Source organism: Neovison vison, chromosome 11, assembly GCF_020171115.1.
Source record: "Neovison vison isolate M4711 chromosome 11, ASM_NN_V1, whole genome shotgun sequence".
Classification (NCBI taxonomy): Eukaryota; Metazoa; Chordata; class Mammalia; order Carnivora; family Mustelidae; genus Neogale; species Neogale vison.
In genome coordinates, this window is record NC_058101.1 from 172,927,693 (window position 1) to 172,988,640 (window position 60,948).

The 60,948-nt window shown below is 41.2% G+C and overlaps 1 protein-coding gene across 2 annotated transcripts; it reads left to right on the forward strand.

Moving 5' to 3' along the window:
- Window positions 1-22,313: 22,313 nt before the first annotated feature.
- On the forward strand, window positions 22,314-60,440 carry INTS10 (integrator complex subunit 10). Of its 2 annotated transcripts, XM_044225269.1 has the most exons (18): window positions 22,314-22,512; window positions 22,957-23,024; window positions 23,803-23,906; window positions 24,594-24,733; window positions 26,688-26,769; window positions 27,405-27,545; window positions 27,969-28,140; window positions 28,578-28,747; window positions 29,996-30,129; window positions 34,644-34,797; window positions 35,934-36,016; window positions 37,289-37,441; window positions 40,380-40,488; window positions 52,609-52,688; window positions 53,770-53,932; window positions 54,801-54,894; window positions 57,792-57,869; window positions 60,026-60,440. In XM_044225269.1, the coding sequence occupies exons 1-18, from the start codon at window positions 22,384-22,386 to the stop codon at window positions 60,180-60,182; spliced, it is 2,211 nt and encodes a 736-aa protein (XP_044081204.1). In that variant the 5' UTR covers window positions 22,314-22,383; the 3' UTR covers window positions 60,183-60,440. The 2 variants fall into 2 exon arrangements, with proteins under 2 accessions (XP_044081204.1, XP_044081205.1); XM_044225270.1 differs by lacking the exon at window positions 57,792-57,869.
- The last annotated feature ends 508 nt before the right edge of the window (window positions 60,441-60,948 follow it).

Consider the following 60,948-nt stretch of genomic DNA (forward strand, 5'->3'; position numbering starts at 1 on the left):
TGGTTTGCCTACCTATTTTCATCTTATTTTATTTTTCCTTCCTTTCCCCTATGTTCATCTGTTTTGTTTCTCAAATTTCACCTCTGAGTGAAATCATATGATATTTGTCTTTCTCTGACTAATTTATTTCACTTAGCACTATGCCCTCTAGTCCCAGCCAAATCATTGCAAATGGCAAGATTTCATTCTTTTTGATGGCTGAGTAATATGCCATTGTGTGTATATGTGTGTGTGTATATATGTGTGTGTATACATACATACATATACATATTATATATATACATACATACATATATACATATTATATAATATGTATATATGTATAATATAGACATACATACATATATACATATTATATACATACATATATACAAACATATATACATGCGTATGTATGTACATGTATGTATGTATACATACATACATATACATATATATACATACATCTTCCATATCCATTCATCTGTCGATGGATATCTGGGGTCTTTCCATAGTTTTGGCTATTGTGGAGATTGCTGCTATAAACATTGGGGTGCGTGTGCCCCTTCAAATCACTGTTTCTGTCCTTTGGATAAATACCTAGTATTGCAATTGCTGGGTTGTAGGGTAGCTCTATTTTTAACTTTTGGAGGAACCTCCACACTATTTTCCAGAGTGGCTGCACCAGTTTGCATTCCCACCAACAGTGTAAGAGGGCTCCCCTTTCTCTGCATAAGTCACCTACATCTGTTGTTTCCTGACTTGTTATTTTATCCATTCTGACAGGTGTGACAGGTATCTCGTTGTGGTTTTTATTTGTCTTTCCCGGTGCCAAGGGATGTAGAGCATTTTTTCATGTGTCTGTTGGCCACTTGTATGTTTTCTTTGGAGAAGTATCTGTTCACATCTTCTGCCCATTTTTTGACTGGATTTTTTGGTTTTTTAGGTGTTGAGTTTGATGAGTTCTTAACAGATTTTGGATACTAGCATTTTATCTGCTAAGACATTGGCAAGTATCTTGCCCCATTCAGTAGGTTGCCTTTTAGTTTTGTTGACTGTTTCCTTTGCTGTGCAAAAGCTTTTTATCTTGATAAAGTCCAAGAAGCTCATTTTTGCTTTTGTTTCCCTTGCCTTTGGAGACATGTATAGCAAGAAGTTGGTGTGGCTGAGGTCAAAGAGATAGTTATCTGTGTTCTTCTCTATGATCTTGACAGATTCCTATCTCATATTTAGGTCTTTCATCCATTTTTAATTTATTTTTGTGTATAGTATAAGAAAATGGTGTTGTTGCTGTCCACCTTTCCCAACACTTTTTGTTTAAGAGAATTTTTCCATTGGATACTTTTTTAAAAAGATTTTATTTATTTATTTGACAGAGAGAGAGATCACAAGTAGGCAGAGAGGCAGGCAGAGAGAGAGGGGGAAGCAGACTCCCCGCTGAACAGACAGCCCCATGCAGGGCTCAATCCCAGCATCCTGAGATCATGACCAGAGCCGAAGACAGAGGCTTAACCCACTGAGCCACCCAGGCACCCCTCCACTGGATACTCTTATCTGCTGTGTCAAAGATTATTTGCCCATACAGTTGTGGGTACATTTCCAGGTTTTCTATTCTGTTCCATTGTTGTATATATTTGGTTTTGTTATATTTGGCCTCTCCCACTCCCTCTTTTTGCACATAGCAGTCATTCTTCCTTGCTAAATATTGAAATGGGGAAAAACTTTCTAAACAATTGCATGAATACACTACCACAATTTATTTATTCATTGTGCTTTTGAAGGACACTTGGAGATATTATGGATAATGCTACTATTAACAGTCTTCTATATGTGTTTATTGCACAGGAACACTTGTGTTCAGTAAATATTTCGGAGTGGAGTCACTGGATGAAATGATACAGGGATCTTCAGTTTTAGTAGATATGTCAGTTTTCCAAATTGCCTGTAACCAACTGACACTCTCATGAGCTAAGTATCAATATTTTTCATAACACTGGTTACTGTCAGTCTTTCATAACTTTAATAGTCATATAGTTATATAGCAGTATCTTATGATTTTAATTTCCATCTTCCATATTTCTAATGGATTTACTGGTCTTTTAGACAAGCCTGTTCTAATCTCTTGCCTATTTTTTTTGTGTGGGGTTCTCTTTTTTTTTTAAGTGTAGAATACAAGAGGGGGAAAAGATTTTTTTTTAAACTGCATATTCAATCATGGTAATAATAGTTATTTCTGACTAATGGGATTATCAGTGATTTATATTTTCTTCCTTGTGCTTTTCTGCACTTTTCTAATTTTCTATACCAATTATGTATTATTTTCAGAACATTAAGTGTTATGCCATTTTAATGAACAGAAACAATGGGTTTTTGCAAAAGACACCATCTAGGGAATAAAGATTGAATGCTGAACTGGTAAATTTATGAGATATTTGGATGATTTATAGTAGTGATTTTCAAATGATTCCAAATTGTTCTATAGCTAAAATTGAATAATAGTGCCCCTTTCCAATTTTCAGTGGTTTCCTATATCCTGTTCAATGCCTTAGAACCAAATTTAATACATTAAGTTTCCAAACTATACACACATCAATGAATTATTAATATGCCAAATAGGATTCAGCAAAAACAAAAGTTATGGGAGAAGTATGAACCATAATTAGGACAATCATACTTCTCTATCAAGAAGAATTTCTGCTTTCACTCCCATTAGAACTCCTATTAATGTAGCAGCTTTTAAAATAAAAATATTTGCATCCTGCAAATCACAAATTAAATTAAAAGGTTTTAGATTTCTCATACTCTGTAAAATTAAGTATCAAATACTGCTTGAATAAAACTGTTTTCTGGGCACCTGGCTCCTCAGTTGGTGAAGCATGCAAGTCTTGATCCTGGCTTTGTGAGTTCAAGCCCCACTCTGGGAGTAGAGATAACTTAAAAATAAAATCTTTAAAAGAAAACTGTTCCCAATAGTGTGTAACATAAAGATTAAAACATGATAACATGATGTATAACCTCAAAAGTCTTGGCATTTCACTGGAGAAATAAATCAACCCCTTATGAAAGTAACCAAGTACATGATAATGTATGAATGATGTAGGGACTCAAGGAAAACAGATTTAGAGGTAGGACAAAGCCTTAAGAGAATGCCTAATACAAGAGGAATATAAACTTTGGGTAAGTATTCTTTCCTTATTATTAGGACTCTACCTGAGCACTCTGTCCCACAATAGATGCTATCACACAGCAATATAAGAATTTAAATCTAAATTTACGCTGCCTTCTCACTGTTACCATAGTGGTAAACCCATGGTTTTACGATGGTCTCTAAGCTATAACTCTCCAGGGCTCCAATCCTTTCCCTGTTGTTTTGTTATGTTCTCCATCTACTTTACACAAACAAATGTGCTTTCTTTTAGCCAAGGTACCAAGTGTGTTCTTGAATAATCTGGAATATAATTTGAAGCAGCCCTTAAAATGTTATTAAAAATTAATTTCCAGGGGCACCTGGGTGGCTAAGTCAGTTAACATCTGCCTTCAGCTCAGGTCATGATCTCGGGGTCCTGGGATCAAGCCCCATGTTGGGCTCCCTGCTCAGAGGGGAGCCTGCTTCTCCCTCTCCCCCTCCCCCTTGCTCATGTTCTTTCTCTCCCTCTCTCTCTCAAATAAATAAAATCTTTTTTAAAATTAATTTCCAGCTATCACTCTTAATATTTCTAAATTCCACACAGCAATTTGTAGTAAGTTTTCATAACTGTTTAAGTGGAATTTTGACACTGAGAATTTAAAATGAACTGTTCCCGAATGTAAGACTAAATAAGCTTGGCCTGTCAGGGAAGATGGTAATGGAAGAAGTTCCAGGAATTTGTCTCTCCAGCTGGACAACATTATATTGGCAAAATCTGTCTTGTGTAATCACTTTAGAATTCTGAAGTCTATTTAAAGACTTGCAGCTTCCAAGGGACAACGTGCTGGGTAAATTGTGGTTAGTTTTGATTCATTTCACCCCAATACAGTAGAAGCTGCGCATCCTCCCACCCCCAGCCCCATGGCAGGCAGCTATACCACTGTTTCTGGAGTAGCTTGCAGGAGCCAGACTGAGCAAAAGAAATTTGTCCACCAAACACCAGGGATCTGTGTTCTAACCACCAACTGCTGCATCTGATGATGAAAATGCAGACAGAGGTAGGCAGCCACTGTTGGCAACTCCCACCATCATCATTTCATGCTCCTCCAACTGAATCAGCTTCCAGGAGATTTAAAGAGACAACAGTTATTTTATGTTCTTCCCTTTTCCCTTTTGCCCCTTTGAAACCAGACATTTTAAGATTAGTTACATCACAGGAAAAGTTAGAAAGCCACTGTACATGCCCAACATGTGGTCTCAGAAAAGACCTGAGAAGACCTTAAGTTACACATCAGGATGATCCCTGACACAGGCACCTTACTAAAAACTTTGCAAAGAAACGAACCAAAACAGCACACCCTGGGGAAGGAGGAAAACCTGATTTACAGAATTGCCATATTTAAGATTTAAATGTCCAGTTTTCAATTAAAAATCACAAGGAATAAAAAGAAACAGGAAACTGTGGTACATTAAAAAGAAATAATAAAAAAAATAAGCAGAAACTATCCCTGAAGAGGACCTGATAGAAGAGGTGGGATTTATTTCAAACTGAAAAAAAAAAACTAATAATGACAAAATAGTCATAGTAATTTTCTTGAGTTATTTCTGGTTCTGGCCTTGGAAGAAGTAGTTCAAATTGCACTTATATTCTTTCTATAAACAACTAAAAAACCAGAAAATTTATAAAACAACTGTGTTCAAGCCCTGGGAAGTACTCAGCATAGGGCTAGAAAGGTAGAAAGGTAGGCACAGCAGGTGAGCTCCAAACCCACTGGGACATCCCCTCTGAAGGCATTTTCCAAAAACAGTACAGGAAAATGGAGGCAAGCAGAGAACTATCTCTGAGCAAAGAAACAGAGGTTGGAGTTCAGAGTTGCTAAGGCACAAGAAATATGAGAAGCCCATTATCAGAAAAGAAGTTGCTACAGAGAAAGAATCTCCAAAATCTCCCTGGGGTTTTCTCTGGAGGTTTTGTTTTTGGTTTTTTGGTTTCTTGACATATCCTAAGCTATGTATGTGAAGTGTGAGGTTCTGAAAAGCCTAACAGAGAAAAGCTGTTAAGGGATTGAAAGCTGAAGAGAAATAATCAGGGATTTCACAGTACCAGGCAGACACTGACCCAGCCAGAAAAGAGAAGCCTTGGTCAGAATCTTTGCTATTCAGCTTTGACATCAGAATGCTTATTTCTTAGAAGAAAAGACCATGCTCTAGAATTGAGGGCAAAATTGAAATAACCAACATTTTAAAAAATTTTTTTAAGATTTTTATTTTTATTTATTTGACAGAGATAGATCACAAGTAGGCAGAGAGAGAAGAAGGGAAGCAGGCTCCCTGCTGAGCAGAGAGCCCGATGTGGGACTCGATCCCAGGACCCTGAGATCATGACCTGAGCCGAAGGCAGCGGCTTAACCCACTGAGCCACCCAGGTGCCCGAAATAACCAACATTTAAAAACTTAAAACTAAGCTTTAATAAGGTTAAGGTGGTCCACATTAATTTAGTCACCTATAAAAATAAAGTTCGATACCCTTTTAAAGAAAATAAGATAATCCAGAGCCTCTAAAATAAGTCATCAACTGTCTAGTATGTAGTCAAAAATTACTAGAAATTCATGGGGAACCAGGGTGGCTCAGTTGTTAAGGGTCTGCCTTTGGCTCAAGTCAGGGGATTCAGTCGCACATTAGGCTCCCCGCTTGGTGGGAAGCCTGCTCCTCCCTCTCCCACTCCCCTGCTTGTGTTCCCTCTCTCACTGTCTCTCCCTTTCTCTCTCTCTATTAAATAAATATAATCTTTAGGAAAAAATTACTAGAAACTCAAAGAAAGAAAAATGTGATCTAGAGCAAAATGAAAATCAGAAACAGACACAGAGATACCTCAGATGTTGAAATCAGAAGGAATGAGAACTTAAAAATAACGATAGGGGTGCCTGTGTGGCTCTATAGGTTAAATGTCCGACTCTTGATTTCAGGTCAGTTCATGATCAATGGATCATGATCAAGGGTCAGGTCATGGGATCAAGCCCTGCATTGGGCTTCATACTCAGCAGGGAGTCTACTTGAGATTCTCTCTTTCTCTCTCTTCTTCTGCCGCTCTCCAGTCTCCAAAATACATACATAAATCTTTAAAAAAAAAAAACTATAATAATATGTAAAAGCATCCGGGGGAAAGGTTGAATATAATGGGTAAAAAGATAAGGAATTTTTGGAGCATTCTAAAAATACACATATATATGAAAAATGAACCAAATGGAAACACCACAACTGGGAAAAAAAAACTAGTATCTGGAATCAAATATTATTAGATGGGATTAACTAAAGATTGGACACAAGAGAAGAAGGGATCAGTGAATTGGAAGATAGCTCAAATCATTTAAGTTGAAAAACAAAGAGTAAAATATTAGGATAGAAACAAAGAACAAATCCTCAATGACCTGTGGAAAAATATCATATAGTCTAACTAAGTCTCTGCTGAGCAGAGAGCCTGATGTGGGGCTCGATCCCAGGACCCTGAGATCATGACCTGAGCCAAAAGCAGAGGCTTAACCCACTTAGCCACCCAGGCTCCCCATTTTTTTTTCAAAGCACTTAAGAAGTTTTATTGAAAACAATAAAATACAGAAACACCAGATTCTCATTTTAAAGTAAAATTGACAGCATCTTCCAGAACCTTCCTAGTACTGTACTATTCTGGTCACTATTAATGAAAAACCAAGTTTTCAAATCCAAAATAATTAACGAACCTGCTTATAATAAGCATCATTCTCATGGTTCTAGCCCCTACCCTATTTTCCTAAAATTTTACATTTGCACATTTTCAAAAATGAGTATCAAGTTTTATTTTTGTTTCTGCTTTTTTAAATGACTGATTAAGATTTGTGAGAACTGAACTTTATATTAAAAAAAATACACACACACACTCTACTCAAACTCAGAGAAGGAATTGTTCAAAGGAATTGTTATCAAAATTCCAAATTTGATCAAAAAAGAAACTCACCAACAGGAAAAGTCAATGAAGCCCAAACAGAAAAGAAATTACAACTAGAAAGAAATACACCTACAAAGAAAAATCACACCTAAGCATATCACAGTCACATTATTAAAAACCAAAGATAAAGACAAAATCTTAAAAGCAGGCAGATGCAGGGTCTTAAAGAGCTATCTGTTCTCCATGTTCATAGCAGCATCATTCACAATAACCAAAAGGTGGAAACAACACAAGTGTCCATCAGCAGACAAATGGATAAAGTAAATATGGTGTGTGTGTGTGTGTGTGTGTGTGTGTGTGTGTGTGAGAGAGAGAGAGAGAGAGAGAGAGAGATGGAATATTACTCAGCCTTAAAAAGGAAGAAAAGTATGACAAATGCTACAATACAGATGAATCTGAGGATATCACACTAAGTGAAATAATCCAGTCATAAAAAAATAAATACTGGGGCACCTGGGTGGCTCAGTGGGTGAAAGCCTCTGCCTTCAGCTCAGGTCATGGTCTCAATCCTGGGATCGAGTCCCGCATCGGGCTCTCTGCCCGGCAGGGAGCCTGCTCCCCCCTCTCCCTCTGCCTGCCTCTCTGCCTACTTGTGATCTCTGTCTGTCAAATAAATAAATAAAATCTTCAAAAGAAATAATAATAAATAAATAAATACTATATGATCCCACTTATATAAGTTATCCAGAGTAGTCAAATTCATAAAAACAAAAAGTAGAATGTGGTTGTCAGAGGTTAGGGGATGGGAGATGGGGAGTTGTTTAATGGGCACAATTTTGCAAGATTAAAGTTTTGGAGATTATTTACACAATGTGAATACACTTAACACCAATGAACTGTACCCTTAAAAGTTAATAAAGTGGTAAATCCTGTGTTATGCATATTTTACAACAAAAATTATTTAGAAAAATTCAAAAAAGCAGACAAAAAAGAGATTAAATACAAAGACAAAAAAAGATTAAATACAAAGCAGACAAAAAAGAGATTAAATACAAAGCAAAAAAAAAGAGATTAAATACAATTTAAAAATGCAGCTGACTTCTTATTAGAACAAGTAGAGGGCAGAAAATAAAGCAAGGGCAACCCTAGACATTATGTTGTGCTCACCACAAATGCAGCTCCCATCTGTCACCATCCAATGCTGTTACAACACTATCAATTTTATTCACTATGTCGTGATTTTTATCCCCGTGACTTACTCATTCCATAAATGGAAGCTTGTGCCATCTACTACCCTTCACCTATCTTGTACATTCCCCTGCCTCCTTCCTCTTTGGCAACCACTAGTCCTATGTATTTGTGGGTTTATTTCTGCTTTTTTTGTTTGTTTGACTTTGTTTTTTAGATTCCCCATATGCGTGAAATCATTTGGTATTTGTCTGATCTGTCTGCTATTTTTTCATTCAGCATAATATCCTTTCAGTTCACCTATGTTATCACCAATGGCAAGATCCCATTCTTTGTTATGGCTGCGTGATATTCCATTGTACCTCTGTGCCACATCTTCTTTGTCCATTGACTGATCAATGGACACTTAAAGTTGTTGCCATCCTTGGCTATTGTAAATCACACTGCAATAAATACAGGGGTGCATATATGTTTAAAAAAATAGGGGTGCCTGGATGGCTCAGTGGGTTGACCCTCTGCCTTTGGCTCAGGTCAAGCCCCATGTTGGGCTCTCTGCTCAGCAGGGAGCCTGCTTCCCCCTCTCTCTCTGCCTGCCTCTCTGCCTGCTTGTGATCTCTCTCTGCATTCAATAAATAAATAATTTTTTAAATAAATTAAAAATTAAAAAAAAAAAGCAAGAGCATCTTTCAAGCCAAAACAAAATTAAAACTATCAACTATCAACCTAAAATTCTACATTGAGTGAAAATATCCTTCAAAAATGAATGCAAAATAGAGACATGGTCACATAAATGAAAATTTAAATAATTTGTTGCCTACAAATCTATGCTACAAGACAAACATAGGTTGCAGGAAAATGATACCATATGGCAATTCAGTTTCATAAGAAGGGGGAAGAAAGCACTAGAAATGCTAAAGATATTGGTAAAGATAAAAGCAATTTTTAGTTTCCTACATTTTTAAAAGGTCAAATATTTAAAGAAAAATAATTTAAACAGAACAATCTGTGAGAGAGAATCATATTATCTATAATTAATTAGTAAGAGTTAACAATATATTATACCATTTATAACATACACAGAGGCAATATATGTGACAATAACAGTAAAAGGGTAGGAGACAGGGTAAGTGGATTTTGCTGTTTTGTTTTTCTTCAAGAACTGGTATGACAGAAAAAAATGCAATGAAATGTTGGAAGCATTATTAGAACAGACTTGCAGGCAGCAGGAGCAAAATGAAGGACAATAGTAAGTTCTTCACACCACATAGTAAAAGGCTGAGTGCTGCTATTCTATATTCTTTTTTTACCCTCTAGTCTCCAAAGGGCTGAAACCTAGAGACCGAGAGCCAAGTTCCATCAAGCTTCTTCTCAGGTTCATCCAATGGGAAGTACCATGGGATCTTGGAGGACAAAAAGAAAGAGAAGTAAAGTATTTCTTGTCCACTCTCTTCCTGTATCAGCACAAGAGGTTTGGCAGTGGCTCTATCCCCCTATAACAGCAGTTTCTTGCTAAGATTCCCTTCCTCCACGACCTCAGCATTTAACCTCCAGATAAAAAAAGCTCTAATCCTGCTGTCACTCATTCCTGGTCACTCAATATCCCCTGTTGGTTCTCTTAACTCTGTGCACACTGCTGTAAATGGCTCCTTCATCACATACACAGAGGGAAACGGAACACTGGGAAAAAAATTTACACCATGGCATCGGGCTTACTCAAATTATGGTGTCTTGGGCATGGGACGGAGTACAGTGAGGAGAAAAACCTTGGAAAGTCACTGGATTGCTGTGGCAATGATAGATGGGTTGGCAGCTCTGAAAAAGAGAAGCTCAGGGTCTTAAACTCCCAACTCAAGGCACGGGTTGAAGTGAGACGGCCTCCAAGGAGTCTGTTATCCCCATGCGGCAGGGCTGCAATGAAGGAGGACGGGGCACCAATTCTGTAAGAGTCATCCCATTATCTCTCATGGTCTCCAGGCACAGAGAAAGAGTTAAACTCCAAAATGGCAGAGTATTTACATGGCCTCGAAGTGACTCTCTACAGTTTGCTCATTGTTGCAAGGAGGAAAAATAATAACAATGGAGAAGTCAGACAACACCTTGAATGAGTGATTACAATAAACATCCCCAGTGAGGGGCGGATGGACATCATATGCTTCCAGATGGGATCCTTGAGAGGATATACCATGTATGTAGTATTCGTCCACCTGGGAATCTAAAGAAGGATCCAAGGAAGGATCAGACGCAGCCAGAATGAGGAGCTTTCTATTTAAAAGAAAATGGATGGCAGCTATAATTCTTCAAAAATGTCATAAAAGACATGACATAAGAGACAAAGAAAGACTGTGGAAATATTCTAGATTGAAGAACACTAAGTGAAAAAAGTAAATGCAATATCTGATCCAAGACTGGATTCTTCACTCAAGGGGGTTAATACTACACAAAAAAACATTAAAAATTGGCGTAGAGATGGTAGCTTGGATAAAACAATTTTATTAAGCTTAAACCTGCTGAACTTGATAACTGTACTGTGGCTAATGGAAGAGAATATCCATAGTCCCAGAAAATACATACTGAAATATTTAGGAGTAAAGGGTCATGACATGCAATGTAGTCTCAAGTTGTTTGGTAAAAGCATATATTACGTATACATACATATATATGCATAAATATGTGGGGGGGGTGTGTGTCTGTGTGTGTGTGTATAGGCAGGGAGAGGAAATCTATGCATATGACATAGCAAATGAAGTTAACAGTAAGTGAAACTGGGTAAAGGGTACATATTAATTTGCTAGAACTGCTGTAAACAAAGTGCTACAGACTAGGTAGTAGAACTATTGCTGACTTAAACGACAGAAAGCACTGTCTCCCAGTTTGGAGGCTAGAAGTCCTAGACCAAGGTGTCAGCAGGGATTGGTTCCTTCTAAGCGCTGTGACAAAGAATCTGCTCCAGGTCTGTCTCCTGGCTTCTGGAAGTTTGCTCAAAGTCTTTGGCATTCCTTGGCTTGTAGTTACAGCACCCTGATCTCTGCCTTCATGGTCACGTGGTGTTCTCCCCATGTACCCATATGTCTCTGTGTTCCTTTTTCCCCTTTTGTATAAGGCACCAGTCCTCTTGGATCAGGGCCTAAGCTCATGCAATAACCTCCAGTTTAAAGCTTGATTACCTCTGTAAAGACCTTTTTTCCAAGAAACTTACCTTCTACAGTACTAGGGGTTAGGACTTCCACAGATCCATTTTTGGTGGACACAATTCAATCAATAACAGATAGACAAATAATTTCTATAGTATTTTTTTTAAGATTTTATTTATTTATCTGAGAGAGAAAACAGTGAGAGAGAGCATGAGAGGGGAGAAGGTCAGAGGGAGAAGCAGACTCCCGAGGAGCTGGGAACCCGATGCAGGACTTGATCCTGGGACTCCAGGATCATGACCTGAGACAAAGGCAGTCACTCAACCAACTGAGCCACCCAGGTGCCCTTTCTATAGTATTTTTATTCTTGTAACTTCTCTCTTTAGTTTGAAATTATTTCCAAGTAAAATATTTTTCTAAAAGGAAAAGAAATTCCTGAGGCGCCTGGGTGGCTCAGTCAGTTAAACAGCTGCCTTCAGCTCAGGTCACAATCTTGGAGTTCAGGGATCGAGCCTCGTGTCAGGCTCCCTGCTCAATGGGGAGTTTGTTTCTCCTTCTCCCTCTGTTTCTCCCCCACTCGTGCTCTCTAATAAATAAGTAAAATTTTAAAAAAAGAAAAATTCCTGTACAACCCAGAGAGTTACAAAACCTATTCCAGGAATAGACAAAGGAATATATCTCAAAGGAATCATAAGATTCTACCAATTCACATCCTCAAGAACCTTGGAATGGAAAATAAAGGCACTGATCAGAAAGGACAAATTGTAAAATTAGGTAGGACCAAATTTATCAACATGAGTGCACTTACCAAGAATTCTAGATTCAGCTTCTTCTCCAAGAGAACACCAAACGGCAGATGACATGGGTGCTACAGGAGGGCCATGAGGGCCTGGGAGCCCTGGAAAGGGAGGCAGGGTGGTTACCATGGAAGCTCAGGGAGTGGCAGCAGCTTCGGGGCCCCACTGGAGGGAGGCCACAGAGCTCAGAGAGCGAAGGCCGACAACGAGGAGTGGATTCCCATCCCCAAGCTGGGCTGCCTGGTCACAGACACAAAGTCCCTAGAGGAGATCTATCTCTTCTCCCTGCCCATCAAGGAATCTGAGATCATGGACTTCTTCCTGGGGGTATCCCTTAAGGATGAGGAGTTGAAGATTATGCCTGTGCAAAAGCAGACCCATGTTGGTCAGTGGACCAAGGGTCAAGGCATTTGTTGCCATCAGAGATTACAAAGGACACATGGGTCTGGGTGTCAAGTGCTCCAAGGAGGTAGCCACTGCCATCCGTGGGGCCATTATCCTGGCCAAGCCTTCCATCCACCCTATGCAGTGAAGCTACTGGGGGGAACAAGATCATAAGCCCCACACTGTCCCATGCAAGGTAACTGGCTGCTGTGGCTCTGTGCTGCCCCCAGAGGCACTGATGTTGTCTCAGCCCTGTGCCCAAAAAGCTCCTGATGATGGCCAGTATTGACGACCACTACACCTCAGCCAGGGACACTGCCACCCTGGGCAACTTTGCCAAGGCTACTTTGGATGCCATCTCCAAGACCCACAGCTATCTCACCCTCGACCTCTGGAAAGAGTATGAGGAATTCACTGACCATCTTGTAAAGATCCACACCAGAGTCCCCATGCAGAGGACTCAGGCCCCAGCTGTGACCACTACATAGTTTTATACAGGAAAATTAAAGTGAAATAAAGCTTGTTATAAAGAAAGGAGGTGGAAGAGATGGAGAAAAAGAAGGAGGAAGAGGAGAATTATTCTAGATGAGGAGGAGGAGGAGGGGAAGGAGATGGAGAAGAAGAAAAAGAAGAAGAAGAAGAAGAAGAAGAATTCTAGATTCAATATGTCCAGCAGCAAAAATCTAGGAACTATTCAAATATGCATGTTTTTGTTCCAACAGGCCTTGCTAGAGGTTCCATACATCATTACTATCTATCATATTTGAATTCTACTGGATCTGTTGCAATAGTTTCAGATATGCCTTCCTTCCATTTTGGTCCTTAAGTAGCTGTGAGAGTACCAAATGGCTCTAAGAGTTTGTTTGCACAGTCTGATTCAGAGATGACCTAGACTGAGATGCTAAATTTTCCTAGCATATTTTGGAGAATGGGTATGATATCTTAACGAGATGGGAATGTTAGAGTTGATTTATTATGTGCAGCCTGTTTAGCCAACCCCTCCCCTACAACCCAGGATGGCTCAGAAATGCATTAGTGAAGGGAGTGCCAGCAGCCAGAAAAATCTCTAGATTAACTGTTCTCTGTAGGCCAGAGATACTGATGGGAGATTTTGCCATAGAATTGGGTTCCCTGAACAGCAAAGGAAATTATCAACAAAATGAAAGGGCAACCTACTGAATGGGAGAAAATATTTGCAATCACATGTCTGACAAAGGGTTAATATCCAAAATATACAAAGAACACTTATATCTTAACAGAAAACAAACAAACAATCTGACTTAAAAAGGAACAGAGTATCTGAATAGACATTTTTCCAAAGAAGACATATGGAAGACCAACAGGCACACGAGAAAGATACTTAACATTACTAATTAACAGAGAAATGCAAATCAAAACCACAATGAGATATCACCTTATCCGTGTTAAAATGGCTAACATAAAAAATGTTAAGAAATAACAAGTATTGGTGAGTATGTGGGGAAAAGGTCACTGTTGACGGGAATGTATATTGGTGCAGCAACTATAAGAAACGGTATGGAGGTTCCTCAAAAAATCATATGTAGAACTACCATGTGCTCCAGCAATTCCACTTCTGGGTTTTTATCTGAAGAAAATGAAAACACTAATTCTAAAATTGTATCTGTACCCCCATGTTCATTGCAGCATTATTTATAATACCCAAGATATGGAAACAACCTAATCATTGATAGATGAATGGATATAAATGTGGTGTGTTTATACATACACAAACACACGTACACACACACACACACAATGGAATACTATTCAGCCATAAAAAAAAATTGCCATTCATGACAACACAGATGGACCTTGAAATTTGCTAAGTGAAATAAGTCAAAGAGAAATACCACATGATCTCACTTGTATATGGAATCTAAAAACCAAAACAAACAAACAAACAAACTAAAATCACAAAAACCAAGCTCAGAGATATAGAGAACAGACTAGTGGTTGCCAGAGGGGAGGACGCTGAGGGGCTTGCCAAATGGGAAAGGGGGTGAAAAGTTCCAAAATTTCAGTTATAAAATGAATAAGTCATAGGAGTGTAATGCATAGAATGGGGACTATAGTTAATAAAACTGTTTTGCATATTTGAAAGTTGCTGAAACAGTAATTTTAAAAGGCTTCCTCACAAGAAAAAAAGTTTTTTGTAACAGTCAATGGTAACTATATATATGAATGGAGGGATGTTAACCAGACTTATTCTGGCGATCATTTCACAATACATACAAATGTTGAAACACTACGCTGTATACCTAAAACTAACATAAGGTTATATGTCAGTTATACCTCAAAAATATATAAATAAATAAAAGAATCATGTTTCCTGATTTCAAGAGAGATAACGGGATCCCGGTGTCCTAGAGGTCAGGTGGTAACACTTGACCATTAGAGGCAAAGTCATCTCCACTTTGACCATAATAAGTCTCGGGCACAGAGCAGCAATCAGAGCACTTGGCCCCCAGGCATCTGTGGCAGTGGTAAATCCATCACGTGGTTCCCAGGAATAAGGTAGATGGGATAGCCTACTCATTCATAAAATTACAGAAAGTCTAAGCCAAGTGAGCAGAAATCTGACTTTAGTGACTATAAGTGGAAAGTACCCAATTCCCAGACTCTAGTCAGTTCACAGATCCAGGGTTCCATACTGAGGTAGAAGCTACACCCCTTTGAAAAAGGACTTTGCAAGGGGCGCCTGGGTGGTACAGTCAATTAAGCATCCAACTCTTGATTTTGGCTCAGACGGCGATCTCCGGGTCGTGGTCTCAGGGTCAGGGGATTGAGCCCAATGTCAGGCTCCAAGCTCAGCATGGAGTCTGCTTAGGACTCTCTCTCCCTCTGCCCCTCCCCCACCATGTGTGCGTGTGCATGCACGCACTCTCTCTCTCTCAAATAAATCTTTAAACACACACACACACACACACAGAAAAAGGACTTTGCCACTTAGCCACAATTTCATATCTTCCTTAAAAGGCTTCCACAGAGGACATGCAGCTATTTATCAGGATGATAGACACTGGGGAAGAGAAAACCTGGGTTCCTCAAGGTTTTTAGATAATGAATAAAGGTTGAATTAACTAATTCTGAGTTAGTTCATGACCCCTGAATAACATTAACTGCTGAAGACCCACAGCACCACAGCGGCCTACCAGTCAGATCATAAGTGGTGTCTTGGTCCAAGGCTATCTCAAAGCATGTCCAACAAACCTCACGGGAACTGATCCTGTAATTATTTTCCCATTACATCCCATTTAACTCAACTGATGGTTCATCCTTCAAAAAGCAAGATGGATCTTGGAGAATGACTATGAGTTGTCATGAACTTAATCAGATATTAGTGTTAACTTCAGCTGCTGTTCCAGATACATCTTTACTTTGTAGTAAAAAAAAATTAGCACAGCTTCTGATACTTGGTAAACAAATACCAAGTTGAGTGGGGCCCAAAGGAGCAGAGATTCCAATAGAATTCTATGCTTGGGACATAGAGATATTGTGTGGAACCTCTGACATGGGCTAACGGAAGAATCACAGTCCAAGCTCAAAGTAGTCTCATTTGAAAAGCAGTTCTTAGGGACACTTGAGTGGCTCCTTCAGCTCAAGTTATGATCCCAGGGTCCTGGGATTGAGCCCCACATTGGGCTCAGCAGGGATCCTGCTTCTCCCTCTCCCTCTTCCTGCCACTCCCCCTGCTTGTTCTCTCTCTCTCTCTCTCTCTCAAATAAGTAAAATAAAATCTTAAGAAAAAAAAAAGCAGTGTCTAGATTGCTACTGGAGCCTGGTGGACATTGACCCCTGACCTGTGGGATCTCCACTGACCTGTGATCTGAGGTGCCCATCATGAACTTTCTATTATTTAGAACATCATTCATGATCCCATCATAAAATTAGGAGTGTATAGAATCATTCTTCTATTTAGTGGAAATGCAATAGATAAGAGAGAGCCTGAGCAGGTCTGAAAAGCACAAGAAATTTTCATGAGCATGGCTCAGAGTCCCATGGAGATATGTCTACTGCTCTACCACCTCTCTCTGAGCTCACATCTGTGGTCTCATGAGAGTATCTGATGACACAAAGGTGTATACAATATGCTGGCATCTGGCAGTGGGTGACCACCGAAAGACAGCAACACTCAGGGTTAGCCCTAAAACATAATAAAAGGAAATATCTCCAGCAGGTAGAACTTTGGGCAGTTCATCCAGTGATCCACTCTGGACCCGAGGCAGGAATCTCTGCTGACATGGGAAGTCAATGACAGATTATCTGACAGATCAGGGGCTTGGAAAGGGCAAAATTGGAAGATTAATGACAAACAGATCTGGGAAAGTAGGAATGTGGACTCTCAGAATGGGTACAAAATGTAAAGGCAGTTGTATTTTGCATAAGTGCTTCCCAGAGGACATCTACGGCAAAGAAGAATCTCACTAAATCAGTGGAAACAAGAAGACTCAGCCTATGGATGTTGGTCAATCTCTTTCCCCAGCCACTCAGCGTTTGTTCAGTGGATCCATGGAAAAAGTGGCCATGGCAGCAGGGATGTGATGTGTGAACTCAACAGGAACTTCCCCTCACCAAGGATGATATGACTGGAGTTACCACTGAGTGCCCAAATGGCCAATGGCAGAAGCCAAAACAAGACCCCCAATACGGCGCCATTTCCCTAGGGGTGGAGGCTGAGGGGAGCAGTCAGCTACCTAAGCTGATTACTTAACACTGAACCCATTCTTCATGGAGAAGGGAGTGATTTGTCCTCATGGGAATTCATACTATTCGGATTTGCCCCCATAACATTCTGCCCGTTCCACCATTCACGCACTTACAGAACACCTTATTCATCACCATGGTATGCCGTTCAATACCACTTCAGGCCCAATAACTCATTCGATGGCAAAAGAAATGTGGCAGAGTGCATTCACTGGTCTTACTCTGTTCCCATCACCCAGAAGTAGGTGGCCTGACAGAATGGTGGAATATGGTCTCCTGGAGGCATAATGAGGGTGTCAACTAAACCACATCCTATAAGGTTGGGGAAGTGTGCTATTGACATAAGATATGCTCTAAACCAAGAAAGGGTGGGACAAGAAAGAGGCGCCTCAAAATATACCCAATAATCCACTGGTGGAATTTTTTCGAACAGTTCCCCTCAAATCTTGTGCCCTGAGAATTTGGAAGTCCTATTCCAAAGAGGGTAACCACCAGGGAACACAGTCAGGGTTCCACTAAATCAGAAATAAGACCATTTGGTGCTCCTTGACCCACTGAACCAACAGGCACAAAGGAAAGGGACTACTGTATTAGATATTGATCCTAATTCCCAAGGGAAAATGGTTGCTGCTACACAAATGATGCAAAGGGACTACATCTAGAACCCAGAGGATTTATCGGGTACCTCATAGTGTTCCCATGTCTGGTAGAAATTATTGCCTGACCTGGGTTACCTAGAAATGCCTGAGACAGGGATTTGGGAATGCTCGATTTATTGAGGGAGTGTCCTTCAAGATAAGCCCCTAAGGGAAGGAAGCAGGATAGGGAAGGGGAAAGAGCTGAACATAGATGTGGCCTCAGACAAACTTGCCCTGAACATAAACTATGCGATAGATTTCCTCTCTTTGAGGCAAGGGCACTACCTTGCATACCTTGTATCACTCCTTGGGAATGGCCAACTTTTGAAGGAAGCTGAAGGCATCCTCTACAGAAGGGCAGAGCTGTGGGCAGTTAGCAGCCCTTTACAGCAGTAGGGTACAGGTGTGCAGACTGGGAGAGGGGGAACAGTGCAGGGCGTACAGCATCTACTAGGAACAAGGGGAAGCTGCAGCAGCAGCCCCTGCCCAAAACACGTGCTCTGCTGGTAGGAATCTGTAGAAACAGATGTACACTGTAGATGTGAGGATAACCGATTAGGCAGATTTGTCTGAGGAAGCCAAGCCTATAGGATTTGGAGCACAGGTGAAGATTTTGGCCTTGAACCAAGGGAACCCTCTATCCTCTGAAACCAGAGAGAATGAAATCTCAGGTTTAGGCAAACTGATAAGCAAAGGGTGAAAAAAATTCAAAACTCACCTAAATTTTATTAAAAGTCTACTATTAATACATGTCTGGAATATCTTAGGGGCCGAGACAGTGATAGCATGAGACTGGCCTCTGATCTAATGGAGCACCATGTGTGATAAACCATCAGTTATAAAACAGTGTAAGGGCAATGACCAAGGAGGGGGTCGGTCAGGGAAGTGTTATCTGAGACACAAAGAATTAATTCCCACCATGATAGCAGTAGGGAGTGTTCTGAGCAGAGCAAAAATGACAGCCTACGTGAATGCCTGGAGATGAGGGAGAACACAACACAGGGAAGATCTGAAAGAAGTTTTGGTGGCGGGGAGGGGGGTGGTGGCAGAGCCACTGTAAGATACCATTTTGGTGGCGGGCAGGGGGGTGGTAGCAGAGCCACCATAAGATAAGGCAGAGCCATGCCTACAAGTCAGGTATCAGCACAGTTGGAAACCATCAAAGGGTTTTAAAAATATGTACCTTGTGATTTGTTTGGTCTTGAACCATAAATAGGGCCATGGTTCCAAAACTGAAGGAGGTTGAGTAAGGCCTGGTGGCCTCAATCTACTCCGTTAAAGGCAAAATCAATCTGCTCAAGGTGAAGAGTATGAGTGCTTGAGAAAAATGACAAAGCCTTCAAACAGCTGGTGAAAGAATGGGAAGTAGGAGTAGTTGAGGGCCCAAACTGATACTAAGCCCTGGAATTTGGTGCATCAATCTGCGCCTGTGTGTGCTAGTCACTAGCAGAACTCGGCATCCTCTCCATTCGCCAAACATACATTAATTGCACCTATTTCAAGCCAGCTGTATCATCTAGGAAGATGCATGTGGGCTGCATCCAGGGTCGGTAACTTGAAGAGTGGTTACAGAGGTGGGATAAGGATGCACAGATCTTGAATGTGCTGCATATCAGAGCACAGGCTCTAACAGCAGGAAAAGGAGGAGGTCCAGGAGGAGTCAAATATACTAGAAGAATGTAGGTGTCAAGGAAATAGAAATTTGTGGAGCTAAAGTCCAGAAGAGAAATGAGGAAATTGCTGAAAAGAACCAAGTGAAGGCAAATTACCAGGTTGCATTTGTGAGTCTCAAGTTTTCGAGATGGAAATTTAAAAAGCAACATAGAGTTTAATACAAGTCACTGACCTGAGTATAGAGAGCTTCAGGCTGGATGCTGGGCATTTTGCATGGTTTAGTAGTTGTGGCAGAGAGGGGAGCCTGGGTGGCTCAGTGGGTTAAGCGTCTGCCTTCGGCTGAGGTCATGATCCCAGGATCCTGGGATTGAATCCCATGTCAGGCTCTCTGCTCGGCAGGAGTCTGCTTCTCCCTCTCATTCTCCTGTGCTCGTTCTCTAAAAAAGAAAAAGAAAAGAAAAGAAGAAGAAGTTGTGGCGGAGAACATGGGTCAGGAGCTCAGATTCTTAGGCTTTAGGATCACAGTAAAGAGGCCAGAAGATGGTAATTCCCGTTGTATGGTACCACCTTTCTGTACTCCCAGAAAGGAAGCATGACAGCCAGCGGGACATCCTAGGAGAAATGTTTAGCTGGACACCTTTCAAAATTAAGAAGCTGGCAAGAAAATAGCTACAAATCTTACATGGTATTCTAGAAAAAAGCAAGAAGCAATTTCAACTGGTTGGGACCTAACCAGAGTTCCTTTATTTAGCCCCTAGATTGAAAATATTAATTTACAACTGTTACCTAAAAGAACACTAGAGAACTAAATACTTAAGGACAAGTGTACAATTTCTCTTTGGATTTTGTTTTGGTAATTCCAGACCCAAAACATAAAGTTTAAAAACCAAATCAGTAATTTTTCCCACCCAAAAACCCTTACATAACACTTTATTAAAATTAAATAATGAAAAAAATTTAAGCCAGCTATCTGTTTTTATGACCTATATAAAATAAAAATTACCCTAAGCTGTTAAAGTTCAATTTTCTACCTTCTACAAAGCCAGAAGAATTCTGTCACTGGGCAATCCTGGCCTACAAAGTGATGGCACGATTAGGCTATTGCTGTGCATAATCAATCAGGAGACATTAAACAGCCTCTTTGAAACAAGAATGCTTACTTATGTACACAACAGATAGATCACAGAATGACTGATACTAATACAGTGAATCTAGCTAAAATATCTTCTGGGTGACTAATGAAACAAAATCAAATTTTTTTAAAATTTTTGAGTAAAAGGGGTGCCTGGGTGACTCAGACAGTTAAGCATCTGCCTTTGGCCCAGGTCATGATTGCCCAGAGTCCCAGGACAGAGCCCCACATCGGGCTCCTTGCTTAGCTGGGGGTCTGCTTCTCTCTCTGATCCTCCCCCATATCATGCTTGCTTGCTCTCTCTCTCGCTCTCTCACTTTCTCCCAAATAAATAAATAAAACCCTTAAAATTTTTGAGTAAAGGGGAAGATAATTAAAAGTGCTATCTTTAGAATGGTATCATAAACTAAATAGCAAAATAAAAAAGCTTGGATTTGATAGCAGTGGTGCTTTATACTGCTTCTTTGTGCCTGCCCTTCTTGGCACTTAATGTCTAAAGTTAGCATACTAATTCACCATTAACCTGAAGATCAGGTATTTATAAATTATCACAATTAGTAAGAATATATTAGACCTTACATATACCCATGAATAGTAATGTATATATTCATACTTTTTTAACATACAGTTTTTCACATATGTAAGTACCTAGTAATTTCTATTTTTAAAACATACCAGCTTTGAATCCTTAATCTCTTGGCTTTAAATCAAATAAATCGAAGATACCCGTGGTAAACAGAACTTGCTAAAACTTTCTGTATATAGAACTTGGCTTGAAAACTAATGAATCCACATTTTGGTACGTTCTTCTTAGTAGGCAGGTATCCCCTTCACCAAAGCAGGGGGACTCTTTTGTTCTCCTTCTCTCAAATGGAAAACAAATCTGGAGTGTCGGTGAAAATGACACTGATTGATGGGACTGATGGTAAGATTTCTGCAGGCCACATGTCCAAATCATTGTAAAACCCCTGCTGGGACAGGAACAACCTTTGTCGCTCCCACTGCATGCAGCGAAGCACTTTGCACGTGCTAATTACTGCAAGAGCTCAGTGTTTGTTGCAGAAATCAGCAAATAAAAAAGCAACAAGATAATATGGACATACTTAGAAAAGATGAAATGCACCAGAACGAACGCTAGGCATCTACCATGGCCCTCTGAGCCTTGGCCCCTAATCTGGACTCAGACTTTTTCCCACAAACCCAATCATGGGCAACGACCCAGGGACAGGTTCCTCAACTCCGGCGGGCCGAGGGAGCTCTGCCTGCTCCTTCCCACAGCCTCCGAGGCCACCCTCATCTTTTTCCTCTCAAACTTCTTCCCAGCCTGGTCCGGGGTACCAGACCTCGAGTTCACCCACGGACCGTAAACCCGCACATCTCCAAGAGGATGGAAGCACCCGCCGAGGACCCGCCGAGGCAGCGCGGAGAGTACCGGCACCGCGCATGCTCCCTGACTGGACGACGCTCACGCTGGAGCCCGCAAGAGTGGGAATCCACTTCTCCACATTTTGGAGGTAACCTGGAAAAGTCCTTACCGAAACACTACGTCCTCCAAGGAGGAAGGGGCCGGACGGTTACAGGGGGAGGACTGGAGGAGGCTCTTCGCAAAACACGGAACACTTTTACGGATCGGCCAACCTCGACATGCGCAGAAGCCACCCCCGCGGCAGCGGCGGCGGCGGCTGCGTCTCCAGAGCCGGAAGGTAAACGACCTCTGCTGTCCGCGGCCCGACGCCTCCCGGGTCATGTCGGCCCAGGGTGACTGCGAGTTCCTGGTGCAGCGAGCCCGGGAGCTGGTGCAGCAGGACCTGTGGGCAGCCAAGGCTTGGCTGATCACAGCCCGCAGCCTCTACCCCACCGACTTTAACATCCAGGTGAGGTCCGGCCCGCGCGCGCGCGGCTGCCTCCGTGGAGGTGTGAGCGCTTCGCCGCCCTGGGGCCGCCCTGGCCGCCAGCCCTTCCCAACTTGGGGGCGGCCTCCTCCAGTTCGGCCCACCCCGACCCCTGCCTTCCCACGTCTCCCCACCTCCCGCGCCCCGCGCAAAGGCCGTTCTCCGCTCGTTCGTCAGCGTGGCAGCCATTCGTTGAGTGCCTGCTGCTGCGGAGACGTTATTCGCCCCGTCTTGGGGACCGAAGGATCGTCAGTGAGCCCGAGGGTCGTACTCCTGAGTCCCGCGGCTCTGGGCCGCCGGGTGACGCTAGGCTGTCCGGCCCTCCCGGATTAGGGGCGCTCGGCAGAGGCCGGCTGGCGCGGCGGGCGGTGAGCTAGGCTGCGCCCTGGGCGGGGGTCGTGACCCTCGCGGCCATGTGTGTTGCAGTACGAGATGTACACCATCGAGCGGAACGCCGAGAGGACCGCCACCGCGGGGAGACTGCTGTACGACATGTGAGTGCGGCCCGCGGGCCCTGGGTCTCGCGCGACGCTCTGTCTGTGCGTGCAAGCGGGGCGGGGAGGATCTCCCCGTGCATCTGCGGCTCGGGTATCCGCGGCTCACTTTGTTGCGTCCGGGCCCTCCGTTAACGGCTGGCTGCCTTGTGCAGGGAAGGCTCCCGGTGTTTGATGCCTGCCGAAACTTTTCTTTCCGATCATTTATTTTACTTTAGAAATAGTCGGTACCCTTGCAGTTCAGACAGTACTGACGCATAGAGAATAACAAGTCCGAGTCCCTCCGACTCTACCGCCGTTGAGTTTCGTGCGTCTGTGTGTGCATGTGTGCACAGTACAATACGTGTAAGTGGGGAAGAGTACAAAAGTGAAGTCATACTACATACGTCACGCTGCAGCTTGCTTGCTTCGCCCTCTGTCATGGAGCGATGCCTTTGTTTTTCAGTATGTGGAGCACTTCTTTTTCATATTTGCGTAGCATTTCGTAATACTGGCGGACATTGAGGTATTTCCAATTATTTGAGATTATATTCAGAGTATCAGTAAGCAAATGTGTACCCGTATTTTAGTATTTTTCTGTAGATTCTTAAACATTGATTTTCACAGTCAAGGATATTACACAATACACTATCAAATTACTCTAAAAAATACTGTTCCAATTTACGTGTTCACTTGTAATAAAGAAAAGTGTGTATTTCTCCATATGCTAATGCTCTTTTTTGTGTGTAATACTATATAGAATCTGACATTTTAATTTATTGCATTCATTTTAAAATAGGTTTGTGAATTTCCCAGATCAGCCGGTGGTGTGGAGAGAAATCAGCATTATTACTTCAGCATTAAGGAACGACTCACAGGATAAACAAACCCAATTTTTAAGAAGTAAGAATAGAATGATAAAGGTGTATAAATTACCGTTTCTGGAACACTAATTTATGTATAGCCATTTCATAGAAAACTCAACATCTGTGGTATTGGTACCCAAAGTCTGTACAGATGGTGTCACTTGGTCCCTTGAGCATTTGCTTAGAAACCTCTAAGCTCCCTTAAAGAGTGTAGATTTATCAGTTAGCCCAGGGAATCTAATATATTTTTAACAGATTTTATAGTTATCAGAAAGCATCTGTAGATTAAGCAGATCTCCACAAAACAGGAGAGAAACTTTTAGTGATTTATGACCTTTTCCATTAACCTTCAATCTGTGTTGGTTGTGATAGCCAAAGATTTCAAATTATGGATGAAAGAGTAGGTGATTTACTCATTTCAACTTAAACAAATGCATCCTCTTTATCTCAGCCAACAGCAAGCACTGTTATGACCCTTCACCTACGCCATTCTTACCTTCTGAACCCAAATAAGGCCTCCAAATGATCCTGAAAGGATCATTCAGCAAACATCTGTGTCTAGTACCATCTGAGCCAAAAGCCTCTTCTAGGTTGTAGGTAAAACTCAAACAGTGATTCTAAATGTAGACTTACTGTTCTATATATGAAAATGTCTTATTTCCACTGTAGCTTCAGGATTTTCTTTCCAAAAGAACTTTTTTTAAATAAAATGTGTTATGTACAGGTTTGTTTGAAACTCTCCCTGGTCGGGTCCAGTGCGAAATGTTACTAAAGGTTACGGAACAATGCTTCAACACATTGGAACGATCGGAAATGTTGCTTCTACTTTTGAGACGCTTCCCTGAGACAGTGGTACAGCATGGGGTATGACTTGACCCTTTCCTTTTTCTCAAGAGAAAATAAAATCGATTGACACATTCATCAGTTCGGTTAGAAACTCTAGTGTGTATTATTCTAAAGCAGAAATTCTCAATTTCTAAATATTTAGAATATCTAAATATTCTAAAGCTGAAGAACGCTAGGTAAGATTGAACTTGAATAAGGAATCTTCATCAGTAAAGCTAAAAGGATTTCACTATCATCAGACTTCGTAAATTTCCAGAAGTTGTCCCGTCAGTGTAAGGAAACAGTGACCAAGTTTGACAGTGCTATTTATTTGCAATCTGTAAAGTACAGTAAGGTTTTTTTAAAAATCCTATTTCAGAAGTGGCTGGGTGGCACAGTCAGTTGAGCGTTCAACTCTTGGTTTTGGCTTAGGTTGTGACCTCAGGATGGTGAGATGGAGCCCCACATCAGGCTCGCAGCTCAGCATGGAGTCCTCTTGAGATTCTTTGTTTCTCCCTCCTCTGTCTGTGCCCACCCCCATCCCCCGTGCATGCTTTCTTCTCAAATAAATAAATCTTTTTAAAAAATCCTCTTACATTATGGTCAACAATGTTTGAATTTAACTGAGCGCCATAGTCTGTAGTATTCAGAGGCATGTTTTTCATGTGCTTTTCCCCCCATTCCTTCTATCTGTAATAACTATTGAGTGCTATTGGCAGGCATTGGCAGGTATCTTCTTCCATACTCCCTGGACCCCTTGAGGTAGACAGTATTCCACTTCACAGGTGAGGAAACGGAGTCTTAAATATGTTTCATTAATTCTGTTAATTCAAACTCTACTGTTTATTCTTATCCATACTATCTTTCAAGCTTCTGGCCCTAGTTGACATGTTCTGTACCTCCCTCGATAGTTTCATAGGGCTACTGTAACAAAGTACCAGAAAACTGAGTGGCTTAAAACAACCAAAATTTATTCCCTCACAGTTCTGGAAGCTGAAATTCCAAAAGCAAGGTGTGCATAGAGCCATGCTCCCTTTAAAGGCTCTAGGGAAAAATCCTTCTACCTCTCCCTGGCTGCTGGTGGTCACCAGCAATCTTTGTCATTCTTCAGCTTAACAGCTACGTCATTCCAGTTTCCTCCTCTGCTGTCACATGGCTTTCTTCCCTGGGTGTCTGTGTTCCTGTGTCTTTACATGATCATGTAAGGATTGTAGTCACTGGATTTAGGGTTTGCCCTAACCCATTGTGCCCTCTTTTTAACTCATTGCATCTAAAAAGACCTTACTTTTTTTTAATAAGATAAAATATATGTAGAGTCACCTTCTGAGACTCTTGAGTGGACATGAATTTTGGGAGGATGTTCTTCAACCAATACATTCCTTGATCGTTACTCAACTCTTCGCTTTTTGTGTTATATCATCTTTTCCATTGTTTTACCCCTGCCCTGTGCATGGCCAAGTGATCCCAAGGAAGATAATGTGGATGTCTGGGTGGATTTTGATAAGCCTACTTTCTTGCTAGGGAATCCATGGTAGAAAGGAAGGAAAGGTGGCCTTAAAAGTCACAGTTGTGTCCAGCCTAGGCTAGGCTGAATGACTGGCTAGTGAAAGTGGTAAGGTTTGTCAACATAGTACATCTCGATGTAGAGAATACAGTTAGTTTCAACATTTTGTAGAAAATCTGTACCTCTCCTTTTTCATTCTAATTCCAGTGGTTCCTTTAAGTTTCTATAGACATTTTGATAACATTTTAATTTTGCTAGTTCAGAGGAGAATAACCAAGACAAAGTAGTCAGTGGTCAGGTTAAATTGGGGTTTCCTTCTGGGCTGTGTTGCTGATGTATTTTGTTTTCTAGTCCTTAAAATGAGAATATTTGTTTCTTGGGGAAGTTTGCATATACAAACTGTTTGGTAAATATAAAAAGCTATTGTTAATGTAATTCTGACATCTTAAACTGTAACACATTTAAATGATTTACTCTATTTTGAAACAGGTTGGCCTTGGGGAAGCATTATTAGAGGCTGAAACTATTGAAGAGCAAGAATCTCCTGTTAACTGCTTTAGAAAATTATTTGGTAAGAAAAATTATATTTTGTATTAATTCCTTATGTAGGAATATGCTGAGTAAGTATCATTTCAGGGATAAGGTCATTCGTGGAAAGCAAAGGAACTTTTCATATTATGAAATTTAAATCCTTCTTTATTTTTTTAGTCCAAAAAGCATTTAAACAACTTCTAGGGATGCCTGGGTGACTCAGTCAGTTAAGCGTTTACCTTTGGCTCAGGTCATGATCCCAGATTCCTGGGATCAAGTCCCACATCAGGCTCCTTGCTCAGCAGGAAGACTGCCACCTCTGCCCCTCCCAGTGCTTGTGGGCTCTCTCTCTCGCTCTCTGGCAAATAAATAACATTTGATACCTCTGAAAGAATATATTCAAGTATGAGCCATAATAATAAACATCTGAATTGTCACCCAGTGTAAGAACTAGACCCTCAACCATAATGTAAAATGTGCTTGTGTCGTTCTTTACTCACTCCATCCACTAGTGTCCCTGTGCACTGCAATTTTTCAATAAATGTGTCATAAATGTGGTTTTTTCCCTATGTATTAATATTCATATTAAATGAACTCTAAAATAAATTTCATTTCTATCAGAATTGTAAGGTAGCCAACAACTGAATTTTTTTTTTTATTTTTCCTCTTCAACAGTTTGCGATGTCCTTCCTCTAATAATTAACAACCATGATGTCCGATTGCCTGCCAATTTATTATATAAGTACTTGAACAAAGCAGCTGAATTTTATATCAATTATGTCACTAGATCTACTCAAATAGAGAGTCAGCATCAAGGTGAGTGAGAAGATCCTGCAGTTTTATTTATACAGATTTTAGTAAGTTGCAAACTCAAAAATCCCTCATTGTTGTGATTATTCTCTGGATGCGTACCAGTGTGATAGTGTTCTAAAAGGTGGTTCCTGGAAAAAAATACCGCAGGTAAGAAATGAGACTTTTCTTGACTCAGTTTTGCGCTTTGACCGAAAGAGTCAACTTCATAATGTTAATGAACTGAGCTTCATACAGTACCAAAGCTCAAAGGGCATTTTTTGCTGTTCCAGTGGCCAGCTGTGGGTCCTTCAACAAAACACACGATGTGTTGGGATTCTGTGCTCTTGCCTCTTGAATAGGGATTCGGACTTTTTCTTTCTCTCTTAAGTACTACGTACATAGTAAATAGTAAGATTAATTGTAGGCCTCTTTTTTCTCATTTCCCAGGTGCCCAAGAAGCGGCTGATTTAATGTCACCCAGCAAACGGAGCTCTCAGAAGTACATAATAGAAGGGCTGACTGAAAAATCATCCCAAATTGTGGACCCTTGGGAGAGGTTGTTTAAGATTTTAAATGTTGTTGGAATGAGATGTGAATGGCAGATGGATAAAGGAAGACGGTAAAAAATTGTTCATTTCTAGAATTACTTAGCAAGCCTTCTGATACCATAATCTCAGGGTTTTTAAAAACAAAAACACTTTCTTAAAAAGCATATAATGTATAGATACAGTTTTCTTTGGGCAACTCTTGTAACCTTGGTATCTATGCAAAAGAGGGTGGTTTTCACTTTATTTAAAGTTTCCCAACAGAAGTATGAACTTAAAAGATGCTGTTGAGCTTGAAGCACTCTTTGGCATTCAGAGAAAAAGAGTAGCTACTTTGTCATGTCTGTGTCCCAAGAGAGTATTCTGATCACTGCTCTAATTCAGAGGGGGAATTACAACATGCCTCCAGCTACATTTGGTAAATGTCATGCTTCTGTTGCAGCTTTTCTCTAGACCTTTTGCTGACAAGCCCAGAGTAATTAAATAATTTTTATCATCCTTCATCTTTCAGAAGCTATGGTGATATTTTGCACAGAATGAAAGATCTCTGCAGATATATGAACAACTTTGATAATGAAGCTCATGCAAAATATAAAAACCAAGTGGTTTATTCCACTATGCTGGTCTTCTTCAAGAATGCGTTCCAATATGTCAACAGCATACAACCGTCTCTATTCCAAGGTTGGTTGAAGAATTCTAGGGTCTCCCAAAACTGGCTTCAGCTGGGGTGATGAAGATGATGAAAATGTTTACCTTAACATTGTTCTTGGATCAAAATCATTGTGGGGTGACACGAGTGCTTTTTTTTAAGTTGTTGGTACTTTTTATGTAAGTACATTTTACTTTAAAATTTCTATATCGGGGCACCTGGGTAACTCCATCAGTCAAGTGTCTGACTCTTTTTTTTTTTTTTTAAAGATTTTATTTATTTATTTGACAGAGAAGTCACAAGTAGATGGAGAGGCAGGCAGAGAGAGGCAGGGAAGCAGGCTCTCTGCTGAGCAGAGAGCCGGATGCGGGGCTCCATCCCAGGACCCTGAGATCATGACCTGAGCCAAAGGCAGCGGCTTAACCCACTGAGCCACCCAGGCGCCCAAGTGTCTGACTCTTGATCTCCAGTTAGGTCTTAATCTCACATTTGTGAGACTGAGCCCCGTGTTTGGGCTCCACACTGGACATGGAGCCCATTTGATTAATCAATTAAATTTCTACATTAAAGGATATAGTGGTACTGTGAAACTAAATACAGATATTTAGTGCCTCTATTTTGAAAAAGCAGATGTAGCAAAGTACTGAAGTAGATTTCACAAAGGCTTTGCTATAGACAGATTTTTTTTTTTTTATAAACATAAAATGTATTTTTATCCCCAGGGGTACAGGTCTGTGAATCACCAGGTTTACACACTTCACAGCACTCATAGCACATGCCCTCCCCAAGGTAGACAGAGATGTTTTAAATAACATTTTTGCATTTTGCATATAAATTCTAAAATGAAAAATAGAAAGGTAAGAGAATGAAATCACCTACCCATCCAATAGAATACAGCTCTCATTTTTGTGTATTACCTTATAGTCTCATATATTTAGATTTTGTTTGGAATTTGTAGCTATCGGGTATTACACATATAACTTCATAGTCTTGAGTTTTTGGCTGATTTTATAATTCATGATTACTATGAAAAATTTGTAGGTACGTAAGAAGCACTTGTAATCTGTCATTGAGAGAGAACCTTTATTAATAATCAGTTGTATATCTGTATAGTCTTTTTCCTATTCATGTATACTTGTTTGTCTACCTAACTGGGATCACTCCAAACATACTTTTGACACCTGTATTTTCAAACAACAGCTGAGTAAACTTCCACCTGATACTAAGTTTTCTTTTCCTTGCCGCATTTCTAAGTGTTGGTGTTTTCCCCCCATCCATAGGTCCTAATGCCCCAAGCCAAGTTCCACTGGTTCTTCTTGAGGATGTATCAAATGTGTATGGTGATGTAGAAATTGATCGTAACAAACATATACATAAAAAGAGGAAACTAGCTGAGGGAAGAGAAAAAACCATGGTAATCCTTTCAGATATGATTATTAACAGATGATATGTTTGTGGTTTGCTGGAAATGAATGTAAAATACAGCTTTGGAGCTAAATTGATAAAGCTTAGGTCTTTTAATTACAGTTACTGTGTAAATCAGCGGTTCTCAACTGGAGGTGATTATGCCCCCTCACCCCTCAACTCAGGGACACGTGGCAATGTCTGAGGACACTTTTTGATTTCCATGGCTTGGTGGGGAGGAGTTGCTGTGAGCTTCTCCCCTGTAGAGGCGGGGAGGCTGCGAATAGTGCTACAAGGCACGGGACAGTCCCACCACAAAGTGCTGTCTGGCTCAGAAGGCCAGTTGAGAAGCCCTGGTATAAATTAGTCCTACCTGTTGTGACTGATTGGCATCAATTAAAGGTAAAAAGCAAAGCCAGATGAACTACACTGGACATCTAGGCAGGGTGCTGTGCTGAGTCCTGGCCCCAGAATGGAAAGGGGGAGGTGGTCCGGCTGGGAAGTTGTTACCAGCCAAGGGGAGACGTTGCAGAGGTTTCATGAAGGACGTCAGCATTTGAAATCAGCTTTGAAGTATCTCAGTAGAGGAGAGGGTTTTGTCATTTGGAGTTGGAGGGTGGATTTTTTGAAGAGAAGACCATGTGCACAATGATGTGGGCGGCCAGAGAATGTGAAGACCCTTTGGTCTTCAGAGGGGGCCAGGCAGCGGGTCTGGGCAGAACAGTGATTTCTAAACTTATTTTAAAGCAGAACCTTTCAGTAAATGCTTTCATGGAGGCCCAGTGTGTTAACAGCATGACAGCGGAGGTGCTCTAGGTCAGGAATAATAAATAAATAAATAAACAGTGTAGGCTCTACAGGCCCAACAGTCTCTGTTGCAGCTACTCAGCTCTGCTGTTACAATACAAAACAAACAAACCATAGACCATAGTAAACAAATGAGGTGGCCATGTTCCAGTAAAACTTTATTTATGAAAACAGCATCTGGTCTGCCGATGGTAGTTTGGTAACCTGTGCTCCAGGTGAAATACTGCAGGGGAGCCTAGAGTCTCACCCTCCTTTTGTCCCTTCTCCTCTCCTACCACTTCTTCAGACCCTGAGTTACATTCACTAGCCCCAGGCATGAGGAGAGATGTGCCTTAAAATCAGTTTAATCTGATGTCTCTGTAAACTGGACTGTATGATAAAGAATGGAGCAGGGACGACTGCCTTTCTGAAGGCTTGTAAGCCTTCCGATAAACCCATTTGTTTCCTCCCAAAGAAAAACCCACACATGCACGATTTCAGAAATCATTTCAAGGTTGAAAGATGCTTTGAAATCCAGCCATGAGCCCTAGGTTCAGAACTCTGCTAACCAGGCTTTCCCAGATGCCCTCTGATTCATTTTTTAAAAAGATCACTAAGGCTGCTAGGTAGCTACTCTCTCCTCTCCTGACTGTCCTGGTGGGGTCACTCATTAGCTCTCCCTTCTGGTTTCTGTGAGTGTGTGGTGTAACTGGGCACTTCACACTAAGACCACAGTCATCCTTCCTGCCATGTGGATAATGAGTCGTCTGATACTAGTTTTAACTAAAAACAGTGTCATGTCCCATGTAAGTCAGTATAAATAACATGGCTTCCTCGGTCTGTTTCTCTCTGTCCCCGCCACCTGCTCCCTGGTCCAAGCCACGCCAGTCTTGCATATGTCATTGGGGGTGTCCTCTTGTCCCCCTTCTTGCACTCTTGCTCCCTACCGTCTCTTCTCTACCCAGCAGCTATAGTGATGTTTTTAAGACCTGAGTCAGACACTTTGCTGCTTTACCACCTCCAGTGGCTTCCCGTCGTGCTCAGAATGAAATCCAAGCTCTTCACCGTGGCTTCAAACCTGTTACTGAGCAAACCTTCGTGCGCCGCAGACATGCTGGCCTCTCTGTGCACCTCCAGTGCTCTGAGGCCCGTCTGCCCCTGGATCTCTACCCCCAAGCTGTGCCCTAAGGTTGGAGCACATCTCTCTGCCAGGCTGTGTCCTTGTCACAGCTTTCAGCCCGGCATTTCTCCCTCTGAGGCCTCCTCGAAATACCCATCCAGTTTTCTTTTCTCTTCCTGTTACTCTAATTCTGCATCGCCCTTATTGTTGTCTGTTTTCTTGTTTCTTCATTGGCTGGTTTACTGTCTGTGTCTCCTGATGAGCTCTGTACAAGCTCTGTGGGGCCAAGGACACTGTCCGTCTTGTACCCTGGACATCTGGACAGTGCCTGAGCTGCAGCTGGTGAATGAGTGAATTCCCACTCTTCCCTCTCAGCCTCGGCAACCAGGCCATGGCATAGCTGTTTAAACCCTCTGGCTCCCCAGTTCCTCCCGTGTCTCATCTCTCATGGGTCATCTAGCAGGCCCTGTTCTCAAACTCTGGCCCAACTGGGGTTTCCATCCGTTTTAGTTTTTACTCTATTAACAGATTTTTTCCTGGTTTTCATTCTGTCCCACAGTCTGCCCCCAACCTGCTGCAAGTCCCACCCTGTCTGAGCCATCGCAGCAGAGGACGTAAAGCTCCGCTTAGAGATACATCTTGTTTTACCCATGGTGTTCTGCTGCTTTTAATAACCGAACATCTGGAGATTGGGAGATTTCTCACAACAGTTGAGATGTCTGACTTCCTTAATAATTGGAATATTTGATACACTGGCCCCTGATGCTGGCTCACAGCTGGGGCCAGATGGAGGCTGCCCACTTCAGACGGGTATACGTTCTCCACCCAGCCTGATTGCCTGGCTCATGTGATGTGCCAGGTGGCTGGAGCTGGGGGACTGCCCTTTCCTGTGGGCCACGCATTCTCCACCCGCCCAAACTTGGTGTATGTTCCCTGTAGTCAGGGTTCTCACTTACAGCATCCGCCCAGAACTCCAGAGTGTACTTCTGCTTTTCAAAATCAGTTTCTCTAAATTTTAGAAACTCTTTGGAAACGAGTCTCACATCTGAGGTCCCTTCCGTAAACTCCAACCTTGTTTTGAGGCAGGAATGTTTTCTATAAAATTGGAACAGAGAATACCCCATTCATATCAGTATATCCTGTTAGATTGGCAACATGTGGCAAGGAACTGGACCCTGATGAAGTAGGACACCTAATAGGTTTTGATGGTGAAAGGGATCTGGGTATCTATCATTACTGTGGGAGGGTAAGAATAGGGTAGCTAAGTAGAGTGGGTCCCCAGGCATCAAGGACTAGCAGGAGAATACCAGGCTCTGAAAGTGGGGGGAGAAATTCTGGTGGGTGGTGGGAGGGAGGTGTATATTTTTTCTGAGGACAGCTTGAGGAATGGAGCTTTTAGCTGAAATATTTGTACATATTTTCAAATGAGCGTAGTGGGGTGAAAATCTTCAGGGAGAATTTAATTGGAGTCATTAAGTTAGTGAAATAGCCTAGGTAGAATAAAAGGGTCAAGAAATTCTCAGCAAAGTAAAATTAAACGGAGCTGTTTTACCTTGACTGTTTTTTGGCAAAACGTCTGACCACGCTCACTGGCACTTACATGGTTACAGTTCTCTGAGACCTCTCTTTGGCTTTACATTTCTTGAGATGAAGAGCAAGAAAAGTAGGGCTCTTTATCATAAATACAGAAGGCATTGCTAGGTAAATGCAGGCAAACGTAGTTCCTGGCCACCACCATGCAGTGGGGGAGCGGAGCTAGAGAGGGTGGCCGTGGGAGGAGGAATGTATAGGGAGCAAAAGATTAGTAAGAGTCATTTCTCCGATTCTTAGGGCATTTGGGCTTTAATTTTATTCCTCTACATAATAAACTTATTTGGAAGCAAATTAAATTATTTCACATATTGAAAAAAAAAACCTATAAAACATACGCCGCATAAGCTGTATCTCTGAATGTAAAACTCTAACTTGGAGTTTTTAATAACACTTATATTTTTTAAACTGTTGGAAGTTTTAACTCCATAGCTTTACTTAGAAACCAACATAAGCTCAGAATTTATCATCAGAAAAACATAAACTTAGTTTTTAAGGTAAAATTGAATGTGTGAGAGTGAAAAGATACAAAATTTATGCATTAATTTTTAAAGCCAAATTGTTAAGTTCAAAAAATTATCCTCATGATAGTATCCTTTCATATAAAATCCATACAATAATCAGAATTGGTGATAATAAACATAATTTCTGAGTAGTTTATCCTTGAACAACATGGGGGTAGGGCGCCAACCCCCCCATCCTGCACAGTCATAAATCTCTGTATAACTTTGATTCCCTTAAAACTTAACTAATAGTAGCCTCCTTTTGACCAAAAGCCTTACCAAAAACGTTAATAGTTGATGAGCCTATATTTGGTATGTTCTGTGTATTATGTGCTGTATTCTTATAACACAGTAAGCTGGAGAAAAAATGTTATTAAGAAAATCTTAAGGAAGAGAAATACATTTACAGTGCTGGACTGTAAAAAATCCATGTGTCAACAGATCTGTGTAGTTCTAACCTGTGTTGTTGAAGTGTCTCTTGTATGTGACTTGAAGTTAATCACCTTGTTCACCTTCTCTAAGCAGAGTTCAGACGACGAAGATTGTTCCGCAAAAGGGAGAAATCGTCACATCGTAGTCAATAAAGCGGAGCTTGCTAACTCCATTGAAGTGCTCGAGAGCTTTAAGCTAGCCAGGGAGAGCTGGGAGTTGCTCTACTCCCTAGAATTCCTTGACAAGGGTAAGAACATGCTTTCACATTAGTGCTATTTCATGTGTTATATAAAATCATTGTGCTTAAGAAAGCATTGTTCTTCTTGGAACATCAAGACCCTTAAAGCTAAACTGCTTATAGTAGTTCACACAGTTAACAGAATTCTTTCTTGAGTAGACTTTTTTGACTTTTTTTAAAAAATGAGTAAAACTCTTGGCATTATTAATACTGAAATGATCAAAAAATATTCAAATGATCATTTATGTCTTAGCTTCTACCCTTGAGTGTTTATTATCATTAGACTTGGGGTGGAGTTTGAGGGAGAGATTTTTGGTCTTTTAACATTCGTATTGCTGGCCTCCTTTCTTTTTCTTGCTGGGTTTGTTTTGTGCTGTTAGTTGTTCTGTCCTGCCTTGTATCTTTCTTAGGTCCTGTGTAGCTAATCTGACAAAAGGTAATGCTATTTTTATCTGCACTAACTCCATTGCCTGAAAAACTCACCCTACCCAAAGCCTGTTTTCCTTTTAGAGTACAACTATTAAGTATTTCTTCATTACTTAGAAATCACTAGTGCATTGCTAAGGTATGGATTTTTACTCTACTTTGAATCAACAGTGTATTTTTACTGTACTTCTGGCCAGTGGGCCTTATGCAGAACCCTCGGTCTGGTGTGTCATGTCATTTTTTTTTGTAGAGAGCATCACTCCCTCTGTCCTGGTCACATCTAGAATTGTAAACATGTATGTGACCTTTCGGGGTGAGGGGTAGTTTTCTTTTACTTATAATTTGGCTTTTTAAAAAATGAGTAAAACTCTTAGCTTTTTATCTTTGTTTTCTGAGCTGGCTGAAAATAAAACTATCTTTTTCTGAGGAGAGTAAAGTAATTTACAAGATAAATGAGGTAATATGTGAAAAACATTTTGAACACCTCTCAGGATACGGTATGTGCTTCGTAAATGTTGAGGCCTAATAAAAATGCTGCTTGTGGGTTACTGAAAAGTATTATATTCTAATTTTACTATCTAATTGAAATTCTAGATCATTATTTTAGAAATCAAGGTCGATAATTACTGTCCATTTTTTGGAAGTTTCTCTCCGTTGTTTTGCTGGGTTGGTTTTTTTCCTGCCTCTGTTAACGTGTAAATTTACTTTTGAATTCTCAGAATTTACAAGAATTTGTTTGGCGTGGAAGACAGATACTTGGCTTTGGTTAAGAATCTTCCTCACTGACATGATCATCTATCAGGTAGGGTAATGTATATTTTAAGTTCCTGTGTCTATATAGGATGATGATTTTCATGAACCAACCATAGCGTGCAAGATGTGTATGTTCCTTCTGTAGTCTAGTCATACCCTGAAGACGTGTTCTGTCTTCAGTGGCAGAGGGATGATGGTCCCCTTTCATCTCAAAAAAAAAAAAAAAGAAAATGACAAGGCCGCATTTTCTTATTACTTTCACTATGTCCAGCCATACCCCTCTGTAAAAGTAAGATTTTTACTTTCCAATAAGAGATGCATACATCTCACCTATCGTTCTCTCCACTCTGGTGAAGTCCTTCTGCTCTGCTCTCCTGTTCTCAAGCCACTTAGGCCTGGGAGGAATGGAGAGAGCTAATAATTCCCTAAGAAGATGGAGAGCTTCTAACCTCTGTTGTCAGAACAGATAGGTTGCTGCTTCCATCCTACATAAAGGAGAAAGGGTATTATTAGTAAAATATTTGTAAGAAATGGTATATCCAAAATGTATTTTACCCAAAAGCTTATTTTATTTAATCTTAGGACTTAAGACCCAGGGTGTCTGGCTATCCCTGTCGGTAGAACATGTGACTCTTCATCTCAGGGTCATGAGTTCAAGCCCCGTATTGGGTGTAGAGATGACTAAAAAATAAATAAACTTTAAAAAAAAAAAAAAAGAAGACCAGAAAGAAAAACCTTTGTACATATAAAGTACCTGGCTAGAGAACCCTCTACCTAGCTTTAAATAAGTGGGTTTGATTATTGCTAAGTCTCCTTTTTCCTCCTGAGATGATCAAGCAGAGCTACCTTATCTGTATGCTTCATTAACTCTGGTGATTTTTATTTATTTACTAATTTGAGAGAGAGCAGTGGTAAGGGGGAGAGGGAGAGAGAGTCTTAAGCAGACTCTGTGCTGAACACAATCCCGGTGCAGAGCTTGACCTCACAACCCGGAGGTCACAACCTGAGCTGAAACCAAGTGTCGGATACTTAACTGACTGTGGCACCCCAACTCTGGAGACACTTTTTTTGTAAAGATTTTAATTATTTATTTGATAGAGCATGAAAGAGGGAATATAAGCAGGGGGAGTGGGAGAGGGTAAGGCAAGCTTCCCACTGAGCAGGGAGCCTGATCTGGGGCTCAATCCCAGGACCGCAGGATCATGACCTGAGCTGAAGGCAGACACTTAATGACTGAGCACCCAGGCACCCCCTGGAGACTTTTTTTAACGGCAGTGTTTTTCACTTCCTTGCTGTTCCTTGTTTCTTACGTTTTTCTTAGGGTCAATATAAAAAAGCAATAGCGAGCCTGCATCATCTCGCAGCTCTCCAGGGATCGCTTCCACAGCCGCAGATCACAGGACAGGGGACCCTGGAACATCAGAGGGCGCTCATCCAGCTTGCAACCTGCCACTTTGCTCTGGGGGAGTACAGAGTGAGTAGTGTGCACAGGGCTTCCTCTTTTCCTAGAGTGGCCTTTTAATTCGGTGCATGTTTATTTTAGATAGGATTTTTTTCTGCCTAGATTTTGTCACCTAATCTGCTAGTAAAAATCTTGATAATTTTGTTTTACTTGGTTTTCTCTTTAGTTACAACTTCCTTGAAGTTAGGCTGTGCTACTTTTCAGACTTCCTATTCCTTTTTCCATTTTATTGGAGGATGGCTTCTGTTTTTCTTTACTTTCTTACCTGGAATCCCTTCAGAGCAGAATCAGTGCTGTTGTACTTGGACAGAAGAGGCATTTATTAAATGGGAAATGGAGGAGTGCCATTAGCTTCTCTGAGCATCAGATGCCCTGAGTCTCCAGAGTTGGGGTGTCAGTTAAGTGTCTGACTCTTGGTTTCAGCTCAGGTCGTGATCTCCGGGTTGTGAGGTCAAGCTCTACACCGGGATTGTGTTCAGCACGGAGTCTGGGTAAGACTCTCTCTCCCTCTGCGCCTTCCCGCTGCTCTCGAAGCATGCAGAGACATATGACTCTGCAGTCCACTTCATGGTGCTGCGGAGCAGCTACATACACAAGTCTGTTTCCCTGTGATTGTGAGCCCCTCCTACCACAGGGCGCAGACCATGTGCTTTACCTTTGACTCTCTCATAGCACTGAGCACAGAGGTTGGCACAGCTTTGAATTCAGTTATTAATAAATGTTTGAATTCAATTAAAATATAAGCACATTCTTTATTCTTACACTGTATAAATTCAAGGCCACAACTGAACACACAGACTCTGATTTCTTTCCCATCTTTCTATGTGTTAAGTGGATTACTTTGTGATTAGTAACCCTGAGTAAAGTTTTTAAACTTGAACTTTGAAATATGATTTATAATTTGCCATGATGATAATTAGGAAGAAACAGAAAGCATGTTAAGCATGTGCACTGAAAATTGAAAATATATTTCTTCCATCATTATGTAATTATCAAGTACTTATTCTAAGTTTCAGTGAATTCCCTGAGAACTTGAAAGAGAGCACATATTTACCCACTCAGATGTCCATATATCATGTAGAATTAGACAGTTACACAAGGCACTGCTGTTCAGCATCATATTAGGGAATATAAAATAAACAGATTTAATTAAGCGGGGCAAACGTATTCTCTTTGAGGGCTTCAGACAAAGCTGATCACTGTTAGGCCTTTATCCTTGGTTTCTAACTTAACCTGCCTCCTGGATCTCAGCTGCCTTCAGCCGTCTGTCTTCAGCTCAGACCGAGCGTGTCCAGATGTGAGTTTCCTTCATTCTCTTGTCATTAGGTATGAAACTCTCAGGTCATGGTTGGCTCTTAACTCTGCCTAATCATTTTAATTGTTCCAGCATAAAGCTAGTATCTTTGGTGTAGTGCCTTTTGTTTCCTTGGCCACCACTCTAATCCATTGCTCTGAATGGAGTTTTTTGCCCCAGTTCTTCTTCCATCTTTGCGTTATGGTCATTGCTTTCAAGAGATTGCTGTCATTGTTCCCCTTAACAGAAGTACTGACTTCCTCATTGTCCAGAGTTGAACTGTGTGTGGGGGTAGACATATAAGCAGGGTATGGAGAATGGGGGATCCCTGATTCAGGACATACAATATGAGTTACAGAGAAAAGTGCAAGTATCTATTGAAGACAGTGAAAAATCAAATACTAAGTGGTATGCCCTGACATATGCACAGTCCTTCCTGTCCTTCAGGAAAGGGTGTTTTCACTGGGGTCCATGCAGTCAAGAAAAGATTTACAGAACAAATTGGCTGGAGGTGGACATAGGACTCTGCAGTCCACATCATGGCCCCACCACCTCTTAGCTCTATGACCTGGGTCAAGTTACCTCACCAAACTGTCTAACTCCAGCATTCAAGTTCTGAACTACCAAGCTGTCGAGCTCTTCAAGCTGGAGATTCACAACCCTGGGCCCTGGGTGAGTTCTGGATGTGCCAAGATACCAACCCTCTCAGTTAGCTGTGGCTTGAGGCAGCCAGAGCCCCCAGTTAATTCTGCCAGCTCTGAGCAGCCTTACAAATATTTCTGGATGTGTCAAGACATGGAAAAGGGTGGGAAGCATGGGTTTAACACTCCACTTCCTCATCTGTAAAATGGGGATAATAAGAAGGTTGTGCTAAATGCATAGAACATGTTCCTCACTTGGAATCTAGCTGTTATTAGAATTTGAACAGGTAGACCATAGATGATGGCTCACTCACTATAGATCGAGAGCAATCCCCCCTCCCCCCAACACCAGTGTGGCACTTGAGGCCTCCCTCAGCCACCAGCACTACATCAGACTGGTTTTGCCTGTGTTATTTCCTAAACCACACCCTCCTTCCCCTCACCTAATCACCTAAACAGTACCCAGCCCTTCCCCACATCTTTCTCTCCTCCACTAAAACCCTTTTTTCTCTTTTTCACATTCCAAATTCTTCCGTCCCTTTAAGGCTGAGATAAGGAAAATCTTCCTACCTTGTTTCTCCTTCATTTTACATTATGCTCTATATCATATCATGTATTTCAGTACTCTGTGTCCCATTTTGTTGATTGTTCTATTCAGTGAGTTAGTGAATGCCTTTAAGATGGGCCTACTTCTTTTGGATGCCACTGTGCTGTTAAACGCATTGGGGGTTTAGTTAATACTTGACTGATTTTTCATTTTTGCTTTTTCGTTTTAACAGCAAAGAAGGAGTTATTATTCCCCCAAAAGTCTAGTACCCCGATTCAATCTCAGTTACCTTTTCTACATTTTTGCTGTTGAGCAAACGGTAATGGTCTCACAGAGTCTTGAGATAGTGCTACAGACCTCCATGTGCATACCTTGCCCAGTCGTCTGCTACACATATATTAGTATTCTGTTGATTTGCTTTCAATGAGAAAATTTCAGATTGGTACCTTTTCATCTGATCTTCTTTAGATGACATGTGAAAAAGTCCTTGATTTGATGTGCTACATGGTACTCCCCATTCAAGATGGAGGCAAATCACAGGAAGAACCCTCAAAAATAAAGCCCAAATTTAGAAAAGGTACAGTGCAAGTTTTATTCTTATTTTGTAATATGGCTCTAGGACCCAAGGCTGGGAAATTCTTTACAATTCCTGATGAAATAATACTATGTGATCTGAGGGATTTAACAAACTGTATAAAAAGTTAATCTCTTGCCAAGCTTGTCCTTGGCACTGATTTCATAAGCAGCTATAAATCTTTCTCCCAAAGTTCTCTTCATTTCCTAAGTTTGTTATCTCTGAGGAGTATCCTGAACTCCTTTTCTTATCTCTACCAATTCTCAGAAAACTTGGGAATGATTAGTTAAGAAGTATCTCCTGTCCGTTCCCTCTCAGGCTATTTTGAGCTTCACCTCAAGGAACACATTGCTTGAAAACCTACATAAATTTAGTTGTAATGCTTACATAAGAAAGGAAAAGAGATTCACTGTCAGGGTTCTAAGTTTCTACATTAGAAGTTAGAAAAAGGTAAGCAAATGAAACCTAAAGAAAGTAGAAGACAGGAAATAATAAGTGCAGAAATCAATGCAATAGAAAATAAAATCAAGGAAATTAATAAAGCTAAAAGTTGTTTTTTTGAAAGAAAAAAAAAAAGATAAATTCCTAACAAAATTAATCAGGAAGAAAGTGAGCACAAGTTACCAATAGCAGGAATGAAAGAATAATTTTCACTGCAGATCCTACTGCAATCAAAAGGACGCGAAGAGAATAAATTACTAATAACTCTATACCAATAAATTCAACAATTTAGAGGAAATGGGAAAATTCCTTGAGAAACACAACTTGCCAAAACTGAAACCGAATGAAATAGAATATATGAATGTTCTACATCTATCAAAGAAATTAAATTATTATCTGAAACTTTCCCACAGAACTCCAGATTGAAATGGCTTCATTGGTGAATTCTCTCTAGCACTTAGGAAGAAATAACACCTATCCTACACATATTCTTGGAGAAAATAGAGAAAGAGGGAATGCTTCCCAATTCAGTTTTTAAGGCAAACATAACCCTAACAGCAAAACCAAATAAGAGCATTGCCAGAAAAGGACATTAAAGGCCAATATCCATCATAAACATAGATTCCCAAAGTCCTCAAAAAATGTTAGCAAATTAAATACAGCAGTATATAAGAAGGATAACACATATGATCAAGTAGAGTGGGAATGCAAAGTTGATTTAACGTAGAAAAAATCAGTCACTGTAATATCACCACTTTAGCACAGTAAAGGCGAAAAATCATGATTCTCTTAATAGATGCAGATAGGTTCCATTATGTTTGCATTTATCATTCATGGTTTTTTTTTTTTTATAAAGATGGTGACTTTTATTTTTTTTCCAATTTATTTATTTTCAGATCATTCATGGTTTTTAAAAAAAAATCTTAGCAAGCTAGAAATAGTTGTTCTCAGCATCATCCTTAACTATGAAATAGCAAATACTTTCCCCAAAATCAGCAACGATACAAGAGTGTTTGCTTTTACCACTTCAACTCAGCATGCTGGACCTTGTAGCCAGCACAGTAGGGAAGAAAAAGGAAGCATAAAGGTTGAAGACTGCTGTCTTCGTTTACAGGTATGACTGTAGCTACATATGGGGCTATATTAGAAAAGCCTACAGAATCTCCAAATAGAATAACATCAAAAACCATGAAATACTTTGGGAAAAATTTATTGAAAAGTGTGCAAAATCATGTTCATAGGTTAGAAGACTCATATTAGGATACTCATGTTAGGGTGCCAGTTCTCCCCAAAAGTACCTATAGACCCAGTGCAATCCCAGTCAAAATCCCAGCAGACTTTTTTTTTTTGTAGAAATTGACAAATTCGATTCTAAAATCTATAGGGAAGTGCAATCTAGCTAAAACGGTTTTGAAAAAGATAACAAAACTGGACAACTTACCCACCTGATAGCAAGACTTCTAATAGAAAGCCACAGTTATCCAGACAGTATTGGCATAAGAGTGGAAAATCCAGAAAGAGACCCGTACAGATATGGTCAAATGATTTTCAGTGAAGGCACCAGACCAATTCTTTGGAGAAAGGAAGGCCTTTTCAGCCAATTGGTGCTGGAACAAAGGACCTCTGGTGTAGAAAGAAAAAGGATCTTCAAGCTTTGTGTCACATTATTCACTAAAACCAATTTGAGATGGAGCCGAGACTAAATGGAAAGCTAAAATGATAACATTTTTTAGGAAAAAAAAGTATTGCTGCCCATGTGGGGGACGCAGCAGGCTTAGAGCAACCTTCCTCCCTCCCCTGGGAGAATTGATGGGAATGCAAGCCACAGGAGCCTGCAGAGTTTGGTACACACAAAAACGTAGACTGCTCTTCCCTTAGGGTTTCCTTAAAGGGAGAGGGACCGCAGTCTTTCAGCTCCAGTGCTGAAGATCGACCCATTTTTACTCTCATCTAGAGTGGCACAGAAAGCCTCTCGGGAACAAAAACCACATAAAGCAACTGGAAACCGCTTACTCAGAGCCCACGCCCTAGCAAGGGACAGTGCTGCTCTCCCCAGGCAAAGACACCTGAGAATCAGAGTGGCAGGCCCTTCCCCAGAAGATCAGCTGGAACATCAGGCAGATGCCAAGTTTACAGAGCACACAGAACTGCCAAACTCCAGGGATAGGGAAAATAGTATATAGAATTCCAGGGTTTCTTTCCTCATGATTCGTTTATTTTTCAGCTTAAATTTTCCTTTTCTTTTTTTTTTTTCCTTCTCAACTAGTTTCTTATTGGAGCAACTCTTGAAGTCTTTTCTTTTTTTTTAATTTTTATAATTACATTTTATAAATATAGTCTTTTTGGCTTCCTTTCCCTGTATTAATTTTTATTTTTGTATATATGTTTTATGTTCTTTACAATTTTGGGATTTAGTGTCTTCTAACAAACAGACCAAAATACACCCAGGACCAAGTGGATTGCTCTGTTTTGTCCACCTGGGAGATTATATTCTCTCCTTTTTCTCTTCTTTTCTTTTTTTTTCCTTTTTCTTGTCTTTTTTGGTTTCTGACCTTTTCAGACTTTTCTAGTGTGTATTTGTCTTGGGTTGTGGTTGATATTTTTGATTTTGTTCTCTCACTCATTCATTCTTCTCTGGGCAAAATGACTAGAAGGAGGAATTCACAACAAAAGAAAGAACCAGAGGTAATACTCTGCTACAGATCTAAGCAGTATTGATACAAGTAAGATATCAGAGGTGAAATTCAGGATATCAATTATAAAGTTAATAGCTAGGCTTGAAAAAAGCATAAAAAGCTCTAGAGAATCTCTTAGTACAGAACTGAGATCTAATCAGGTTGAAATTAAAAATACTTTAACTGAGGGGCACCTGGGTGACTTAGTCATTAAGCATCTGCCCTCAGCTCAGGTCGTGATCCTAGCGTCCTGGGATCGAGCCCCGCCTCAGGCTACCTGCTCAGCAGGAAGCCTGCTTCTCCCTCTCCTGCTTCCCCTGCTTGTATCCCCTCTCTCACTGTCTCTCTCTCTGTCAAATAAATAAATAAAATCTTTTTTAAAAAATGCTTTAACTGAGATGCAGTATAAAAATGGATGCTGTAACAGTTTGGGTAAATGAGGCAGAAGAGAGAGTTAGTGATGTAGAAAACAAGATGATGGAAAGGAAGGAAGCTGAGCAGAAGAGAAAATCACAACTAGTGGACCATGAGGGGAGGCTTTGAGAAATCAGCAAAACCATAAAGCGAAACAATATTTGGATTATTGTGGTCCCAGAGGAAGAATAGAAAGGGACAGAAAATATATTTGAGTAAATTGTAGCTGAGAACTTAGCTAATATGGGGAAGGAAACCCCTCAAAATCAATAAAAATAGATCGTCATCCCAACATGCATTAGTGAAGCTTGCAAACTTCAGCGATAAAGAGAAAATCTTGAAAGCAGCTCCAGACAAGAGGTTCTTAACCTACAGGAGTAGGAATATTAAACTGGCAGCAGACCTATCCACAGAGACCTGGCAGGCCAGAAGGGGTTGGCATGATACATTCAGGGTACTAAATGAGAAAAACATGCAGCCAGGAGGAAGGTTGTCATTCAGAATGGAAGGAGAGATAAAGAGCTTCTAGGACAAACAAACTAAAAGAATTTGTGATTACTAAAGCAGCCCTGCAAGAAATATTAAAAGGGATCCTGTAAGCAAAGAGAGAGCCCACAAGTAACATGAACCAGAAAGAAACAGAGACAATCTACAGAAACAGGGACTTTACAGGTAATACAGTGGCACTAAATTCATTATCTTTTTTTTTTTTTTAAAGATTTTATTTATTTATTTGACAGAGAGAAATCACAAGTAGGCAGAGAGGCAGGCAGAGAAAGAGAGAGGGAAGCAGGCTCCCTGCTGAGCAGAGAGCCCGATGTGGGACTCGATCCCAGGACTCTGAGATCATGACCTGAGCTGAAGGCAGCGGCTTAACCCACTGAGCCACACAGGCACCCCTAAATTCATTATCTTTTGATAGTTACTGAATGTAATTGGGCTAAATGCTGTGAACAGAAGACACATTGTATCAGATTGAATTTAAAAAAGCAAGAGCCATCCATATGCTATCTACAAGAGACTCATTTTAGACCTAAAGACACCTCCCAACTGATAGTGAGAGGATGGAGAACCATTTATCATACTAATGGACATTGAAAGAAAGCTGGGGTAGCAGTCCTCATATCAGACAAATTAGATTTTAAACCAAAGAGATGAAGAAGGACTCTAAATCACACTTAAACTGTCTATCCAACAAGAAGATATAACGATCATAAATATTCTCCTACCTTGGGAGCAGACAATTATATAAACCAATTAATAACCAAATTAAACACATTGATAATACAGTAATAGTAGAGGAATTCAACACCCCACTCATAGCAATGGACAGATCATCTAAGCAGAATATCAAGAAGAAAACAAGGGCTTTGAATGACACATTGGACCAGATGGACTTCACAGATATATACAGAGCATTTCTTCCTAAAGCAAGAGAATGCACATTCTTCTCAAGTACACATGGAGCATACTCCAGAATGGTTCACATACTGGGTCACAAATCAGGTCTCAACTGGTGGCAGAAGATTGGGATTATTCCCTACAAATTTTCAGACCACAATTCTTTGAAAATTGAACTCAGTCACAACAGGAAATTTGGAAATAATTCAACACTTGGAGGTTAAAGAACATCCTACTAAAGAATGGATGGGTCAACCAGAAAATACAAGAAGAATTTTTAAAACTCATGGAAACAAATGAAAATGAAAACACAACTGTTGAAAACCTTTGGGATACAGCAAAGGTGGTCCTAAGAGGGAAATACATAGCAATACAAACCTTTCTCAGAAAATTAGGAAATTTTCTGGGGCGCCTGGGTGGCTCAGTGGGTTAAAGCCTCTGCCTTCAGCTCACGTCATGATCCCAGGGTCCTGGGGTCGAGCCCCGCATTGGGCTCTCTGCTTAGCGGGGTGCCTGCTTCTCCCCTCTCTCTCTGCCTGCCTCTCTGCCTACTTGTGATCTCTGTCAAATAAATAAATAAAATCTTTTGAAAAAAGAAAACTAGGAAAGTCTCAAATAAACACACTAACCTTACACTGAAAAGACCTGGAGAAAGAACAACAAATAAAGTCTAAACTGAGTAGAAGAGAAATAATAAAGATTAGAGTAGAAATCAATGAGATAGGAACCAAAAGAACAGTAGAATAGGTCAATGAAATTAAAAGCTAGTTTTTGGAAGAATTAAAAAGATCTAAATTAAAAAAATGACTTTTTAAAAAAGGTCTGAAAAAAAGTATCTTTAAGACTTACCCCCCAAAAAAGAGAAAGGACTCAAATTAATCATGAATGAGAGAGGAGAGATCATAACCAACACCAAGGAAATAAAAATAATTTTAAGAACATATTATGAGCAGGCGCCTGGGTGGCTCAGTGGGTTAAAGCCTCTGCCTTCAGTTCAGGTCATGATCCCAGGTCCTGGGATGGAACCCTGCATCAGACTATCTGCTCGACGGGGAGCCTGCATCCCCGCCCCCGCCTGCCTCTTCTGCCTACTTGTGATCTCTGTCTGTCAAATAAATAAAATCTTTAACCAAAAAAAAAAAAAAAAAAAGAAGAAGAAGAAAGAAAAAACATATTATGAGCAACTATATGCCAGCAGTTTAGGCAATCTGGAAGAAATGGATGCATTCCTGGAAACTTATAAACTACCAAGACAGGAAGAAATAGGAAACCTGAACAGACCCATAACCAACAAGGAAATTGAAGCAGTAATCAAAAATCTCCCAAAAACAAGAGTCAAGGGCTGGATGGCTTCCCAGGGGAATTCTACTAGACATTGAAGGAAGAACTAATACCTATTCTTCTGAAGCTGTTTTTGTTTTGTTTTGTTTTTTTTTAAAAAAAGGAAAACTTCCAAACTTGTTCTATGGGAGGCCAGCATTGCCTTGATCCCAAAGCCAGACAAAGACCCCACCGAAAAGGAGAATTACAGAACAATTTCCCTGATGAACATGGATGCCAAAATTCTCACCAAGATCCTAGCCAGTAGGATCCAGCAGTACATTAAAAGGATTATTCACCATGACCAAGTGGGATTTATTCCTAGGCTGCAAGCCTGGTTCAACATTTGCAAATCAACAGCATGATACATCACATTCTTAAAAGAAAGGACAAGAACTGTATGATCCTTTCAATTGATGCAGAAACAGCATTTGACAAAATACAGCATCCTTTCTTGATTAAAATTCTCCACAGTGTAGGGATAAAGGGAACAAACCTCAATATCATAAAAGCCATTTACAAAAAGCCCATAGTGAATATCATTCTCAATGGAGAGAAACTGAGAGCTTTTCCCCTAAAGTCAGGAATACAACAGGGATGCCCATTCTCTTCACTGCTGTTTAACATAGTACTGGAAGTCCCAGCCTCCGCAGTCAGACAAGAAGATTTTCAAAGAAGTCAAAATCTCTCTTTTTGCAGATGACATGATAGTTCATGTGAAAAACCCAAAAGACTTCATCCCAATATTGCTAGAACTCATACAGGAATTCAGCAACATGGCAGGATATAAAATCAATGCACAGAAGTCAGTTGCATTTCTATACACTAACAAGAGAGAATTTAAGGAATTGACCCCATTTACCATTGTGCCAAAAACCGTAAGATACCTAGGAATAAACTTAACCAAAGAGGTAAAGGATCTGTATTCTAAAAACTACAGGACAGGGACGCCTGGGTGGCTCAGTGGGTTAAAGCCTCTGCCTTCAGCTCAGGTCATGATCCCAGGGTCCTGGGATCGAGCCCCGCATCGGGCTCTCTGCTCGGCAGGGAGCCTGCTTTCCCCTCTCTTCTCTGCCTGCCTCTCTGCTACTTGTAATCTCTGTCTGTCAAATAAATAAATAAAATCTTTTAAAAAATAAATAAATAAATAAAAATAAAAATAAAAACTACAGGACATTTATGAAAGAAATTGAGGAAGACACAAAGATACGGAAAAACATTCTAGTTTCATGGACTGGAAGAATAAATACTGTTAAAATGTCTATGCTACCCAGAGCAATCTACACATTCAGTGCAGTCCCTGTCAAAATACATTAACATTTTTCACAAAGCTGGAACAAACAATCCTAAAATTTGTATGGAAGCAGAAAAGACCCCAAATTGCCAGAGGAATATTGCAAAAGAAAACTAAAGCTGATGGCTTCACAATTTCAGACTTCAAGATCTATTACAAAGCTGTCATCATCAAGACAGTATGGTACTGGCACAAAAACAGATGCATGGATCAATTAACCAGAATAGAGAACCCAGAAATTGACCCTCAACTCTCTGGTTAACTAATCTTTGACAAAGCAGGAAAGAATATCCAATGGAAAAAGGACAGTCTCTTCAACAAATGGTGTTGGGAATATCGGACAGCCACTTGCAGAAGAATGAAACTGCACCATTTTCTTACACCACACTAAAAAATATTAGACTCAAAATGGATGAAAGACCTCAGTGTGAGACAGGAATCCATCAAAATCCTAGAGGAGAACGAAGGCAGTAACCTCTTTGACACTGGCCACAGCAGCTTCTTGCTTGACATGTCTTCAAAAGCAAGTGAAACAAAAGCAAAAATGAACTGTTGGGACTTCATCAAAATTAAAAATCTTCTGCACAACAAAGGAAACAGGAAAACCAAAAGACAGCTATAGAATGGGAGAAGATATTTGTAAATGACATATCAGATAAAGGGCCAGTATCCAAGATCTATAAAGAATATACCAAGCTCAACACCCAAAAACCAATCCAGTTAAGAAATGGGCAGAAGATGTGAACAGACATTTCTCCAAAGAAGACATACAAACGGGTGACAGACACATGAAAAAATGCTCCACATCCCTGGGTATCAGGGAAATACAAATCAAAACCACAAGGAGATACCACTTCACACCAGTCAGGATGGCCAAAATTAACAACTCAGGAAACAACAGGTATTGGCGAGGATGCGGAGAAAGGGGAACCCTCTATACTGTTGGTGGGAACGCAAGCTGATGTAGCCACTCTGGAAAAAGGTACAGAGGTTCCTTAAGTTAAAAATAGAGCTACTCTATGACCAGCAATTGCAGTACTGGGTATTTAACCCAAAGATACAAACATAGTGATCCAAAGGGGCTCCTGTACCCCAGGGTTTATAGCAGCAATGTCCACAATAGCCAAACTATGGAAAGAGCCAAGATGTCCATCAGCAGATGAACAGATAAAGAAAACAGTATGTATATATAATCATATCTATATAGATATGATTATATATATATGATGAATTATTACTCAGCCATCAGAAAGGATGACTACTTACCATTTACATAGACCTGGAACTGAAGGGTATTATACTAAGCAAAAGAAAAGAGAGACAATTAACATATGGTTTCACTCTTAAGTGGAATATAAGAAACCGTACAGAGAATCATGGGGGAAGGGAGGGAAAACTGAATGGGATTTCATCAGAGAGGAAGAAAAACCATGAGAGACTTTTTTTTTTTTTTTTTTTTTTTAGATTTTGTTTATTTACTTATTTATTTGACAGACAGAGATCACAAGTAGGCAGAGAGAGAGGAGGAAGCAGGCTCCCCGCTGAGCAGAGAGCCCGATGTGGGGCTCGATCCCAGGACTCTGGGATCATGACCTGTGCCGAGGGCAGAGGCTTTAACCCACTGAACCACCCAGGCGCCCCCCATGAGAGACTCTTAAATATAGGAAACACATTGAGGGTTGCTGGAGTGGAGGTGAGTGGGAGAATGGGGTAATTGGGTGATGGGCATTAAGGAGGGCACATGATGTGATGAGCACTGGATATGCAACTGATGAATTATTGAACACTTCATCTGAAACTAATGTACATGTTGGCTAGTTGAACTTAAAAAATAAGTAATATGTAACAGAAAAGCAAACAATATGGTATAATAGATAATTTTAAATAAACATTTATTTTCATTTTTGAAAAAAGAAAAGGTCTTTGTGACTGGTAGGTAGATTTATTAGGACACTAAAATCTTCCTAAAAGACAAAAGCATGACAGTCTTGATTATTACTGAAAGTGTTTAAGGTACATGGAGGACTTAAAAAAAAGAAGAAGAAGATACAGCCCAGACCCCTTCAGAAATAGTGTCTCTGAAACAGAAGCAGATCAGGTAGCTTAAGACCGGACCCAGCTGACTTCAAGACTTATTTTAATAGAGGTAGTATAGTGTTGGCACAGAGACTGACTAATGGAACACAACAGAGAACTAAGAAACAGGTGGTATTATAATTCAGTGGGCCAAGAATGAGTTTATCCAATAAGTGGTAATGAGGCAATTGATCAAATATAAAAATAATAAAAATGTGATCTTGCCTTCCCACTACACAAAAATTATTTAAATTTTAAGATTTAAAAATGAAAAGTAAAACTTTCAAGCTTTTAGAAGAAAGGATTCTTTGGGCTTTCTAGGTAGAGAATGATTAGGCTACAAAAACCACACAACAGAAAGGAAAAGGTAAGTAAATTTAGTCCCATTAAATTAAAATAGCAACAGTGGGGCGCCTGGGTGACTCAGAGGGTTAAGCCTGTGCCTTCAGCTCAGGTCATCATCTCAGGGTCCTGGGATGGAGCCCTGCGTCAGCGTCAGCGGGGAGCCTGTTTCTGCCTCTCTCTGCCTGCCTGCCTGTGATTTCTCTCTGTGTGTCAAATAAATAAATAAAATCTTTAAAAAAAAAAAATAGCAACAACTGTGACAGATACTGTGACAAAGTGACAGGATAAGCCATAGCCTGCAAGAAATTTACACAGCATGGAGAATCAACAAGAACTTTGTATCCAGGATTTGGAAAGAGCTCCTTCAAACCAGTAAGAAACAACCAGCCAACCAGACAACCTGTCATAGAAAAACAGGCAAAGAATACAAACAGCAGATTCATACAAGGAGAAATCCAGATGACCAGAAACCACTGGAAGGGACCCATTAGCAGTGTGAGAAATTTGGGTTAAAAAACGGTAAGCTACCATATCAGACAGGTCAGAATGCAGGGTGGCAATACCGACTATCAGATGTGAAGATACAAATTGTCCATCTCTTTCTGGAAGGTATATAAACTCATACCATCACTATGGAGACCAATTTAACCATTCCAGGTCAAACATCTCATTACCTAGTTACATACGTCTTCTAGTTAAATCCCTTAGATCAGTGCTTTTCAAAGTTGGGTCCTCACCTCCCAGGTCATGAATTTCAACCGTTCTCTTTTTTTAATGAGATAGAATATAATATTATTATTAAAATGAGATCTCCTGTGAAAGGGGCAAATTGTATTTCTTGAACCTTCTGTTTTAGACACATGAACATGTATAATTATGTGTGTACAGGATCTCCATGGTTTCTTGCTACTTTCATCCTTAGGGTAGAGAAGGATTTAGGATATAAAGAAAACATGCCAGAAAGGAAAAGATTAAGGTCTCGGTTTGAAAACTGTTGCCTAAGGTTTTGTTTTTTTTTTTTTTCCCACAAGTGCACAAGAAAATATATATAAGAATGTTTATTTTAACATTGTTTGTAATAGAAAAAAATGGAAATCTCCCTGTCTACCATAAAAGAATGGGTAAATGTATTGTGTCATGTAAATAGAATACTGTATAAACATTGAAAATCAATGAACTAGAGCTATTGGTATTCATATCAAAAACGGTTTGCAGAAGGATGCATACAGTATGACACCATTTATATAGTAGACTAAAAACTTGCAGAACTGGGACGCCTGGGTGGCTCAGTGGGTTAAGCCACTGCCTTCGGCTCAGGTCATGATCCCAGGGTTCTGGGATCGAGTCCCACATCGGGCTCCTTGCTCGGCAGGGAGCCTGCTTCTCCCTCTGCCTGCCTCTCTGTCTGCCTGTGCTCACTTGCTCTCTCTCCCTCTGTCTCTGACAAATAAATAAATAAAATCTTAAAAAAAAAAAAAAAACTTGCAGAACTTTCCTCTGTTGCTGAGGAATGAAAAACAGTGCATTCAGAATAATACTTTAGGGGGAAGGGAAGAGGACGGCTGAAAAGGTGCACAAGAGGCTTCAACTAAATTTGTGATACTTTATGTTAATGTTAATGGGGTGCCTGGGTGGGCTTAGTTGTTAAGCATCTGCCTTTGGCTCAGGTCATGATCCTGGGATCCTGGGATCAAGCCCCATATCTGCTCCCCCTGCTCAGCAGGAAGCCTGCTTCTCCCTCTCCCACTCTCCCTGCTTTTTTTCTCTCTGTCTGTGTCTCTCTGTCAAATAAATAAATAAAACCTTTTTAAATTTTTAAAAAAATAAAGGAAAACATTAACATTTTATAAGCTGAGTGTTGAGCACAGTATTACAAACACCTGTGTTTGTTTCTCTACATTTAAAATGTTTTATAATAAAAAGTATTTAAGCAAGGTTAGGAAAGAAGATTGATAAATCCGGAGATCATTCAAAAACCGTGAAAAACGTGACAAAAAACGTGACAGTTTCACTGTCACGAAATACAGTCGTGGTTTAACTATATTTGAAATCCTGTGACTGTTGCTTATATTTTTTTCTGGGAAACGTCTTAAATATATACTTTCCAAAGCCCTTTTCTTCACTAATAACAGACCTATTGTGCCCTTTTGTGCACAGGTTCCGATCTGAAGTTGCTACCTTGTACCAGCAAGGCCATCATGCCCTACTGCCTGCATCTGATGCTGGCTTGCTTTAAGGTAAGCTGGAGACTCATTAGCATCGGCAAAGTTTAATTTGGAACACTTCTGATGATCTGGAGTGACTTGGTGGCATCAAGAGAGCGCAGGAGCTAGCAATGAATAGATAGTAACTGTAGGAGGCATTAGGCACAGATGAGTAGGAAATGATCCCCACCCTAGAGCAGTTTTCACATAGGCTTGGGACAGTTACCCGAATAACCTGCCTCTAGTGATGATCAGTAAATATTTTATGAATTTATGTATGTCAGAATATATTAGCTAGAAGAAAAATTGCAAATGCCATTGGGTTCATAGAGGGATGGCAAGTTTGTTATCCTAAAGACGTAGCAGGTGGAAGCGTTTCAGGCTTTAGGATGAACACCCACAGAGCCAGGAAGGTTTCCAGGCTGTCGGAAGAACACCAGGCCCTTGGCTGCAGGTAGAGCCGAGCCTTAGTGTGCATTTCACCAAGGTGTGTGAGCAAGAGAACAGCAGCATCCGGTCTCTGCTTTAGGGCTGTAATTCTCAGACTTCACTCATGGTCAGAATCCCTTGGGGCAACAGAAACTATTAGATTAAAGTGTGATTTGGGGCCTAGCTGCTCATTGAGTCCTTGGGCCGGTTCTGCATTTCATTGCCACTTCCTTCCCTGTTGCTCACTGCTTTCTGCTCCCCAGTCCATGTTCTCCCAAACCTTTCTCTCTCCCCAGCCTTCTGGCCCACCCTTTACCCACCCTCCCCGTTCAAAGAAATCCCCAGATTCTTGTCTTTGCCACACACAGCCACTCAGCTTCTATCGCCCTTTTCCTAAAGCCAGAGCTTCAGGCCTGCCAGGCACGGCGAGCTCCCGTCAGGATGCTCAGTGAACACACTGCTAGTGACCTTGTTCCCAGCAGGGGAACCCAGGCTTCTGGGTTAGGACTCACCGCCCTTCAGAAGCCCTTATGTTGTTTGCACGGTGGGTACGTGTTCTCCTCTGCTCCCTAGATCACATATTTTCACCAAGCAGCGTTTTTTTCAGGAAATGATACTTGGTATATTTACGATCACCCCATGATTTCCTTTCCGTTCCGTGTCTGCACAAATCCTTGTCTTGCAGCTCCGGGCTTTCACGGACAGCAGGGACGACATGGCGCTGGGCCACGTGATCGTCTTGCTTCAGCAAGAGTGGCCGCGGGGAGAGAATCTTTTCTTGAAAGCTGTCAATAAGATTTGCCAACAAGGAAATTTCCAATACGAGAATTTTTTCAACTATGTTACAAGTATCCTTTTTCCTGTGTAAGCATAAGAAATTCTTACTTTTTTTTTTTTAAAGAATAAATGCATGTTACAGAAGTGAATGAATCATTCCAGGTAGAAATACTGATTTTCACTCTACTTTGGGGGAAGAGAGAGAGAATGACGAATAAAAATGGGCCTGTGGCAGTCGGTTTCTCATGAGAGTCCTAAAAGGCTTCACAGAGGTGGTGCACCGAATCAGGAACATGAGTAGCTCAGTCACACTTTCCACCTCAGGTGACTTCTAGGCAGGTACCCAGGATGCCTACATGAAGAGCCTTCCAGTTCCTGAGAGGCCCAGAGTGGCTGGTGAGGGCACAGACTAGAATGTTCATTGGCCTTCATCTGTCAGCATAGGGCCTCCTGGGGCCTCTCCATGTCACAGGCGTCATAGCTGCCACTGAGAACTCGCCACACGTGCTCCCAGCCCAGCAGCGGCTTCCGGCCGCAGGGAGTGTTGGGTTTCATTCTGTTGGTACGGAAAGACCACCTTCGAGTTGTGAGGAATGTGCTGTCTTGTCCAAGGGCCTAGGAAGATACGTAACTGTTTCTGGGGATTCAATACCCCCACGGCCCCTTTCATTTCTTATAAAGAAAACAAAAGAGTTTTCTGTTAGGTCCATACAGAATCTGTTCAATTAGCATCTGTAGGAGGAACCTACTTATTGTTAAGAGGTAGTCTGGTTGGTACAAGAATTGTTCGTTTGGGAATCATATCGCCCTGGGTTCCAGTACTAACTCTGGTTGGCTGGGTGGCTGTGGGCAATTTACTTGGTCACTGCCCACCGGGTCCTCCTCTGAGAGATAGGGCACCTTGTTTCTGAACGTGGTTAACCTGAACCTGGCCTGCAGATATCGATATGCTGGAGGAATTCGCCTACTTAAGAACTCAGGAAGGTGGGAAAATTCATCTGGAATTACTGCCCAATCAAGGGATGCTGATCAAGTAAGCATGCTGTCTCACTCTCCCACGCTACATGCTCACCTTTCGTGTGCTTGTAGGAAATATTTGTAAGTTTCTGTAGCTTTGGGAAATCTAAAAAAAAAAAAAAAAAAAAGGAATCCAAACCTGGTCTCTGTTTTTGAGAGAGTAGATTTGATTCTGGGTACCTTTTGCAATTTGGTGTTTCCTTAACTACATTTCTGATAAAACATTGTTTAAACTGGGATACTTCTGTCACTTTGGAAACCTTCCCTCTAAACGAAAGCCTCATTCCTGTTATCTTTTCCTTTCCAAAATGTACAGACTAATCCTATAAATTTCTGGTTAGATAGAGAACGCTTTTAATTAAGAAAGAGCCATGCTTAATTAAAGTTGTAGTGGATTAGGAAAAGCCACAGACTTTATCTAGAAATTGGATTTCAGTATTTATCTGAAGCCTTCCCAAGCAGTTGTCTTTGCTTGCATAGCGCAAAGGAAACTAGCAGAGTCTAGTGTCTCTAAGAACACACCTGCCCGAGAAATAGTGGTGGGGTGCCTGGTCTCAGGCATGCCCTCCCACATCTAGATGAAGTTAGTGACCATTTATGATTTTTAAATAGCTCATAAATCTTGCTTCTATCCTTCAGTACTCATGTAGTTTGGATAATAGATCCTCTGTGCTGTATAGCTTTATTTTCCTACTTCCTCCTTTGCGTCCTGCAGACTCAGCATGGCCGGGAGTCCATGTCCGAGTCACTGCAAGAGACTGAGTCCCGAGTGAGAAGGGAGCATTGCTAAGGCTGAAAAGCTTGTCCTTTTTCTCTCAGTTGCAAAATGAATGAGTTTTCAGTTGTTGAGAGCAAAAATCCACATCTTTTTTATCTTTGTAGAGCCTTAGAAATGCTGAGGGGGAAGCTCGAAATGTGCATTGGGGATATGTATGACCGCAAATATTACTCCTATTGAGAAGAGGGTCTTATGGAATCCATTCTGAAGAATGGGAAGATTAAATGGGGTTTTTGTCCTTCACCTTGTAAATATGATTAATAGATATTTTAAATATCTAAAATAAAAGAACAAATGCTCTTTTTTGAAAACACGAGACCTTTCTGCATGAGGTTGCTTAGGCAAGATGCGCTGGACATGCTCATCTTCCCATCTCCATTCCCTTCCCTAAGACTGCAAATAAGAACTAGGGGGGAAATAATTGCATGGTAAAAATATTCTTAACAGTGTTCGAGAACAAAGATGACTTGTTGCTATGGGAGCTTAGGTAGCCCCTTCTGTGGGCTTAAAAATGAAAGATTTCTAGGTTTTGAGGCTGGATATATAAAACATGCCTGATATTAATAGCCTTTTAGTTAACCCACATTAACACTCACGGTACAAATTATCATGGTATAGGAACAGCCTTCGAATCACCTGCATTTACTAAGGGTTAAATGTATAGATGATCTCTCACTTCAGATAGTGCTTAACTGTGGAAGTGTGAGTGAATAGACTTTTACTAAATCAGCAGTTGGATCTCGTACTGAACCTTTTCTTCTGTAGCCAGTTTGTATCGAGCTGAACAGTGTCATGGTTCTGTGCAGACAAACCCTAGGACAAGGAATGGAAGCAGGCGCTCTTGGACACCCAGATAATATCACTGTAAAGAGTTGTTTAGGGCAAGGCAGGGAGACACAGCCTGCATTTCCAGGCTTTGAGAGAGCATTGCAGGCTCCCCCACCTTGGTCAATATAAACTTTAATGCCTTCTAACACCCTGGAGAAGACCATTAAGCCTCTTAGGAATCCTGTTGTTCTGTTTGAAAGCAAGAATAGGGATTGTTACTTAGTGAGCTGACATTCTAGAAACTTGCTTAGTCTTCACTGTGCGAGTCTCAAAGTTCATTGGAAGCCTGCATTTCAGATTACTTCTGCCTAACCAGCAGGAAAAGCAAGCTGCATAAAGCCAGAGAGCTCTTACTAAGAAGGGAAGAATTAGAATCTTGAGCAAAATTATCTATATTCCTTTCCCTTTGGGTTCCAAACAAATTCTCTGAAACCACTGCAGACCTTTGGGTGGCACCCCCAGCTGAGGGGCAGAGGTGTTGTGAGAAGTGTGCAGCACCCCCTCCCTTGGGTAAGGTTGTGAGTCTGTCCCGCTCTGCTCAGACGCTAGCGGGTACAGTACCAATGCTGAGCGCACCCGGAGCCTGACCAACAGAACAAAGACACTTTGTCCTTAACATATTTTAAAATAGAGAACTAGTTCTTTGCCAATATTTGCAGTATCTTAGTTGTATTAGACTGGGTGAAAATGGAAAAAAACGTGTCCTATGCACTAATTCTTTGTTTCGAATTCAGCAAGGCTATGGGTCCCAGACATTTTATTCTCCGTGTCTGTTCCTTTACTCGATACTTACTGAAATTAAGGCTCAGCCTTTCTTGGTCAAAAACATGGCCAGGCCCTCTAGTCATCCCAGAAGGGCCTCTTCAGTCTGGGGCTTCAGACCTGGCAAAGATGGTTACCAGAAGCCCCCCAGTCCATCTCTGGCGGGGGCTTGAGCAGAGTGGAGAGTGGAGGCTGGATTAAAAAACATGTCTTCTCAAGTGTGACCCCCTCTCCGCACCGCCGTTTCATTGCGTCTTGTCATCCTCTTTCTCGGTGGCTGCTTTTACACCAAACCTCGAGTGGGCTGAGCTTGGGGCCCAGGCACAAGATGCTCTGGACATGCCCCAGCAGCAGGTGCAGGGAGAGGACTGCTAGCTTCTCCCGTCCTCCCGAAAGACACCGCTGTGTCCCGGGGGGGCCATGGAGGTTCAGGGGTTTCCGCATAGTCTGTTCCAGTCTTGTGCATTTTCTCTGGCGTGTTGTTTTTGCAGTGCAGGGCGAGTCGGTGTGGGTGTTTGAATGCTGCTGTTTGCTGTTTTTTAAAGGCCTTCTAGTCCTCCCATGGGGTTACTGCAGCAGGAATTCTTACCTGTGCTTCAGCCCAGCATACAGACTGCTGACAGGTACCACGTGGAAAACACTGCTCATAGTGTGCCGTCTGTCAACATGTTGTACTGCCCATGGTTTCCAGCTCTCTGTTCCTCAGTGCTCTTTTTCATGCTTTATTTATTTTTTTAATTTGTTCTGCATTCCTTGGCAAACCATCTGGTTGTAATATTGTAACATTTCTTATTTTTTTTCCATAAGTTGCCAATGTTTTTGTGTTCGATTTAAAAATCATTATGGATCTGGAGGAAGAAAAAAAAAACAAAAGTTATATAAAACTGTGTTAGATTAAGCACACATTAGGTTAGGCATTAGGTTGTGATTCTCTTTTGATAAAACATAAGGCATTCAGTCATAAATATTTAAGGATGCCAAAGCTCATTTTAAGGAAATTTTTATTCATGGATTTCCATATTAGTGACCAGTGTCGATGTTCTGGTGTAACCGGGCCTTAGCACAGCATTCACTGATTTTCCAGACCTTCCCTTTCTAAACTGAAAATCCTTGGTATGCTGCATTTATTAGCTGATTTCTCCTGTCCTTAAACCACAAAAGCTGACTAATTCTCTTCTTCAGCCACACTCACCAGAGGGATAGAGACTGATAGAAATAGAATGGAGTTGTATTGCTTTATCTGTAGAAACAGTATCATTGAACCATGATTAGCAGGACACAACATTTTATTGTATTTTTACTAGCATGAAGGGAAGAGTTTGCTTTGAGCTTTCAAAGCCCTTTAGCTTGTTGTCTGCAAATACCAGTAACTCTCGGTCGCTCAAGGGTTGGCTCCCATCAGGGGTTGCAGTCTGGGACCCAGAAGAACAGTATCTCAGGATGGCCTACATGGGTCTATGCCCATTCCCAGTGGGCCTCATAGCCTCAGCCTCACTGACACCATGTCCTAATTACGGAATTAACCAGCTGACTTCACTAGAAACATCCACAAAGAACCGTGTTTTCTCCCTGGCACTGCTGCTGTTGGCATAGTTCTCTCAAATGCCCGTGGGCATTGCAGACTGTCCTGTAGTATCTTTACTAGTTGGCAGAGCCTAGTTTTGTTTTTCCTCCTGTTGCATGGCAACTTTTTGACTTCTGTTGTACTTATTTTATACAACAGTACACAAATTTAAAAAATAAAACAAAACAGGAACATTTAGAGTGGTTTCAACAATTTTGTTTTGGCCAATACATAAAAATCTCATTTGAAATCCCTGTCATTGTGTCTGAGGGAAGTTAGGCAGTCGAGGTGGGGAATGGAGGTGCCTTCTAATGGTCTAAACCCACTGAAGTACTGACCCTGTAGTTAAAACTCCTTTCAACAACCCAGCAAATTTTGCTAGATTTTTCCTTTCTTCAATTTGACATCTTAAGTTTTCTGGGATTTCCTTTGTGAGCTCCTTCTCCACAGCACAGCTTCTGGGTATAGCTAGAACTTTTCTTGTGCTCCCACTGACCCTTCTCCTGAGCACGGGGACCAGCTCTGGGCCCAGCAGGCTTTTCAGGACACTGGCTATTCTTCAGTGAGTCTGCTTCTCTCTACCCACGTCTGCCAGACTCTCGTCTTGGGACCTGCAGCTCCTCCAGCTTCTCAAACAGATGTGAGTCTGGATGAGCTCAGCAGAGCTGTCCTGTTCTGGCATCACCGGGAGAGAGACACACTTGGAAGGAACCCCAGTGGCTGAGTACAAGCCCCAGGCCTTTCTGAGCCTTCCCACAGGGCCCCAGGCCCCAACTCGGTGTGGTGACGGGCTCGTTCTGGCTTCCCTCCTCCCTGCTGCTGCCTCTGTGCTCACGCTCGGCTGGCTTGTCCAGACATGAACTGTGTGGCCATGTGGACTGGGCCCAGTTGGCCCAAAGGTACAGAACCGTGCACAAGTCAGCACAGGGATGCATAGTGTCAGAGCTGCAAGAGTTGAGAAGCAAAGCAAGTGGCATTTGACCAGACGTTTAGATGCTTAAAAGATCCCCTTTTATTGAGTGGGAAACACGTCTCTCTAGTTTTATGTCTTTCTGAGAAGGAATGGGCAGGGGGGTTGTTTGGTTAGGGCCTTTCTTCCTTTCTGAATTTTTTTACTTAGATTTCAGTCAGGTTTTACACCTGCCCCAGAAACACTGACCGGGGATGCCGGCACTAACTGTGGTGTCCCCTCTGTTTCCCTGTCGCTGCCCTCAGGCACCACACAGTCACTCGGGGCATCACCAAGGGTGTGAAGGAGGACTTCCGCCTGGCCATGGAGCGCCAGGTGTCACGCTGTGGCGAGAACTTGATGGTCGTGCTGCACAGGTTCTGCATCAACGAGAAGATCTTGCTCCTCCAGACTCTAGCCTGACCGGGGAACCCTTTCCTCCAGAGGAAGGGCAGCTCAGAGCCGTGGGATTTTTTGTGAAGACATAAAGCATTCGTGAATGTTGCCGTTACAACTCTTTGAAAGAAGAAAACCTTCTGAGTTCAACTCCTTGGTTGCTTAAAATTAGTTCCCAAGAGTCTGAGAAGCTATCTCTATTTTTCAGAGTCATTTTTTGTAATTTTTGTAAAACAAAAGAACCTGTTTTGTAAATAAAAATCATCCTAAGTTTGGGGCTTTTAAGAATGTATTTCGATTCTTACAAGTTTCTGAACAAGACTTCGCTTTATGTAAATGAATATTTTTCATAATCTCAAGGTCTTATTTTCCATAGTTAGGCTTCAGTAGGTATTATGTTTCAACATACTTTCACACCTTTCCATGCAGGAAGTTTTAATACCTAAAACCTTCATGCCAGAATGAACTTGAGTGAACTCCCATGAGGGAGCTGTGGGTGTGGGGTGTGGGGGGGTGGGTCTGTGCACCAGCCCAGGGAAGGCACCGCCTCCCTCCCGCCAAGCCCCAGGTGCCCGGTGGCCTGGCTCCCAGGCCTGGCTCTGCCCAGCATCTTACTGCCCTGTAGGGGAACAGGTTAACTCCTCTGTGCCTCAGGCTCAGCCTTGAAACCCAAGAGATGATGGCACTTCCCTCACAGGCTGTGAAGACTGAGTGTTCCCTCACATGACATCTGTGGAAGTTTGCCTCGTGTGTCCAACTAGGCCAATGTTAGCTCTCAGGTTTATTTTCTTCT

Bases quoted from the DNA above. Each gene is read 5' to 3' on its own strand.
- INTS10 (XM_044225269.1), top strand. From the start codon at position 22,384: ATGTCGGCCCAGGGTGACTGCGAGTTCCTGGTGCAGCGAGCCCGGGAG. The intron at 28,748-29,995 runs GTTGGTTGAAGA...CCCCATCCATAG, and splicing joins ACAACCGTCTCTATTCCAAG to GTCCTAATGCCCCAAGCCAA. The intron at 52,689-53,769 runs GTAAGCTGGAGA...CTTGTCTTGCAG, and splicing joins TGATGCTGGCTTGCTTTAAG to CTCCGGGCTTTCACGGACAG.